The sequence below is a fragment of the Quercus robur genome, chromosome 1 (assembly GCF_932294415.1).
Source record: "Quercus robur chromosome 1, dhQueRobu3.1, whole genome shotgun sequence".
NCBI lineage: Eukaryota > Viridiplantae > Streptophyta > Magnoliopsida > Fagales > Fagaceae > Quercus > Quercus robur.
In genome coordinates this window covers 37,319,991-37,392,079 of record NC_065534.1, presented here as the reverse complement: position 1 = coordinate 37,392,079, position 72,089 = coordinate 37,319,991, and the positions used below count along the sequence as shown (strand labels likewise).

The 72,089-nt window shown below is 35.3% G+C and overlaps 4 protein-coding genes across 4 annotated transcripts in view; 2 read left to right on the top strand and 2 right to left on the bottom strand.

Moving 5' to 3' along the window:
- Positions 1–13,763: 13,763 nt before the first annotated feature.
- LOC126707193 (uncharacterized) lies at positions 13,764–15,227 on the bottom strand. The gene is made up of 4 exons (XM_050406819.1): positions 15,190–15,227; positions 14,961–15,096; positions 14,301–14,532; positions 13,764–14,215 (listed from the first exon to the last, which is right to left on the bottom strand). Exons 1-4 carry the CDS (start codon positions 15,225–15,227, stop codon positions 13,764–13,766), a joined length of 858 nt encoding a protein of 285 aa, XP_050262776.1.
- A 15,476-nt stretch (positions 15,228–30,703) lies between these two features.
- Positions 30,704–35,274, top strand: LOC126688834 (vacuolar cation/proton exchanger 3-like). The gene is made up of 11 exons (XM_050383710.1): positions 30,704–31,111; positions 31,284–31,351; positions 31,451–31,479; positions 31,594–31,790; positions 31,883–32,095; positions 32,852–32,965; positions 33,053–33,169; positions 33,276–33,329; positions 34,322–34,438; positions 34,541–34,631; positions 34,741–35,274. The coding sequence occupies exons 1-11, from the start codon at positions 30,812–30,814 to the stop codon at positions 34,794–34,796; spliced, it is 1,356 nt and encodes a 451-aa protein (XP_050239667.1). The 5' UTR covers positions 30,704–30,811; the 3' UTR covers positions 34,797–35,274.
- Positions 35,275–45,442: 10,168 nt separating this feature from the next.
- Positions 45,443–46,907, top strand: LOC126688828 ((S)-8-oxocitronellyl enol synthase CYC2). Its single transcript, XM_050383696.1, is given in 1 exon segment — positions 45,443–46,907. A coding segment is annotated over 1 exon segment (1,134 nt). The 5' UTR covers positions 45,443–45,491; the 3' UTR covers positions 46,626–46,907.
- A 21,863-nt stretch (positions 46,908–68,770) lies between these two features.
- The window catches only part of LOC126688817 (ABC transporter G family member 31-like), an 11,578-nt gene continuing 8,259 nt past the window's right edge, over positions 68,771–72,089 (bottom strand). The window contains exons 19-24 of the mRNA XM_050383685.1: positions 71,643–71,776; positions 71,337–71,564; positions 70,609–70,780; positions 70,440–70,527; positions 69,945–70,111; positions 68,771–69,253 (exon numbers count right to left, since the gene is read on the bottom strand). Of these exons, the coding sequence (XP_050239642.1) occupies positions 68,987–69,253; positions 69,945–70,111; positions 70,440–70,527; positions 70,609–70,780; positions 71,337–71,564; positions 71,643–71,776 (1,056 nt within the window). The 3' untranslated portion in view covers positions 68,771–68,986. The remainder of the gene's footprint in view (positions 69,254–69,944; positions 70,112–70,439; positions 70,528–70,608; positions 70,781–71,336; positions 71,565–71,642; positions 71,777–72,089) is intronic.

Here is a 72,089-nt window from a genome sequence, read left to right as displayed (position 1 = left end):
AGGTTACCGGTTCAAATCAAATTAGGCATCTTTTCTTCTCATCCTTCAAAAATTTATTCACTGAGGAGACGGTCTCCTTCCCTGAGCATCTAGATAATCTCTTTACCAATTGCATCTCTGAGGAGCAAAACTTGAGTCTAAAGAGAATACAAACTCTGGAAGAGATTAGGGAAACACTCTTCCAGATGCAAGATTTAAAAGCACCTGGGGCCAGATGGCTTCCCAGCGTTGTTCTATAAAGAATTTTGGCCCACAGTCGGCGATGTTGTAACTAAAGTTGTCACTTCCTTCTTCACAGATGGATGCTAAACTAAAGAAGCCAATTCCTCTCTCATTGTACTTATTCCTAAATCATCCAATCCGTTAACTATCAACAACTTCCGCCCTATAAGTCTCTGCAATGTTGTGTACAAGATCATCTCGAAGCTTTTGATTGCAAAGCTAAGACCTCTTTTGCATAAGATTATTTCTCCCTATTAATCTGCTTTCATTCTAGGCAGATGGATTGCAGAAAATCAATTTCTAGTCCATGAACTTCTTCACAGTTTCAAGACTAGAAAAGTCAAGTCTGGCTTTATGGCGATTAAACTCGACCTCCAAAAAGCATATGATAGATTCAATTGGAAGTTCATTCATGCTATGCTTACCAAGCTTGGATTTAATTCTGTTTTCATCAATTGGATCTTAACTTGCATATCATCAGTGTCTTTTGAAGTCCTAGTCAATGGAGGAAAGTCAGACCAGTTCAAGCAGAGGACTTGGACAAGACGACCCTCTCTCGACTTACCTGTTTATTCTAGTTCAGGACATCCTATCTAGAATGCTTGATAAGGAGTCAGTGTTGGAAACATCAGCGGTGCCAAAGCAAGCTCTAGAGGACTAGCTTTAATGCATGTCATGTACATGGACGACATCGTTCTTTTCTCTAAGGCAACAAGGTATGATGTAGAGAGACTAGCCTCATGTCTAGAAAAGTACTACAAATGGTTAGGACAAGCTATTAATAGAGGCAAATCTGGCATATTCTTTTCGAAGCACACTGGTCCTAACTATAGAAGAGCTATAAAGTAGCATATCCATATGAAAAGCCTTAAAAAAGATTCGGTGTATTTCGGTGCACCCCTGTTCATGACAAGATCACCTTCTAAAGACTTCAATTTTCTGCAAGAGAGGCTGGAGACCAAGTTATCGGGCTAGAGAAGTAGATGCCTATCTTGGACAAGTAGATGCACATTGATAAACTCGGTTGCCTAAGCCATCCCTAACTACACTCTATCATCATTCAATATTTTTGACAATATTTGTGACAAACTGGATTCGCTCTCAAGAAGATTTTGGTGGAATCAGAAAGAGAGAGAAGGCATATTCATTGCCTGGAAGAAGTGGGACAATTTATGTCGCCCTAAATGTGAGGGTGGCCTTGGATTCAAAAAAGCAAAAGAGGTTAATGCTGCATTGTTCGCCAAGCTGGCTTAGATGGTTGCTTCTGGGAAGCAAAGCATTTGCATGGAGATTTTGCGTTCAAAGTATAGAGTAAAAGAAAATTGGCTTAGAGTAGAGCCAATTAAATCAGCCTCCCCTACTTGGAGAGCTATAAAGAGAGTCAAAAAGCTGATAGAAAAAGGGGCGTGCTATTTGCTTGGAGATGGCAAATCCATTAATGTTTGGGTTGATCCTTGGGTTCCATGGATTGAAGGTTTTAAACTGAAGTCGAGAATTGAAGAATATAGTCCTCTTCCTATCAAGGCTCACCACCTCTTTGACCATTGTTGATGCTCATTTCGAGGCCCAATAATAGGAAGAAGCCCAACAATATGGGCAGAGAAGAGTTAGGGGATGGTTAGAAGAACCATTAAGCTTGGATGGTAGGAGCAATGGTTCGTAGACCCATTAAATACATAAATGGTCATTGAGCAAAGCAAATGGGCCTAAAGGAGCCCAAAAAGAGAAGTAGAAAACCCATGGGTATTATGTGATGTAGCAAAGTAAGAATGGGCCACAGTAGGCCCGAATTAAATAAGTAAGAAAGTAAGGGATTGATGGAAAGCCCATAAGTCCCAAGGATGAGAAATAAGGTGATTGGGCCAGGGAAGCTCAAGGGAGTTAGTAAAACCCCATGGGTATGCAGAATTAGAAAAAGGGCCAAGGATACCCAAGAAAAGCAAATGGGCCAAGAATGCTCAAGAAGAAAGAAATGGGACAAAAGAGCCCACAAGCAATGAAATGGGTTAAGAAAAGCCTAAAGTAGCATGAGTATAAAACCAATGACTATATTGAATCATTGGGAGAAGAATAAGTAGCAGGCTTAAAGAGGCCCAGTAGGCACAAGTCAAATAGCACCATGACAGGAATAGCAAAGTGGTATGGCAGAAAATGGCAGCAGGATTACGGAAAGAGTAAAGAATAGGTTGAAGGAAGAAAAGCCCATAATCAAGCAAGGCCCAGGCCTTGAAAGAAGCAAGCTATAAGGAATGAGAAATCATAAAGCAGTTCATGCCATAAGGGGTTAAGGATGAGCGGCAGAATGCACAGACTAGCCACCAGACCATGACAAACGCATGAGCAGCGGATAGGTTTTGGACGAACACAGAAGTGGAGCACGCGCAAGGCCCAAACATCACCAACCTATACCCAGCCAATACATGAAGTGCTGGGTCATGGGTCAGAGGTAAGAGAGGGTATAGTCTGACAGTGGGGAGAAGGGAAAGTCTATTCTGGGGTTCCTGCTCGGATTCTTTTGTGGGTAATGTTCTACTAGGATGACTTACCACCCAAAAGAAGTAAGGATGAGTTGGAACCACTAGGTGCATGCCATGAGGGGTAGAGAGAGAACACCTATGCTGGTGGATAAGAATGCCACAGTGAGCAAACAAACAAAATAATATTCTTTATCTAGTGGTGGGGAGTGGCACAGCTAGTACAGATAAGTGGTGGTGGCTGGACAGTTGACAAACCAGTGGTGGTCGATAAGGACACCCAGATTAGACAAATGTAGTTAAAGGCTAAAATGGTAAAAGCTAGTCATGGCAGGTAGTATATAAAGGACCTTTGCCGTGCATAGTAGGATCATCATCACAACAATAGTAACCACTAAGAGAGAATCACAACATTACTAGATGGGTAAGCATCGAGAAAAGAAAAGAGGAGATAAAGAATCAGAAATAACACGAAAACAGAGAAGAAAGAGAGAATCAAGAAGAAAAAAAAGAGTGTAGAATGACAGGCATGCACCAATAGGCTGATCCCTTCTCTCCCTCTAAAAGCCTACACTCTGTTAGGGAAAGAGGACTCATTTGGGCGCAAGCCATTCAGGTCCATTCCCTTAGAGTGGGTAATTTCCATGGCAAGATCATCCTGTGATGTTACTCACGTTGAGGAAGTGGTTTCCTCCTTGGCCTTAGCCCCGTAACACAATCAAACGTGGCAAACTGATCTTTCATTCTTTGATTTTCTCACTTATTGTTATTACTTCTCATCTCGTCTTTGTAACCTCACCCAGAATGTGTTTTCTTTTCCTGTTTTGTCACTTGTCTTGCCTTAACAGTAACTTATTTCTTTCATCATTGTTTTATCACATTTGTCTACCGTGACTCTTCTATAGCAACTGCATCTACCGTGGGCACATGATTAAAGTTTCGGCAAACGGGGCATAGTTTGCGCATAAGCCGGTTCAAGGTGGGTTATAATTGGACTGATCCCAACTCTCCTATCTAGAATATTTGGGCCAAAATACAGTAGGAGATAGTCCAGCCCAAAATCACAAAAAGACCCACCATAACTATTCCACTAAATCTTGGGACAGAAGTACAGTGAAAGAAATTTTCGCCCTTGATGATGCACAATCCATGCTCACCATTCCAATTCCACTCCTACCCAGGTAGGACTTACTTATATGGCTCCCCGATTCTAAAGGTATTTTCTCTGTTAAATCAGTTCACCAAGTCTCTTTCACTCACTTCATTGATAATTCCCTAGATCAATCTCTTTGGAAAAAGCTATGGAGAGCCAAACTCCCTAAGAATCTCAAAATGCTTATTTGGAGGATAGGAGCCAACGCCATCCCCACCAAGGTGAACCTCAAGCACTGAATTCAGCATTTTGACTCATCCTGCATCCTTTGCGATTTTGAGGAAGAGAATAGTATCCACCTTTTCTTTCATTGCCACTTCACCAAAGCTCTTTGGGCAACTACGTGTTGGGGACTCAGAATTGACACCACATCAATGACCTCAAGCGAAGACATCATCAAGTTGATCACGAACCCTTCAAACGCCCCGATTCCTACACAAGGCCTATGGACCATAACTCTTAACATGGCTATCATCATGGATGAGATTTGGAAGACTAGGAACCACTTTCTTTTCCTAGAGGGCAAAGTTGACCTGGCCAAGGCCAAACTAAATGCGGCTGCAAGGTTCTCAGAGATATCCAAGGTATACTCCCCGATCACCTATTGCTCATCTGACCCTTTCTCAACATCTTGGTTCCCCCCACCTCCAGACTGCATTAAGATTAATGTAGATGCTGCGTTCAACTCTTCAAAGTTTGCTCTGGCTGTTGTGGCAAGAAATCATCATGGGGATGTTCTCTTCATGTGGGGAAAACAACACCATCTCTATACCCCTTCACAGGTAGAAGCTTCAGCTCTTCAATGGGCAGTGCAACTTGCCATCCAGAAGCATTGGAACGCGGTCATATTTGAAGGAGACGCAAAAATTTGCTTTGATGCCTTGACCCTGTCTGATCATACTCCCAGCTGCCATCTGAGCACGCTCATCAACAACATTTGTAGTTTGTCTTACAATTTTTTGTCTTGTAATTTCTATTAGGTTCGGAGGTCTGCCAATTTTGTAGCACATGAAGCTGCTAGATTTGCTTTGAACTCAGATTTACCATTCTGCTTTTCTAATGGTAATCTTCCCCCCTCCCTTGAGGTGACTTGTAAGGGAGATGCCTCTACTTGTAGTCTTTCTTAGGTTAATGATATTGTAGTTTATCCCAAAAAAAAAAAAAAAAATCACAAATTTTAACATTTCCTCTAAAATGTATGTCTTTGTTAAAAAAAAAAAAAAAGTGAGAATTAAATAAGGTCAAATTTTAATACATATAAAAAAGGGTTGGACAATGGCAGCTCGAGGAATTTTTTTTAGGGGGGTTATTAAGAAATTTAAATTAAATAAAATTTAATACAAAAAAAATTGAATATATCGAGTCATAAAAAAATGCAAATATATGAAATTTTACAACTTTTACGAGTTTTCATATTTTAAAATCGTTACATGATAGTTTATTATCAATTTTTATTATCTATTGTCAATGTGTTAGGTGTGACCATTTTATTTTATTAAGTTTGTATAACATTTAATAATTTTATTGCAGTTGTCATTATTTTTATAAAAATATTTTAAACTAAAATGACAAAATGCAACCCACCGAAAATATATTATTTATTAACCCACATATTCATATTCATACATGCATAAATATTACACTAAGCCTCTGTTTGGATACCAATGAAAAATGAAAATTATTTCATTATTCAGTTTATTTTTGCTACATTCTTGAGTCCCGTTACACTTTTTGTTACTATTCATGGACCTCATTGTACTATTTCAGCTAACTTTTACCTTTATCTACAGTATTTTCAGCAATAAGTTTTCAGTTTCAGCAAAATAAGCAGTATCCAAACAGACCTTAAATGTCTACTAAACAAATCAAATATTTGAACAATTGCTAACTTTACTATTTTTTTTTCTTCAATTATGCATTAACATAAATAATACACTAAATGTCTAATTGTTGTTTAGTTTTAGGTTGTATTGATCTATGATCAGGGTGTGTAAAATTTCAGCCAATGTATTCAAAAATATTTCTAAACATAAAATAAACTAATAAAAAGAGGGCCATAGAAGTGTCGCCGCTCCTGCAGTTGGACCTTACATATGAAAGACCCTATTTAAATGTAATCCACTGAGAAACTAATGCTTAATAAGGAGTTTAAGATTAAAGAGGGCCATAGAAGTTCTCTCTCATACGTTTTAACTATGGTCTAACCTTGGGTACATTGGGGTTCCTAGTAACCTTAACTAGCTAGCAGCTTGAGTAAGCCTTTTCATTGGACCATTTTTACCTTGGGCAATGAGAAACGAGGACATTGTTGAAATAGTTTTATTTTGTGGCAAAATTGATAATTGAAGACAATTTTAAGGTTTGCTTAATTAGCAGTTTTAGGGTCCGTTTGGATATAACTGAAAACTGAAAATTACTATAGCAAAACACAAGTACTGTAGCGCAGCTGAAAATATAAAAAGGGTCACGTTTTACTGTAACTCAGTTGAAAACACCCTTTTTTTCCCTCTGCTATTCACTCCTCACCCACCAAAGAAAAGAGTTCCACGCCTACCAAAGAAATTGATGAGGTCCGATGTTGGCGAAGAGCCCAGAAGAGAAATCCACGAGGAACATCACGCACTCTGATGCCGGTGAAGACAACCCAGTCCTTTCATAAACCCATTTCACCCTCTTCCCCAATTTCACTCCTCTCCCACCCATCACAGTACTCCTTGAAACTTGAAGCTGAATTAGCCTTAGATCAAAAAGCAAAAGCTAAACACAACCGAATCCCACTTCCCTAAGGTGAGTGTTCTCAAATTTTTTTTTTCACTATTTTCTATCCTGTCTTGTTCGAATTTCAGTTCTTGTTAATGGGTTTCTTTTCATTTGCTGGAATTTACTTCATTTGATTTGATAGAGTGCAAGTTTAGTCCTCTCTATTCATTTGCTGGAATTTCAGTTCTTGTTAATGGGTTCATTTGATTTCTTTTTACAAAGTTTTGATCTTTAGGCCACATTTTGATTGATTGAATTGGTAATAGTCAGTTAGTCAGCAATAGTAATGTGTTTTACTTCTTGCTTTATCTTAATTTTTAAATTAGGCTTGTCTTCCCCGGCAAGTACATAGGAATGGCCTTGTCAAAATTAAGCATTGTCTTGCTTAAATTATGATTCAAGCTTTGTCTTCCGTAAATTACCAGTTGCTGCTTTTATATAGCTTATTGTTTGATAGAGATTTTCCATTTTTTATGGGCATCCATAACAAATTGTTTTGTTTATTGTTTGTGTACTCAAAAACTCTGTTTGTAAAACACTATATACATCTAGTTGTAGGTGCAGGTACACTCTTGTGTATGTTTGTGTGCAAAACTATGAGTTCCATATTGGTAAAATTTTTCCTCTTTGACTCTTACTATGTTTGGGAGTTTTTAAAAAGAATGAATGGCTTAGAGCTTATGAAATGTTAAATCAGATTCTTGCTCCTATATATACTGAAGCCATTACAGAGGTTGTGTCTATGTTCTTTGTGGGAATCAGAATTGCATTTATCAACTTCTGTAGGCTGTTTAAACAATAACATTACTATATGGAGAACCATTGGGGTCTATTATTTCTTGAAATTGCTTATCCCTAATGAGTTATAACTTATAAAGTTAACATTACTTGTTGTAATAATCTGAACCTTAGTTAAATATATTAGCAAATTGAATTTTGATGCTAAACAGTTTGTGACCCATCATGAATCTTCATTCCTACTCAGATTTCCCTGTCTACCACACTGCTTTTGACTCCTATGAGTGGATCACAAATAATGGAGATCTGTTGTTTCATCGGCATGTGGCTGGTTGGCTCTCTCTTTAATTACCATTTGTCCATAAATGGATTGGCACTTCAATTTTTCTTAACAAATATTAAGCCTCTTCAAGATGATGCCATATCTGTTTTGTGTTGTTTCAGTTGTAGGAATTTGGGATCTTCTAGCCCTTCACCTGGCTGATGATTCCATTCTACCATTTAATTACCTATCTTATGCTGAACAATTGCAGGTACTCATCTAATCTTATTTTGGTTATTGTAGGAATTCTTCCCTGCTTGTGTATCTCTAGTGTGTGTGGTTTGGGAAATACTGATTAATTAATCTTGTAGTTGGAATTGCTTGTGAAAAAAAAAAAAGAAAAAAAAAAAGAAAGAAAAGAAACATGTTTTGTTTAGGAATAAATGTATACTAGCCGTAAACCCGCACGATGCGCGGGAAATTTTGACGTTGTTTTTATTTATTTATTATTTATTGATAAGTGAAAGAAGAAATAAGTACATGGAACTTATAATTATTAGTCTAAAACTCAAAATTATATATTTATTTTTCTAATGGGGTATAATTGATGAGTAATGCTACAACCACAAACTATTTTACAACATTTTTACAAAATATTGATGTGGTCAATCTCTTATTGGTTTTCATCAAGGCCCATCATTAATATTACTTTTTCATTTACCAATAATCACTCACCACATTAGTAATTTGTAAATTTTTTTTTTATAAAATAGTTTGTATCTCTAGCATTATTCATAACTGATATAATGTAATATATATTTTGTAAGCTAAGAGATTAATAATTAATTGTTAACCTACATAATAAACAGTTTGCTTTTATAAACTCCATTTATAAACAGTTTACTTTTATAAAATGTAAACTTATTCAAGACAAAACTATTTATAAATGTCCATTTTTTTAACCTGAATTGTTCTAGGAAAGAGAAATGACACCATGGTCAAAGCAACATTTAGATGTGTACATTTGAACATGATTTAGTTTGCAATTTATCATACAGTCTATACTTTTGTAAAAAAAGTTATGTAAATTATCTAAATATCTAGATCATATGCATATGCTCATATGCTAAATCTGGTTTGACACCAACGTTTGTTTTTGTGATACCATGGAATAATGAAGAATCGCTTCATCATGCTGAGGTATTGATTGGAATATATACATGTGCAATACGGAAATGGCAACTCTTAGTGGGCTAATTTTCCCGAAAAATTTGTAACTATATGCCAAATTCCCATCTCATGGAGAAGTCAGAGGGGAAAAAAAATGAAACACTTATGAGCAAAAAAATTTATACATTTTACTCATTGCTTATTGAAATTTAGTTACATGGACATTGATTGACTTTAAGAAAATCATGGTTCTTCCAAAGCAACTTTACTACTCTTGTTCTCTAAAGAATCATTTAGTAGCTTTGGAATCGCCTACCTCTTTAGGGTATTCGGCTTTCACCCAAAGCACAATATTTAAACCTGTGATCATAGAAAAAGAACCTAGTAACTTAGCAAGTTGAAGACAAACACTTCTTTTATTACATAAAGGGAAAATGGTTACATTGATTGTGAATAGAGAGTTGGACATTGTTGAGAAGAGGGGACCTCTTTGTGATGCACCAAGCCTAAACAAAAAAGTTAACTGCAGATTCAATTCAACATCTATATGAAAAATTTTAAGTAATCAAAATGTGTACATTACAAAGAGTCATCGGAAAACATCCAAGTAAGAAGTATGGCCATGAAAAACTTATTCCTTACTTCACATCAAAATTCCTACAAAAAAAATAAATAAAATAAACACCAAAAGAGTTATATGCACATACCATTTTTCTAAGTTATAACCGAGAGCAATGCAGTATTGACTGATTTGCTAACGCTAAAAAACATCCCTATTATCTTGGCAATACTTCTTGAGCTTCATATATTAACATTCTCCATTCTAATCAATTTAAAGAGTTTTTAAAACATTTAAAATGTTTATATAATTGAATATAAAAAGACACACAAAAGAAATATGCATAAACATTGACATTTTATAAAATAAATCAACATGGTCTAGTTGCTTTCCTATTTTATCTATCTATGTTATTTTTATCACATTTTTTAATATTCCAAATGAATCAGGAATTGAACCATAATATATCATGCCATGAGCCTTGTAAAACAATAATAATATATTTTTTGAAAGACCCATTACACAAAAAGCCACCTACAAACGCTTTACACTTGCATCCTCTATATTACCGCAACACTTTCCTTTGTCCAGCAGCGAGCAATTAGAGTTTTTTATAACGTTAAAATCAAACATTTAATCTTCTGCATAATGGGAGAAAATGCAATTTGTACCAAACAAACCAATGAAGATGGAGGGGAAAACAGAAAAGGCAAAACTCACCTTAAAGGGACTTTCCAACTCTGCTTGTACTTTGGTGACTTCTGCAGTGGTGGAGAGAGAATTGAAAATCTATATATAAATAAATAAAAAACAAATGAATGGGATTTAATTCCAAAGGGGCAGGCATTGAAGGTTTTGATAAGAAGAGGAAGAGCCTAAAAAGATAGAGTTAAAGGAGGGTCAAAATGATGAATGTGATTTAATGGGAAAGTAAATAAAGGGAGAATTGTTAACCATTTTTTGTTTTGATAAGGAGATGAGAAGTCTTGTGAGTGGATGGATAATATATAATACGTGGGACACTTGGACAGAATTAATAGAGAGTTGAAGTAATAAATGAGGAAGGAGAGTTTATTGGAAATATTAGAGGGAAATATTGAATAATTGAAATTGATTAAAGCAAATTTGGGGCGAAAATGGAGAAGAAAAAAGAGACAAAAGCTAAATGCAAATCACTCTAATAGAGTGCCACATGGCAGAACCTCATTATAAGAATAATCATAAATGTAATATAGAAACAATCATAAATTTAATAATTTTTGTCGTACTAAAATGAAAAAAAAATACAATTTTTCTCAAAAATTCAAAAGGTAATTTAACGAAAATATTTATTTTTTAATAAAAGTTATTTATAACATTTTGTGAATCATTAAAAAGAAAAGAAAATTTAAAAATTATTCTTTTAGTATTAAACAAACTTTCTCAAACTTATTTTTTCTGCCTACAATCCAAAACACTGAAAAAAGTAACAAAAAAATTAATAAAACTTAACTATGATTAATTGGACCAATTAGGAAAAAAATTGTTATTTATAATCTACTAAGGTTATTTTCTTTGCGGAAATTGTAATTTCATCCACCCAAAACATATTATCAAATAATCAATTATTAGCAAAATCTAAGAATTAAATTTCTATATATACATTGTTATAAAATAATAATAATAATAATAATAATTAAAGTAAAATTGCGAAAGATAAAATTTGTCTCTCATCCAATAACTTTTGTTTAGCCAACCTTTGCTTGTCTCTAAATAAATTGCATTATAGGGTACTTTTAATACTATTAAAAGTACTTTGTCCACCACAAAGGATTAAAAAATAAACAAAAATGATTAAAGTCTCATAGTTTAACATCTAAATTGAGCACTATAAAGATCATGCTATCAAATTACAGTAACTGCCAAATTAAATTATCCAAATCATGCTATGTATTATAATAATATTATATTTTTATATTTAATCCTTTATAATGCAATAGGATAACATTTAACAATCAAAGAGAGAGAGAGAGAGAGAGAGAGAGAGAGAGAGAGAGAGAGAGAGAGAACTGAATCGCATTAACCTAAAGTAGATTAAAGAATATAAAAAATTATCAACCTAAAGCGAAGATGCAAGAAAAATAAAAAATAAAAATCCACTCAAAAATTGTGAGAGAGATCGAGAGAGAGAGAGAACCTTTTTTTTTGTAAGGGAAAACTATGCATGGAATGAATGAGATAGTGACAAATTTATAGTAATAGAGTGTGAATAAGAAGAGACAAAAATAGAGGAAGATGAAGGGAAAGATGAAGAATGATATTAATGTAGAGAGTAGTGGAGAGATGAGAAGGTGAGAGAATGAGAGAAGGAGAAAGGTTAGAGAAGTAGTGGGGAGATGAAAAGGTAGTGGAGGGAGAAAGGTTGGAGAAGTGTAAATATGAAATAAAAAAAAATTATAAATAATTATAAGAAAATGGAAAAAAGAAGAAGAAGATGATGACATGGACGTTGACGTGGCTCAACGTGAGAGCAGCAGTATTAAACAATACGCTTCAACTTTTAGTAATATATTGATTTGGCACTACAAGAGTACAAGTACCATAGTGTTCACCATAATGTTTTGTGTATCTCAATATATTCTCAATGATAATAGTTTGCTATGAAGGCAACTGATTTTCTGATACCTGGCTTGGTCTAGTGCATGTTTGGGTAGCTCTGATGCACGAGCTATTGCACTGGGTGGCATGCTGTGCTGCACTAGTGTGGTAGCTGATGCTACAGCACCTGGTGCATTAGCTGCTACACTATGAGGCAAGCTGAGTTGCACTGGGTGGCATGCTGTGTTGCACTAGTGTGGCAGCTAATGCTGCATCACCTGGTGCACTAGCTGCTGCACTATGAGGCAAGTTGAGCTGTACTGGTGTGGCAGCTGGTGATACACCCTCTGACTTTTTACATCATTTGCATTTGTTTCTATAAATCTAGTTACACCAACTTGTCTACATAAAAAATTTTAAGTTACACGTGGGGATATAGTTTTTATAGTTTCAAGTCTTAAATATATATGCCTCTTACACTATAGTTTAAAGAAGATTTTTGTTTTCAAATGTTTAGAGATTAGTAAATATATTGGTGTTTCATAGGTTGTTACTGTATAAACATGCTTAACTTATGATAATTATGTAATGTGCAATTCTTGGGGGTCATGTAGACCAGTTTACATGGTGGTGTAGAGTGAGTTTGGTGTACTGTTCACTATTCCAAGCCAACGTAATATCTACTGCCAGTTCCTATGAATGTCGGAAGCAAGTAACTATCTCTCCAGTTCTGATGGCCATTTTTGTGACGTTGAGAACAGCAAAATTAGGACGTCCTTGAAACTTCTTACATTTGGTAAAAGGTTTTATAGTTGTCGCTATTGGTCACCAGTAAGTACCATATCCAAGTATTGGCAAAATATTTGTGTTGTGTGTTAAAGAACCAATTCGTTGTATTTATGTGTTGTATTGTATTGTGTAGGATGATGACTATGCATGCAAGTTCTTCAAGTGGTTAGACATCAGCATTTGTTGTACGCGTGACGTAGCAATAGCACCTATAGTTATTGCCAAATTCAATCGATTGGAGCATACGGTGGAAGCTGCCAATGAAGAGTCGAAGCAAGCACACACCCTGACAGCCGTAGCATTGGAAAGGAAGCGAGTTGCAAAACGAAAGCTTGAAAGAGCCAAGGCTACACGCATGATTTTTGAAGAGAAAGCAAAGAAGTTGACAATAGCTCTAGTAGTCTTGTGCTTCATGTTTCTAGTATTGCTTATCTTGTTTACAAGGTTTGGGAAAGTCAAAATTAGGCAGATGTGTTTGCCATAATGGGACGTGCATGTATGTAATAACTGCAAGTTGTATTATTACATTTGTTTTGTATGTTAATCATACTATTGCAAGTCAGTTTATGATATGTATGCAGTTGTACTTTTTAAAACAATGTGGAGACGTTTGATGGAGATAATGTTAATGGCCAAGTTGATGGAGATTGTAAGTTCTATTGTTGTATATGTGTGTCTCTATATATATATACACACAATTTGCTAGCAATTGATAGATTGGGTTCTTGGTGTCTTTAAAAAAAAATTAAGAGTAGATTTTGTTTTTTTGTTTTTTTTTTTTTTTGTATAAATTCCTTGTAGTTTACTATTGTAATCTTAAAATCCATTGAGTTTACTGTAATATTCAGATTAAATTAGACTCTATTTAGAAGTCCCTTGTAAGCTTAAAATATACTGTTGCAATACTGATGAGTTTCACATGTAACGATATATAAAACTTCATAATTCTAAGGTATTACAATCAAGTTATTACAATCAAGTTTTGTGAGCCATTAGTTCTGCTTACTAACAAAAAATCACCATAATACAAAATGTTATTACATTGAAGTTTGTGACCCATCAGTTATGGTCCTTACATATTGATGCTATGATATTGTTTCGAACCTCTTTCATCTCATCTTCATCCAAGTAAGAGACCACATCTGCCACTCCATCGTAATGACCTCCCTCACTATTTCCGTATATGTCCCATGCAGAATGCCTATGTCCAATGTCATTGTGGTCATGTGCTCTAATAAAATTGTGAAGAACCATTGTAGCAACAATGATATAATTTTGAGTGCGTATATGAAAGGTTGGCATACTTTTCAAAATTTTCCATCTATTCTTCCAAACTCCAAAAGTTCGTTCTCTGATCGAACGAAGTGAGGAATGAAGATAATTAAATCTCTCCTCTAGACGATGCAACTGTGAACCTCTTTGAAAATCGGGGATGTGGTACCTCTCCCCCTTATATGGTGCAAGGAACCTTGTCTTCATAGGGTACCCTGAATCAACAAGATAATACTTTTCTGCAAATGAACACATTTATTATATTAGCATTTTTACTTCATAATACATACTTTAATACTGTAATTAAACTGCATATTTACAAACCAGTTGGAGGTTTTGGGAAGTTGTCACTCTCATTATTGAGGCAATTTAAAAAGATCCTTGTGTCGTGCGCTGACCCTTCCCATCCCACACACGCGAATGTGAATTTCATGTCAAAATCACATGCGCACATGCAGTTTACCATTGTAGCCCTTTTCCTTCCTCTATATGGGTGTTGCTCCTCAAGTGGTAAGACCACGGGGACGTGAACCTCATCAATGGCACCAATGCAACCCTAACCATTGCAACCCCATCAAGATAATTTGAATAAAATCAAATCAAGATACCAAATTCACAAAGTACCTTGAAATGTGGCTAATATCAATTTGACCCTTGAATATGTGATGGCAGGGTATGAAATGTAGAATCAGCAGGCTTGATAATGTTTGGTGCCATAACTGTGGCTAACAAGGTAACTATCATGGCCACGTGTCGTTGTATTGTCTCAACAAAACGCTGAAATCTATCCTGCATCATTCTGTTACCCATGGCATTACCAAGTACCTCCAATGTCATTACCACTGACTCCTCCAAGCAAACTATTTTCGTACCGTCATATCCATATCGAGTGCGCAATGTATTACACAATTGTCGAAACACATGGATTGACATTCTAAACGCATTGTGACATTTTTTCTCATTTCCATTTAATATATACTATACCCATTCATACACTGTTTGTATATTTGTATGCATTGGTATTTTGTGTATATAGGTCTCCACGTAAGCTACGACACTTGCACACCCAACTATATATGCTGTGAGTACAATGTCGTCGCTAATCTCAAAGTCTGTGTCCCTACATATGTTACCAACTTTAATTGCATGTACAAAATCTGGAGTGATACTATAATATATAGGCTAAAAACAAGTTATTAGTAGAGAAACTTACTGGTGTTGGGAATCAGATGAGTCGTTTAGCAAATCCATCCTTTTATATACCTTCAGACTTCTTTCTTTTTATGTCTGTGGAAAGCCAATACACACATATTCAGCAGTCAATTGGAACTTTATGTCTGTGGAAAGCCAATACACACATGTTTGTGATTTTCTTTTTCTTTTTCTTTTTTTTGGGACAAGTAATAGTGAAACTTTATTACAAAGAGACAAGGAAAGACCTTAAAGTATACAGGATGTGTACAAAAGACACTTAAATAATATGTGATTCAGCTGGCATTTGAATTGCATATATCTAATAACCCGTCCAAAACTTCTACAATGATCATAAAGTTGAAAAATATGGAATTGAAGTATTTAATGATATTGATTTGATTAGTATTTGAATTTGTGATGAGCATCAGAAGTGAGTTATTTGATGTAATATTCCATTATCTTTCACATTCAGGAAAAACTGTACCAAAGTAATTGTACTAATTGAAATCTGGCCAAAATTGGTAATTGTAATATTCCATTATTTTTTTGTATTATCTTTCACATTATTTTTATCTTTTACAGTCTGGCCAAAATTGTACTAATTGACATCTGGAAGCTGCAAAGTAAATTTGGAAATATTATTATTTTTTTTTTTTTGCACTATAGAAAAAGCTGAAGAATGTACTTTGATTATTGTCAAGTATAATTCATCATAGATATAGCTGACAAGTTTTTTGTTTTTGATGGCATAGTCACACATATGAATTGAATGCAATCGGTATCTGACTGTTAAATTCTATTATCATCTTGGGATGACATGCTTTTTTTTTTTTTTTTTTTTTTGCAAGGCATATTTCCAGAGTGCTTCTTTGTTGGAGTCTGTTGTGGTGGCTTGATCACTCTTCCCCTTTAGGTGAGTTCAGTTCTGTTGGTGAACTTGTGGCTATATATTCAGGGATAAAAAAATGAAGGTTTTCATCGATTCTCTATACATTGATAAGATTATTTAAAGTTAAAGATCAGACCTATACATCTTCTAATAGTAATGATATTGATCTCTAGTGCTATAATAATCTCAAAGAAACCTCAAAACCAAAATTGGATTTCATGATCATGTTACTAACATAAAACTTACTAAAGGAACTTAATACTACATAAAACCACTATTAAAATTTTGCTGTTGACAGACTTATGCTTGGATCATCACCAAATTCATCATCTAGTGGCAACTTTCACTGCTCAGGGGTTGTGTGAACAGTACCCGTGAATAGTACCTGAGAATGTCTAGTGCACAATTGATGTGAGCATGAGTATTTTTACTATATAATTGACAAAAAAATGTGGAGATTACTGTCAAGCATAAAGTAATTTACTAATTTATCCAAAATCCTAATATCCATTCACAGAAGCTTCTCAATAACCCTCTAGTCATACTAAGCTTGGATAGTTACATGTCTTGACAACTTCTACTTCCCAACATAGTCCTCTAAGACATTTGCCATTACATACCTAATAATGATATGTAAGTAATTTATCATTCAATCCTGGTCATTCAAGTTTTGAATATGATATGTACCTTTGTTTGAGACCAACTCATTTTTTCTCTATGCATACTGATATAAACACTAACAAGTGGCCCAACAGGATTCAAATTAGAACCTATAAATCAAGACAATTAGGGATGGGTCTAGTGCTACACAGTTCTCAACTATTACTCCTTAAAAGAAAAAAAAATTGATTCCAATTAGATCTAACACTGGAACAAATACTGCTTTACGTCACTGAATTTTCCAAAGGTGTTCCTCTCACATAGGTTAGAACAGCTCTTTCTCACAAATGTCATCTTCAGGTCTCATCCTCAAGACCTGGACAGCTCAATCCCACCTAGATACTGAGAAGCTTGGCCTCTCGTCTTCTCTTCTCAGGTTGACCAAGTCCAACTGAACAAAGGGCTTGGTGGGTTGTCAGGATTGCACCCATCAAAGAAGTACCAGAACCTCTATAAACCCTCTTAAAGCCAATACACACATAATAGCAAAGGGCATAACTTCTTGTTAGGTCTTTAAAACGATGATTGAATAAAGAGTGATTGATATGCAACAAAGAAAGTAGCAGACATATTTTATTTGCAAAACATATGACAATCTATAACAGTTGCATCCAAGCTCATTGGCACCACTTTAAGTACCAGAATCCTCTTTGGTCAAAACAAATAATTTCAATTTGAGGTTTAACAGAAATTTAACAGATAAAATCTTAATCCAAATTATTGGGGATCTGTTTTATTGATTGAAAAAAATAAAATGATGCAGTAACTATGATAAAACCAGATCTCATGGAATCATGTATTAGAAAACCAACTTGATGAAAATTTTTTATAAGAGAAGAATTCAAGAGAGAAACAAGGGGAGAAGGGTTTGCGTTAAAGAAAGGAGAAACTAAGAATACAAAGCAGGTTGATAAGAGGGAGAAGAGAGATCAAATAGTAGATTGAGTAGTAAAAGATGACGATGATGATAATGAGAGAATTTAAGAAAATAAACCTATATGAGTCCTAATGATTTTGGTAATCTGTTAAACAAGATTTTGAAGAATACAAACTCTTTTGGGGGTTGATGATTAACCAAATCATGGAGATGGTGGATGATAAACAATCATAGTCCATTCACAAAAAAATAATGAACCATCACTAAAGCACTGTAAATATCATCAATTCAAAGCAAAAAGCACTATAAGATAGTACAGATTTGAGCATTATAAGGATTTATAAACACATTGTAGCCCAGTGCTAAACACATGACAGTTGGAAGGGAGGTTATGGTTGTTCATGGTTGAGCAATGATCATGTAGAACTCAGAGAAATTTAGAAAGATAAAAAAAACTTCTATAAAACCAGTTTAGAACAAGTCTGATTTGCATAATTTGGGACATCTTGACAGGTGAAGGATAATTTGAAGTGATTTCCATCATTAAACAATGGAAATAAAAAACAATTGACAAAAGAAATGAATTCTCACCATCAAGTCTAGCTTTGACGTGAGCTTGGAAAGTGCTCAGCAGAAATGATATCTCACCACCAAGTCTAGCTTTGAAAAAAAGAAATGAATTCTCCCCATCAAATAAAAAATAATCCTATCAACGTAAACAGTAAATATTTCAAAAAATAATTTTAGGCAGTTTTATATTCAAACAATGGGGTAGACATTGATGCAATTAGAACTATGGTTTAATTAATGACAAATCTCTTACTTGTAGATGACAATTATAAACACTAACATAAGAAAAGGAACAGGTAAGCATACATAAGATGACTATTAATTAGTAACTGTTGTCTTACATACACACCCATGGCAAGCGTATAGTTTGTGCTAACACAAAAAAAAAAAGAAAAAAAAAGAGTGCAAGAGGTACATAAAGCTAATCCGATTACAAGCCTAAGTAACCTGGGCTGTAGACAAGCCCCTTTCCTTCAGAGAACATGAAACTGAGGGTTCATTTTGTACTGCTTCTCTAGCAACCTCAGTTGGACCTCCTTTCTCTGAACATTAGCTGCAAACATGTTTCTACCATCTACGTTATTCACGAAGAAGAAGGTGATGAACATATGAAGGCGATCACCCACTTGCATCCCAAGAAGACTCAACACCATGTTTATAATTGCTTGCATCTCATTAGCTGCTGTGGTGCGAAATGATGTATGAGTACTTACACTTTTACTTTCAACAATAACATCTAACATGCTCTTCAAAAAGTCGGACATCTCTTGCATAGGTGAACACTTTTTTCTTGGTTTTTTGCAAATTCCCCTGAAAAGGTGGACACTGCTTGCCAAGCCTTTCCCCCTATTCACTACTAGTCTTGCTCTGGACGATGCTGGGCCTTCAACCTCCATTGGGTCAACTGAGTTTGCAGAGGGTTCACATTGGGGGTCAACAAATTCTTTACTATCAGTGGAGTCCCCGAACCTTTTTAGTGCATTCCTTTGGTATTTCACCACTTGTGCAGAATGCATTTTCTCCCGTTGCAATCGTGCCTTCAAATATGATTTTCATGGACTTAACATTCAGCAAAGGTTTGTTTTTAAAGGTCAATGCCTTGGGACATGCCTACATGTGGACAACCGGTAGTTAGAACACAATATAGTTGTAGATAACTGAGTTTTTCACAATTATGTAAAATGAACTAACCTGAACCTTTTGGGCCCACCTCTCATCAGTGGCCTGAATAATCCCAGTTACAGGATCATAATCCAACCCAGTCTCACCGAAACACTCCTTCCAAGCCTTCCACTGTTTTCTCAGATGATCCCATTTGTTTTTAAACTGCGTGTGAGTCACCACTTTTCTCATTTCTCAGATAATCACTGCATCAACCCCTTCCTTTCTCAAAAATCCTGCATGCCTCTTGTCGTCTAGGACTTAAGCAGCATACAAATCACAATAAGGTTTTAGTTCCTTAGGATCTTTCCACCTAGTTCTCACTTCATTACCATCGGCCTTCGATTTCCCCTTACCCATTTTTGCTACACCTTCCTTCTATACTCATTGAGGCATTTCAACGAACAGTTTGTATGCATATCATAATCAGTTACGCAGGCACACATGAAAAATGCAAAGTAAACTCACATATAGTCCAAGTACAACATAGGCAGGAAGAGAAACACTCAAAATTACACGAAGCTACGACAGAGACCCATATACTACTGTCATGGAAAACACAAAAACCACACACAAACGTTGAACACAAAACCACACACAAACGTTGAACACAAAACCACAGATTGAAGCCTTATGGAAAACAATATAACCACACACCAACAGATCAGAGAGTATGAAAAGTTAGACACAACTTACCTGTGAATGCAGAGACCCACAGTGGCGGCAACGACGTCCCAAGCGGAGAGAAGGAGAGCTTGAGCGAAGCACGAAGGGATGGGTTCGTTTGTTTCATGTGGGATTGCAATTACCGTGTTTTAGCTCTTGTTTTGATGGTTTACTGCAGGATGGTAGGTAGGTGCATTTCATTGAAGAGGAAGAGGACGGGGCATTGATGAAAATTGAAGACATCTCTGCACGGTAGTTGAAAGGAGGAAAGAACGCACCGTTCTGTGCTTTTGCTTCGTGGGGCAGAGACTTGTGAATAGTCCAGTACAGTGCAACGCATTTTGTGTTTTATGCTCAAGTCAGTGGAGTACTTGCACACACACAGATGTTTTAATGAAACGGTGCGTATTTGCACATTTCAGCTGAGATTTTTTGCGTTTCAGCTGATTGTTTGCGCGTTTACTTGCTGCCATTGTAGCCATGGGTCCCACGCCCATCAAAACGCAAATGTGAAATGCTCACAGTAAGCGCCGAATCCAAACGTAACCTTAGTATGCGTTTGGATAGAGAGTCTGCATCTCATGTTTGCATTTTCCTTTTATTTTTATTTTTTTAATATATTAAGAATAGTGTTTTCACATGGGTTTTGTTTGTCAGTGGGTTCTGTGCACTATGCGTGGGACCTAGACTAGCAAAATATGTGATGGGCAGTGCACACCAGTGGGTCCTGTGCACTGTTTATGGGACACATAAATCAATTTTTTCAGCATTTTTTTTAATTAAAAATGGGTTCCACGGTATTATTCACACATTTAAAAATTATTTTGCTATAGTGTTTTCAATTTTCAGCAAAATAAACGGTATTCAAACGCACCCTTAGAGAAGAACTATGAGGTGGCATATAACAAAAAGACTAATGTGGCAATTCTGATTGGAACAAAGTTTCTCTCCAAACTAGTTTGGAAAGAAACTTTTTAAACTTCTAATATATATTTTTTTGTGTGAATTTTGAAAATATAACAGTTTAATTTCATTTTCTTTTTGTTTTTAACATGCATATCAAATTTCGTTCAAATAAGATTTTATTTACTATTTGATCAATAAACTTAATTTTATAGACAATTTTAAATCACAAAAATTTAAAATTTTAACATTTGTTTGATGATATAACAATTAATCTTTGATCTTCTTGAAATTTTGTAATCATAAAAAATATAATAAGAACATACAATCTTATGGTTAGATTTTCAAAATTCACATTTATTATAAAGATATATGAGGAGTTTGTAGAGTTTTTTTTTAAAATTAGTTTGGAGAGAAACTTTATTCCTTGGATTGGTGAGTTACCAGCTCTGCCATAACATCTTAAAGTCTGTCGATTTGGCCAAAGTGAAAGCCCCATAAGAAAGGAAAGATTTGCATATATCTTTATCACCTCTAAGCAAGGTAGTCAATATTGTATCGGTATCGGCTGGTATGTACCATACCGGTATCAAAACATCAACGTTTCGTACTGGCCATGTACCGGCAAATTTCGGGCAATACCGGTCGGTACCGGGCGCACAGAAAAAAGTTTTTATTTATTTATTTATTTTTATTTTAAAGTTTTGCAATTTTTGAATTTTTGTTAGGACAGAATGGTAACTTATTTGCATTAACTTATTAGTATTATTTGTTTTCTTAGTATGTAATGGTAACTTTTAAGCTTTCTATTTTTTATATTGTGTTTTGTTTTTTTGTTTTTTTTTTTGTTTTTTTTGTTTTTACAAAAGTTTAAAACCATGAATAATTAGTTCTGAATTGAGGAAATGTTTTATGGTAAATTTTTATATTTATTATAATACACACACACACACACATATATATATATATATATTTAGTTATAAATATAAAAATAGCAGTAAACCCGAAACGGTACACTAGTATCCGAAATATATTATACCGCTAACCAAACCGGTACAATCTCCAGTACGGTATTGACTCCCTTGCCTCCAAGTCCTTGCTAATAATCTCAAAATAATTAGCACCATCACCATTCACCAACCCTAAAAGGTACGACCACATTTTCCCACTTTTAATATACTTTTTGGCCTTTTGACTTGCTAATGACTTAAGCACTGAAAGATTTCCTCGCTGACACCCCCGACATGTTTTTGTATTTTTTGTTAGATGTTTACTAATCAAGTTTAGCCACTGATCAAACACCATCATCAAGTAGTATAGATTATGGGTTAAATTGAATGTGAAAATACAGTTTTGATCCCTATATTTTAGAGTTATTATCAATTTGGTTCTTATAATTTTAGCAGCAGTAAATTGGTTCCTATATTTTCATGGTAGCCAATTTAGTTAATGTTATTTTCAATTTCTAATTAATTTGGTCTCTACCCGTCAACTCACTAACAGAAATTGAATGCATGTTGAAAATAATAGAAACTAAATTGACTGCTACTAAAATGTAAAGACCAAATTAATAGTAACCCCAAAACATAGGGATCAAAATAGTATTTTTGCCTAATTTGAATCAAGTCACTGGTTAGTCTGGTTTGTGAAGCACTCAAAATTGAATTACTTTTTTTTTTTTTTAGTAGGTAGTAGATACTGCATTTAACTCAATATTCTTTATCTTCTCAAAAAAAAAAAACTCAATATTCTTTATCATTATCATTTCGTGTGAGTGTGGTGCCACTGCCAAGTGCCAAGCCGTGAGACATCATCAACTAACTAAAGAAAAAAACAAAATATTTTTCCCACACACAATCTAATGACCTTTTAGATAACTCAATATTCTATATATTGTTGAAGTTACGTTTTGGTAGAATATGAATTTGGCAATCTAATGGCGACTTTACGTGTGTTTATAAACCATATTAATTAATGGAGTTTAAAAGGCAAAGATAATACTTACACGACATGTCACACATTATGCTCATCGATCCTCTCATAATAATGATGTATGTCGTGTTGTAGATTGAAGCAAAATTGATGTGATAACGACAATATTGAGTTTAAGATCCACTTCGATCTGTCATTCTATCTATTGACAACGAAAAAAGAAAATTCTTATACAATATCAGTCTATTGTTTTTGTTTAGTATAGACTATAGAGAAGGAAAATTTCAGTATAATGTAAATGGTGAAATGTGTTTTTAATTAGTTTATTTGAGTTAAAAAATTGAAGTCCATTTGTCGATGAAGCAACTCAAGAAATGCAAGTTGTCCATATTTTGACCATTTGACGATCGATTGAAGCTTGATTGCCCCTCGATCAAGGCCTAATCTATCAAATATTGGAGAATTCAAAATCTGATGTGTATTACTGAAGTAGGTAATGTATGCCAATTCAACCCTAATTGGAAGCTTATTTAAAGGCCCTTTATACACAACTTCAATTTCGGTGGTAAGACAAATTTTTTAGAGCTATTCAAAGAGAACACCAAAACCTCCACATTTTCAACCCGTAAGTACAGAGAGTCTATGGAGATATTTTTTATTATGTTGCTATTGTCATGGTGTGGATCATAGTTAAAATCACAAGCCCTCACAGCCCTAGCGTGTCACTGTGGTTAATCAAATTTTCAAAAGATTCTTCGTGAAAGTTGAAGGTTTCGGTCGTAAAGCGTGGGAGAGTCACCTAGAAAGCATCCATATAATCAAAGAGTTCAAAGATTTTGAAGTTATAGAAAGTTTCTATAGTACGTTCATCTACTAAAATTGTAGGGTTTAGGTAAAGGTTTTACGCTAAATTGCAAAAGCTTCTCTTTGATTATAGCTTGCTAGTTGGGGAAGGTTTCCCTTCACCATTGGCTTTCCACTTCACCACTATATTGTGTGTCTTGATTTTATTGCTTTATAATATATGGTGTGTTTTAATTTGTGGTAATTAACTTAAAAATCAACTTACCTTCATAGTTGGTTAATTGGTTTAATTCAATTAATCCATTGTATAATCAGCATCATGATCTAATTTTTTCTCAATAATTTTGACAATGAAATTGAAGAAAATTCTTATACAATATTATTATCAATGGTAAGCCATTTGGTACCAGCCAAACCAACTAATGATTTCTAGGAGGAAAAAAAAAAAAAAAAACTAATCCAAATTGATAACATCATCAAGAATTTTGTAGCTCGCTTATAACTTCTTAGTGTTTCTAACAAAGACATCTGTTGTCAGTGGGGAAGCTAGGAAATTTCTCTAGGAGGGGCCAAGCTAAATCTAACAAAATTATTAAAGAAAGAATTAGGGTTTTGTTAGCATTTTGGAGAGCCATAGGCTGTGGAAATGGGCCACATGAGGTTTTTTATCATACCAAAATTATTACCATTTCACAACTATTGAATTATCAATCAAAATAAGAATAGAAAACTAATTAGGTAACTCAGTATAATAGCATGTTTGATATATTGTAATTGTGATTACATGAGGATAGGAACTAATATTAATTAAAAATAAAAAAATTAAAGTAGTTGGAATGAATATCTATTACGTACTATTTATCATTCCAATGATGTAATCTAAAAAATTGTTCAAATTTCCTAAATAACCTTATATATAAAACTATATTTGCACTTTTCCATGTGTATAATTTAACATAATATCGTGTATAAATTGAAAATTTTTATATTTAATATTTTTGCCTATAATTCAAAGAAATGTCTCTATAAAAAAATATAAAAAACGATAACATCTTCTATATACATTAGGATAAATGATAACCTTTGAATTATTTTACTTCAAATTAATTACGGTTCGAATTTGTCTGTTTTAATTTCAGTCCGTATTAGAAATAATTTAGAACAATATCACTTGTTTTCATTTTTATTGTTGCATTTACGAAAAAGAGTCTTAAGTGAGCCTTTTTCAAATCCCTTCCTTGATTCAAGAAGTTAGATTCCTCTTTGAATAACCTACAATTAACATACAAAGAAACCAGAATTAGAAAAATTGGCTTTTGCTCAAACAACTTGGGTTCAAAATTTCACCTACACAAAAGGCTACATAAAAAATAAATTTATTAGTGTCTTGGTTTAATGGTAAAATGCAATCATAATGAGTTGAATGAAGAAAAATAAAAATTATTTGTCAAATTATAAACATAACCAAAATATAATTAAGAAATTTATTTACCATATCTTTGATATAACACCAACCACATTCATTATTATATGAGTTTGTAAAATTTGTACGTAAATGAGTAGTAGCTTTAGCATTCAGCAAAAAAAAAAAAAAAAAAAAAAAGGGTAGTAGCTTTAGCATTAAAAAAAAAAAAAAAGTTTTGTAGTGTTTGTGACATTCCTATGGCAATGAATTAACCATCAAAATCACAATTTGAAGGACAAAGTTTAAGTCCAAATTGAATATATATCATCAAGTTATATGATGATTTATAAGGCTAACACTGTCTATTTTTTAAACAAGTCACACGATTTATTTAAAAAAATAGCACGACTTGTATCTTCAATTGCCACATAGGAGGTGAAAGAAACTAGCTGAAACAATGTTGAAGATTATCAATAGGCAACAACAACTCTCTATCAACAATTTAGCTTAGTTAATTTCAAGATCCTTGTTTGCATAGAAACGTTTTACTTTAGTACAAAGATTCGTATACTGTATACATGATATTAATTTGGCTCAACCACACAACATATAAAACCAAACATAGCAAGACTGTATTGTTTGTGGAACATTGTGAGATGTATCACAAAATTCACAAGTCGTGGTCGGAAGTGAAAAACTAGTGTACCCAATTAACATTGTGAGATATATGCATCGATCCTTCATTCCTGCTTTCGTAGCAAGTGTTGTAATATGGCAGTATATAATGTATACATTCGGATCGGGTCTGTTTAATTAGATGAGTAAGATTCACGGGTCAACCATTTTGGATTGCAAGCATAAGAGAGTGTGAGGAAACTTCGTCCAACCTTCTTTTCTCTCTCAACGATCAAACCCAATAAGTTAATTAATATGGCAGTTTGTCTATTTTTTTTTTTTCTCATTAATCTGAAAATATACAACCGTTAGATTCTACCCGAGCTAGGGTGCCTTGAAAATTTCCACGAAAGTTCTAAGTTCTAACTTTTTGGTACGGACGTACGGTATAAGGTGTTGCTTCAAGTTTATCCCTCGTTACAATGGATTTTTCTTCTTCTTATTTTTTTAGAAAGGTGGGGGTGTTGAAATTTTTTGTTTCCCAAGTTTATATTTAGGGGATATAAATTTCCACAAAGAAATATATATATATATATATATAAATTTTTTTTCCTGCATATTTCAGTCATTTAATTTAGAGATCACAATCAAATGACTGAAATAATTCAATATATATACTAATACTTAACATAGGCAAATTCCCCTGTTTCATATGCGATATTGGCAATATAATCTTTGCAAACGAGCTGAGACTAATTTCTAGTAGTCGGCAATAAGCTTGTGAATATATGCGTCAGTGTTGTCTGAATATGCACGTATACGATAAGAATTCTGAAGGATTAATGTAATCGTGGAATACTTAGGAAATAATTCAAACTTTCAATAACAATTTTATCGAACTCTTTCATAAGAATGTTACTTATCCGTTTTCCTCTTTTTGTTAGATTTGTTTTAATCATAAAAAGTGCACAACCCCCTTTGCTTAACTTGAAGGCTAAGGTTGATTAAACTCCAGCCCTTTTATCCATATAATATAGGAGGTAACGTGTTAATGGGATATATTCGGGTCATATCAAGAGAAAAATATTTGACATCAATTTCAACCCAATTAATTTAATAATTATGTCAAAACTCTTCAACTTTTTAATGGGATTGATACAACAAGACTCATGCAACTTGTTTAATATACCATTCATGTTGGATTGATACACACACAATTAATTTCAACTTGTTTAACTTTAATAAACATGTATTGAGTTAACATGGATGCAACTTATTCCAGCTCATTTAAGAAGTATCCAAAAGAATGAATTTATTAACATAGAATTTAAAATTCTTTTAATAACTCAATTCTATAGGTAAAATACGAATTTATATTGAGCAAAAATGACATTTACATAAGTCAGATCATTTTAGATTGATTATAAGTTAAACAAGCCAACATAGAATTAACCCTAACTTATTAATAATATCAAAACGAATTTCTATGTTTCGTCACAACTCATCTACCCTAAATATTAATCCCAAAAAATCATGCCTTGTTTGCATCATTTTGCATGCAGGTCGTGTTAAATATGATCAAACAAGAACACAATTGGCATCTCATGCATGCACAATGCCCCCAGTCGTCTCAGACTCCCATGCGCCATGCGGCACATTTTTGTCGTGGGCCATCGATTTTTACAGGGAGCAAACAGCTTTAATGGGAAAGATGACAAGATGATAACTCTGATCCATGGTGTCAGCACTCACCGCTTAATATGTTCAAGCATTAATTGGAACTTCACTCTCTAAACAATGGAAAACTTCCACAGACTTCTCCCCCAGAAATAAAATATCAGAAACTTCATTGAGGGAGAGGCTGCGTGTATTCACCTTTTTAGTTTTACGGATTTTTTGCCTCTCATTGTAGAATGTTCTCCCATTCCTTTGATTAGCTTGAACATTGAACACGCATTGTTCACAAAAAAATTACAATTTATTTTAATCTTCTTTAAATTTTTAATCGAATGATGAAAATTCTCTCACTATTTTATAAGCAATCAGCAACCCTATATATATATATATATATATATATATATATATATATAGACACACACATTACAACCAGAGTAGCCAAAAAAAAAAAAAAAAAAAAAAAAATATATATATATATATATATATAGACACACACATTACAACCAGAGTAGCCAAAAAAAAAAAAAGAGTAGCCAAAAAAAAAAAAAAACCTTAAAATAATACCCCTAGTACTGTTGAATAAGTATTAGAGTTGACATTGAATAATATGTTTAGACATAAAATTTTAAAATTATGTAACGTTAATAATAAGTTCAGATAAGAACTAGTAAAAAAATTATTGTGTCTATTGATGTTGAGTGGTAGAGAGGTGATGGTGGGTTCACGTGGAGTCACCTCTCTATCACTCACAACTCGTCAAGTTGTGCCATTTTATGTGGCACTAGCACAGTTCTTAAATTATTTACCTTCAAAGCAAGATTAAGCTAGTTTTAGCTTTTTTTGAACAATGTCATACGCCTTATGGAGACTTTTTTTCCCCCTTTAAATACAAAATTTCTTACTATATATCATGACATGGATTGCTATATACATGTGCTATAAAGTTATGGCATCGTTTGCACGTCAAAAGCACCGGTGGGTATGATGATTATGACCTGTTCTTACACCAATCAATTTGTATATCATGATATTTGCGTCTTCATGCATGGCATGTGTAGGGAGCAATATAGAAGTAAAAGAATCATATTGCAATAGTAGTATGCTTGTGAGATATGAGTCAGATAAAATTTAAATGTAAAATAGTGAAAATATTTCACAAATATCATGACTAAAATTGAGCGAAAAGTAATTGATAAACATATTAAGATTCAAGCCTATAAAGTAAGGCTGTTTTTTAAAACAAAAAATTATGGTATATGATGACAATGATTTAAAATATATAACAAAATTAATTTATAATTTTCAAATTTTTGATATTAGAAATTTTATAAAATGTAAATATAAATTTTATTAAAACTATAGTACTAAAGTTTCACCTTGGCTCTTTTGTTGGTTGGAATGAAAAGAATTTTAAGAGTGCACAATAATGGGAAATTTTTTTTCCATGTGGCATAAGAAGTAAAAACAAAAAACAAAATAAAAAATAAAGAGAAAAGGAGAAAACATTTACTTGATGCAACCATAACATGTGAGATATAATTTGTATTATATAGTATGTGATTTTGGTATTGACAATAGTATTTTTTTAATAAAAAATTTACACTAATTAGCCTATAATTAAGAAAAACATTTGTCTTGGAATTTTGTGAAAATGATAGCAATATCCTAAATAATATTTTATAATTTATTACAATAAAATGTACGAAAGGTTATTTAATACTTTTGGAATAATGCTCAATTCTCTCACATTTATCGTGGGGAGTCGCCATTCATATGAGAGAAGGAAACATTGCTTCCAGACTATTGAATGACTAAAAAATAAGTTTAAATTCATTATCTTATTTAATTTTAAAAATAATTAGTTGCATAAAAATATAATTGTATTTAAATAAAAGTAAGGTTAAAAAAAAAAAATGAAATATGGTCTTAACAAGTTATACATTTTTTTCGAGAAACAACAAGAGTTGTAAATAATTATAAATATTTTAACCCCAAATTTTGGGTTAACTATTGATTCTCAACAAACTAACTAAGGTCAATTATAGGTATTATTTTCCACCACTCAAACTCCAAAGTCATGTTCTCTATTATTTTTAATTGACATGTCATTTTTACTATTTTACTAGTGTTAGTTTAGGTCTTGCTCTATATATTTTTGTTCCCTCAACTTGAATCAAATGACTCATTCTTATCTTAAAAAAAGAAGAAGAAAAAGAAACTTTTTTAATTTGTGCATTAATTGCTCTCTTTTTACATATAAACCATTTCAAATAATTATCACTCATTCTTTTATTGATAAAAATCATAAATATTTTTAAATAAATTTATTTGTTTTGTATCCTATTTTTCTTAATATTTTAATTTATCCATTTTAACATTCTTATTTCAACTATGCTTATTTTAATAACTTGTTACTTCATACCAACCCAACATTAAGTGTCCGTTTGAAAAATCTTATTTAACTTTTTGCTAAAAATATTATAGATAAAAAGTAAAAGTTGAATAAAAATAAGTAGGTGGCTCATGTAAGACTCGTAAATAGTAATACAAATAAGCAAAAGTTAAATATAATAAGTAGATGACTCACATGTAATCTACAAATAGTAGAAAAAATAAATAATAAACTTGCTTATAAGTGCATCTTAAACAAGTACTAAATCCTAAAAGTTACTATTTGTAAATTGACTTAAAAGATAAACCAAACTTATAAACTTCAACAATCATCATATTTCATTTGCATGTTGCATTTTGGATGAGGTTGGGCTATACATAGGTTTTCTATTTTATTTTATTTTATTATATGGGCTTTGATTATTTTCCGTTTAACATGTTCACATTTTTTCATATCTTGCATAAAATGTGAATATTTAGCATAAACATGTGGATTTTGTGTGAAACATTTCACCTCCGAGAGTGTGAAAGTGGAACTAATAATAAAAGGGTTTGGTTAATGTGTGCCCTAAGGCACACATTAAGTTTTTTATTTTTGAAAATATTTTTTCGGGAATTAAAAAAGTTGTTATTACTTTTTCAATTATCGAGAAATTTTTTTTCCAAAAATAGTGCACACATTAGTAAAATTCATAATAAAAAATTATTTATTTAATTATTATTTTTATCTCTCTTGTCTATGGGCCTTATAACACAACGTAAAACGGCTATTCGTTTGCCACCTTTCGACAAGGCAGCAGCAACACCTATGCGTAAGTTTGAGGTTTAAGTACGTGGAGAGACTTTCATAAAAAAAAAAAGTACGTGGAGAGACTCATGCAAGACGAAGACAAGGACATGCGAAAATTCCTGGAAGCTGCGTACACTAATTACACACTATGCCTCGACTCTTTAAATCTGCAATAGGCTTGTCCTTTATAAGATCCAGTAGTGTAATACCTCAAAGAGAGAGAGAGTACTTTCAGGGGTTCTTCCAAGTCATTGTTATTGTTAGCTAAGGTATCTTCATCACAATTAGAGCTTGACATACAATGGATTCACGTCATGACACCATGGGCATGGATTCACATCATGAGGCCATGAACGACGTGGAGAATGGTGACTCTAAGAGCTTAATGAACAAGGGCCTCTCCAAGGGTCGGACACAACAAAATGTGTCATCCTCAATTTTGCGCAAGAAATCGGATCCAGTGCTTGTATCCAAAGTTCGGTTCAAAATGCTTAGACAATTCTTGGCCAATTTGCAAGAGGTTATTCTTGGCACCAAGATTGCTGTGCTCTTCCCAGCTATTCCACTAGCAATCGCTGCAGACTTTTATAACTTTGGAAGAGTAAGTGTCAATATTTCTGGATCTTTTAGTGGATAAATGCATGCTTTTAAGATAAACGTGACTCATATATAACTTATAGTATCTGTGTATTTTGTTTACACACAAAATCGAGATCTTAAAATACATACATTATGATATGCTATTTGATCGATATTCTTTTCATGACACGTAGCCTTGGATTTTTGCTTTGAGCTTACTTGGACTCGCACCGCTTGCTGAACGGGTCAGCTTCCTGACTGAGTAAGTTGGCATTTTAATTATGTGATTAAAAACATTTGGAACAAACAAAAGACAATTATGTAACATTGTTATACATTTTTTTTTCTATGTAACAAACAGGCAAATTGCATACTTCACGGGTCCGACAGGTATTATTTGAATCCAATTCCTAGAACTCATTCATTATTCATCTGGTATTTCAAAAATAAGAATTCCACATTCATCAAAGGAATTGAAATATTGAGTGTTGGATCGATGTGTAGTTGGAGGGCTTCTGAATGCAACATGTGGTAATGCAACGGAGCTCATAATTGCATTATTTGCTCTTCGCCAAAACAAAATACATGTTGTGAAGTACTCTCTTCTGGGTTCCATCCTTTCAAACCTTCTTCTTGTACTTGGGACCTCTCTCCTATGTGGAGGCTTGGCCAATATTAAAAAGGAACAAAGATATGACAGAGTAAGACATCAATTCCAATTTAGCCACTTTAATTTAGAAATTAGGAAGGTGGGTTTTATGTGATTTTTATTCTATTTTATTTGGTTTAACAGAAACAGGCGGATGTGAACTCGCTCCTTCTGTTGCTGGGATTGCTATGCCACTTGCTACCATTGATGTTCAGATATGCCTCAGGAATTGAAACTTCCACAGCTGTGTATACCCTTCAGTTGTCAAGAGCAAGCAGCATTGTGATGCTTATAGCATATGTTGCATATATCTTCTTCCAGTTAAAAACCCACCGGGAATTGTTTGATTCACAAGAGGTGATTAAAAAAAAAAACAAGTTTATACCGGTGAACAATGTTTTAGGTTGCAAAAGACCCAATTAATTTGATGGTACCGAGAGAGAGAGAGAGAGAGAGAGGGGAGGGATTCGGGCAATAGAGTAGAGATTTCTAACTATTTAAAAAAGAAGAAGAAGAAAGTTTTAAGTTATTGTCTAAATTCCTTCTGCTTAAATTGCATGCATGGGAAACTTAATTGCAGGTGCTTTAATAGCGGATTGGTCCAGAAATGAAAATAAGGCTTTATAACAAGTACTTAATTGTAAATTACTGGGAGGTAAAGTGTAGAAAGATTCCAACTCAAAACCATCTATTTTGATATTTTAATAAATTATCAATAATTTTGAAGTTTTAAATTGTTAGAAAGTTGAATTTATTCATTTTATCATTATTTTAACTGAGGAAAAAAAAAGCTTATTCGTTTTTTATTTTTATTTTTCCACCCTACAAATGCTATTCAATTTTCTATATTACCTTTGTGAAAAATTTCTAATATTTTCAGAAATTTCTTTTACTCATATTCTCCTTTTTTTTCTTTTTTTTTTTTTTTTTTTTTACATCTATACTAAAAGACAGGAGAACAATAGTGAAAAATTACCAACAGTAGGTAAAATACACATGCCTTGATTTTGGCGTTGGGAAAATGTAGTTGGGTTGTTAGACCATTTCTTTTATCTTCAAAGAGTCGGTATAAAACCCAATGACTAAAACTTATTTTGGTGCAATTATTTCCAGGATGACGAGGAAGACGAAAAGGCAGTGATAGGCTTTTGGGGTGCATTTACTTGGCTAGTTGGAATGACAATTATCATAGCTGTGCTATCTGAGTATGTTGTGGGAACAATAGAGGTATAAATGCAAACCTTTTTGGTGTAAAACCTTAATTGCGTTCTATGGCATAGTGCATACTCTTACATGAAAATCTTTCTCAATTAGGCTGCATCAGATTCTTGGGGAATTTCTGTTAGCTTCATCAGCATAATTTTGCTACCAATAGTTGGAAATGCAGCAGAACATGCTGGATCAATCATATTTGCGTTCAAGAACAAGTTGGTATGACATATGATTTATTTATTTTGTGTATAAATTAAATTCTGGGTATTATGTATACCTTGAATGAATGTAGATATAACTGTATAGAATTCTGCGTATCATGCAGGATATCTCTCTGGGTGTAGCTTTGGGGTCTGCATCTCAAATTTCCATGTTTGTGGTAAGATTAAATTAGCTCAAAAGTCAAAACATTTACATAGGTAGCATTTTTTTTTTGGTTGAGAAATAAACACAATCACACACAGGGAAAATGGAAATTTATGTAGCATTTGTTTGTTGAAATTTAAGTTAAAAAAAAAATTAGAAACATAATTATGTTCATGTTTTTTTTTTTTTTTTTTTTTTTTTTTTTTTTTTTTTTTTATATTAAGAATTATATAAGATTGTTAAGAAAATAAATTCCGGTATTTTGAGATGAGAAATTCAACATTTTATAATAATTATTTATTTTTCCCAATACATTCTTAGGTTTATAATAAGAATGATATGTACCCACGACTTTTATGAATTTCTAAAAATAACTCTCATGTAGAAAATATTTTCCTTAAAAAAGTCTAGTGAATTAAAATTCTCTTTTATGGAGATGATATTTAGTATACACATAGCGTTTTGGATACACACAACATCATACTATTCACATATTATTAGTATAATGTTATACATATACATACAAAACATTAGGTCCATCAAATTAGAAGCCCTTTCTATGGAGACAATATTTAGATTTTTGGACGCACACAATTTTATACCCATAAAGGCCTCATAGAAGTGAAAGCCATGTGTTATCATTGATTAGTGATGTATGCAACATTACAATCTTGATATGTGGGCCTCACAGAGGTAGGACCCATATGCTATGAGTATTATACTACATGCATTTGAAATATTATGTATTTTTTTTTTCCTTTCAATGAACATATTAGGGAAGAGTTTACCCATTGACTTCTTAAGAAGGGTAATAATGGTATTTAGTGAAATTTCCCATGTTCGTGACGTTGGATCAACATTCCACATGGTTATGTCACATGTATCAGTCATCCTTTAAAACCTCAAATTATGCTAAATTAAACCTTGAAAATCCAAAAAAAAAAAAAAAAAACCTTCACCTCATTAATTAACAAGGAACATCTAATATTAATCTATGAATTTCAGGTTCCTCTGAGCGTTGTTGTTGCTTGGACAATGGGCATTGACATGGATCTTGATTTTAGTCTCCTCGAAACTGGTTGTCTTGCATTCACAATAATTGTCACGGCCTTCACTTTACAGGTTCTTAATTTATACTAGATTCTATCGACGTCTTTTGTTATGTTAGATATTGTTGATGATCGGTTTTCAATGATTAACTTCACATTATTTGTCATTATTCAGGATGGAACTTCACATTACATGAAGGGAATTGTTCTTTTCCTATGCTACATTGTTATTGGTGCTTGTTTTTTTGTTCATAAAATCCCAGTGAGTAAGTGCCTAGCCAAAAAGCTTTTCTTACTTACCATGCATGTTGCCAAACAATATAATATATATGTGATTATTTTTAATTCATTCTTCAATAATGTCTACAATTTTAGGTGAAACAACCGTCAACTTAGGAGTTGGACAATCCTCTGGAGTTTTGAATGCCTGAGCTGACTACATTGTTTGGGATTTACATCCCAAACTAAAGATTGGTGCATCCGTAAATCTATTTCTTACTTTATTCATCCGTTTGTGAAGTGCTGGAAAAACTCATTCCCATTTCAATTGTGACCAATTGAGAGATTAAGTGCTAGAGATTTCGAGTTGCGGGCGTGTCTAAGAAAGTGGGGACTACTTAAACTTGGAGAAAGAATGAATTTTCGTGTTGAAGATGTTTGTATATAGTTCTGTCTCTATGTCTCTGCAATAAGTTTTAATTTATTTCAAATTTAGTTCATAAATTTGTGGCGAATGCCAAGTCATTTCTCTTCCCCTTTCTTTTTTTGAGACTACTAGTACTTAATTTAAGCTGATATGTTGCCAAACCAGAGGAAAAGGCATTACATCTTTGATGTACAATAAGAAAATCTGGAGAGTATCAGATTTCAATTTTATCTTCTAATAAAATTCCCCAAGTGTTTATCTTACTTTATTTATATATGCACCTTTCTTGGTGAAACCTGTAGCTTTTGTTTACCATGCAATGAGCCAATGATACAAAGTTTATATATATATATATATATATAGAGAGAGAGAGAGAGAGAGAGAGAGAGAGAGAGAGATGGCAGCGTTGATGATGACAAAGATCTCTTATTAGTGTCATCAATGAAGGTCGGTAGTGGTGACAGGTGGTAGTGGGAATTTGTTATGTTTTATTTTTATTTTTTTAATATTTATTTTAAGCAACTTAAATAAGAAATGCAAAAAAATAGAATTTAATTAAATAAATGGACATACGGCAAGTGGAACATAAAGTGGTATACAAAAAACCTTAAAAGGGATTCAGCAAAGAAAAAAAAAAAAAACCCTTAAAAGGTTGGAATGTGCACGAATGTGGGGACATGATGTTCAGCATCGAGGAGATAGGGCAAGCAAGTCTTCAACATGGCTTTCAACCATTGACTATGCTCGCTTGCTCATGTTTAATTTTGCTCTATTTTAAAAAGATTTTATGACTATATATTCGTCATTTTCCATGTCATTACCTAATTAATGATTTATCCTAATGGAACATGTATCTGTAAGTGTATTTTTATGAATTATGAATCTATGGGGTTGGAATAATGAGTCAAAATCTTTTATCTCACTTTATACTCCATAAATAAAAATTTGTCAAATGTTTATCTACTTAATTAAATCCTAATTTTGTGGCTTATTTATTTTAGTTATCTAAATTAAATAAATAAAGAAAATAAGAAAAACCCAACAGTCAACCCATCCCACCACTAGTAGCACCACCTTCATTCCCCGCGGCCACCAACAAATCTAGTCACAGCCATCTAAGGTTTTTTTTTTTTTTTTTTTCTTGAGAGGAATTAGTTAGTTATGTTAGCATTGAAATTCTAGTGTACTAACAGGTTTAAGATCACAGCCATCTAAGTAAGGTACCATCTTGGAACTTTGAACAAAGCCAAGCCAAATATAGGACCTTCACACTCCAACAAAGTCCAATATTCTGTCATTCCTTTTCTCGGCTTTCTCAGGAACCAAACATTATGGTTGATTCAATCAGTTAAAAGTGCGGGTGGGTGGGTGGGTGGGTGGGTGGGTGATATAAAATCTATTATAGTTTTCAAATAAAACTACTTTTATTTTTATTTTTCCTTTCTAATTGTACCACGTTATATCTTTTCGACCTTTGGTTCCTGAGAAATAAAAACTTGTCATATCAAACTTTATATTTTGAGGTGCTCTTTGTGATGGGGAAAATCACGACCAAAATTTTTTGGTTCTGATGGATGGCTGTGAATGAAGGTGTTGATGGCTTTGGTGAACAATGGTAGTGGTGTAGGTGGTAGGATGTGTTAACTTTTGGGTTTTTCTTATTTTCTTTATTTATTTAATTTAGGTAACTGAAATAATAAAGCCACAAAATTAGGATTTAATTAAATAGATAGACATTTGACAAGTTTTTATTTGTGGAGTATAGAGTGGGGTTGAGAAAGTGAGACAGAAGATTTGGAGTCTGGAATAATTGTGGACACAGTTATGACTAGGGGTGTTCACCAAACAGTGCAAACAGTACAAATTGCAAAAACCGCATCAAAACTTCACGCAAAATGGTATAACCGCACCGCGCTAAAAGTATCAATACGTGTAGTGCAATGCAGTTTGCAGTTTTATAATAAAAAAACTACACCATATCACACCATCTCTATATATTAATATATTTATTTTTTCATATTAAATATATTATTAATAGTTTAGTTTTCAATGAAAAAAATAGTTTAATAACCATAACAAGTGTTGATTAAGAAATTTAACTCAAAATAAAGAAAAACTAGGTCAATAGTTTAAAACTTGGCCCAAAAAAGAAGGGAAAATCAGTTTTGGGCTGGGCAAGAAAAGCCAAAAATTTGAAAAATATAACAACTTCAAATTGTTCAAATCGCATCTGTGGGACCGGAGAATTTGTGGGCCCGGCCCACTTCATAATAGGGCTTAAGATCCAAGCCAAGGAGAATAATTTCCGAGGACGCAAAGTAAAAATCCGGACAAGGCCCAAATATATGGCCAAGGACGATCTTATGCTCGGCACCTCACAAAACGCCTGAAGAAAAGGACAAACCCAGTACAGGGGCAGGACAAGGGAGAAAGCTGCCAACAACGTAGTATGGAACCCTGCATCTGGCAGGCCCATACTCCAAACCATGCTATATAACTTTTCCAACCACCCCCAACCACTCTAGGTATGGATTGATAGGACAAGTCTATACCCCAGAAAGTGAAACTTACACGTGGGCACTAAAAGGGAAGGGAACACTAGTATAAAAAGGAAAGAGAGTGAAGGGTAAAGGGATCCCAGAAAGAGGAAAAAATCCTACAAAAGGGAGAAGGGGAAGAATACTATGCTCCTCGGATGCTGTCCGAGGACTTAAATCTTACTACCCGCACCAATGGAAGGCTTAGCTAGTTAAGCCAAGTCCACCCATGTAAAAGCTTCCATAAAAACCACGACTAAACCGCTGACCGGTGACCAAGGTCCTGCCTTTCAAGCCCACTTCTCTACAAATCATATTGTTAGGGCCCTTTACATACGAGCCCAATGTCATTCTCGGGTCGTTAAAAAAACGTGTCCCTACAATTGGCGCCGTCTGTGGGGAGCCTTGCGCGTTGGCACAGGTGGCGGTGGAGTCAAGCCTCTGTCAAGCAAGGGTCGGCGAAAGCTCCTTCATTTCCAGCAGCACGCTGTTGTTGTTCCGACATAAATTTCCGCTAGGGGCTACGCCTCGCAGTATCAATGGCACGGGCAGCTCTAGGGGCTTCCAACATCAAGCTAACGCCCCCCACCTTGGTCGAGGGGCTAATCTTCAAAAACAAGAAAAAATACAAGTTTTGGACAGAACCAAGGCCTTGTCTGATCCTCGGACTCAAGCCTATGGGGAAACCAACTACTTAACAGAAAAAATACAAGTTTTGGACAGAACCAAGGCCTTGTATGGTCCTCGGACTTAAGCCTATGAGGAAACCAACTACTTAACAGAAAAAATACAAGTTTTGGACAGAACCAAGGCCTTGTATGGTCCTCGGACTCAAGCCTATGGGGAAACCAACTACTTAACAGAAAAAACACAAGTTTTGGATAAAACCAAGGCCTTGTATGGTCCTTGGACTCAAGCCTATGGGGAAACCAACTACTTAACAGAAAAAATACAAGTTTTGGACAGAACCAAGGCCTTGTCTGGTCCCCGGACTCAAGCCTATGGGGAAACCAACTACTTAACAGAAAAAACACAAGTTTTGGACAGAACCAAGGCCTTGTATGGTCCTCGGATTCAAGCCTGTGGGGAAACCAACTACTTAACAGAAAAAATACAAGTTTTGGACAGAACCAAGGCCTTGTATGGTTCTCGGACTCAAGCCTATGGGGAAACCAACTACTTAACAGAAAAAATACAAGTTTTGGACAGAACCAAGGCCTTGTCTGGTCCTCGGACTCAAGCCTATGGGGAAACCAACTACTTAACAGAAAAAACACAAGTTTTGGACAGAACCAAGGCCTTGTATGGTCCTCGGACTCAAGCCTATGGGGAAACCAACTACTTGACAGAAAAAACACAAGTTTTGGACAGAACCAAGGCCTTATATGGTTCTCGGACTCAAGCCTATGGGGAAACCAACTACTTAACAGAAAAAATACAAGTTTTGGACAGAACCAAGGCCTTGTATGGTCCTCGGACTCAAGCCTATGGGGAAACCAACTACTTAACAGAAAAAATACAAGTTTTGGACCAGATTAAGGCCTTGTATGGTCTTCGGACTCAACCACACAAGTTTTGGATAGAATCAAGGCCTTGTATGGTCCTCGGACTCAAGCCTATGGGGAAACCAACTACTTAACAGAAAAAATACAAGTTTTGGACAGAACCAAGGCCTTGTCTGGTCCTCGGACTCAAGCTTATGGGGAAACCAACTATTTAACAGAAAAAACACAAGTTTTGGACAGAACCAAGGCCTTGTCTGGTCCTCGGACTTAAGCCTTTGGGGAAACCAACTACTTAACAGAAAAAACACAAGTTTTGGACAGAACCAAGGCCTTGTATGGTCCTCGGACTCAAGCCTATGGGGAAACCAACTACTTAACAGAAAAAAATACAAGTTTTGGACAGAACCAAGGCCTTGTATGGTCTTCGGACTCAAGCCTATGGGGAAACCAACTACTTAACAGAAAAAAAACAAGTTTTGGACAGAACCAAGGCCTTGTATGGTCTTCGGACTTAAGCCTATGGGGAAACTAACTACTTAATAGAAAAAACACAAATTTTGGACAGAACCAAGGCCTTGTATGGTCCTCGGACTCAAACCTATGGGGAAACCAACTATTTAACAGAAAAAATACAAGTTTTGGATAGAACCAAAGTCTTGTCTGGTCCTCGGACTCAAGCCTATGGGGAAACCAGCTACTTAACAGAAAAAACACAAGTTTTGGACAGAACCAAGGCCTTGTATGGTCCTCGGACTCAAGCCTATGGGGAAACCAACTACTTAACAGAAAAAATACAAGTTTTAGACAGAACCAAGGTCTTGTATGGTCCTCGGACTCAAGCCTATGGGGAAACCAACTATTTAACAGAAAAAACACAAGTTTTGGACAGAACCAAGGCCTTGTCTGGTCCTCGGACTCAAGCCTATGAGGAAACCAACTACTTAAGAGAAAAAATACAAGTTTTGGACAGAATCAAGGCCTTTTATGGTCCTTGGACTCAAGCCTATGGGGAAACCAACTAACAGAAAAAATACAAGTTTTGGACAAAACCAAGGCCTTGTTTGCTCCTCGGACTCTAGCCTATGGGGAAACCAACTGCTTAACAGAAAAAATACAAGTTTTGGACGGGACCAATGCCTTGTCTGGTCCTCGGACTCGAGTCTATGGGGAAACCAACTACTTAAGAGAAAAAATACAAGTTTTGGACACAACCTGGACGTTATATGGCCCTTAGACTCTACTCCGGAGAGGAGTTACCCATTAATAGTTGGGTTAATCCCTAGACTGAATGGAATCCCCAGTCTACCCTCGGATCCTCAATACCAGGGGAACTGATGCGATTGTGATAGGGCCAGGTGTTATCAAAAACACGGCCAAAGTCCCTCACTACTCGGCAACCCTCTCGGATGGTTTATTTTGAGTTTATCATTCTCGGACGGTTGTCTCCCATGAATTACGGAGCACTCAGCTGTTATCTCGGTTAGTCTCATAAGTTTAATCTACTGTGAGTTAGCATTATTATACTTGATAATGTCGATAAGTTCAAATTAGTAGCTTTCTGTTTCAAGGTTTCCTGCTCTAAGTATCATTAAAGGAAAATACACATGTAGTACCCTATTCACAAAGTAATTGCTGCAGAAAAGAAAAGTATTTTGGAGGAAACAGATTCATCTCTTATTAAGACAAAGAAATAGTACAACGTACAATAAAAGAGCTTGAATAAGCTTATACTGAAAACTAACTACATAAGCAAAAAGAAAAGATACAAGGAAATGAGGAAAAAACAGAAGAAGAGGTGCAGAGAAGAGAGATGCAACAGTTCCAGAACTTTGTCTACGGAAACCATTCCTCAATACTTTTATATGCCCATAACTCAGGCAGCAAAAGAACCTAACATGGAGTTAGCACCTTTGAAGAAAAGGTGCAGGGAGCGGGGTGTTCGCCGGTGGCCACACAGGAAGTTGATGAGTCTCCATGTTAGCCACGCTTGCGATAGAGCAGATGGCGCTGATGGCAGAAAACCTTACTTCTGACACACCAAGAATCTGATGTGACCAGTACCTGCTTCAGATTTTGACTAAAAGAGGTAGAGATATCATCCCCACCTTGTCAAAATGGGGGATTATCTTGAGCCTGTGTCTCCCCTGTCCAGATCGCACCACCTTGAGTCTCGGAAGGATCCGGTGCCTCTGGAGCGGGTGTGGTTCCTTCACCCCCACCCGTGCTTCAAACATATTGCTCTAAAGGTGGATTGCACTGGATATGGAGACTGTGAGTATGGCTGAAGGATTATGAATTTGAAAGGGGCCAAAGGGTTTATACGTAAGGGGAGTAACCTCCTAACCTGCTTATATAAAGGGCAAATTGGTGGCATTTAATTTATGCAGGTTTCCAAGGAATGCTACAGACAAGACGGTTTTGGCTCAATTTCCAACACTACCTGCAGCCATAAGATTTGAATATCCTCGTGAAGGCGCGCCTCGAGCACTGAGACGTCGAGGACGCCGCGTGAGTAAATCTAGAGGGATGCCTCATAATTCGGCACACCTCCCATGCAAATGGAAAAACACCAACATCAATAAAGTACAGAATTTGAGCAAGCCATGGTTTGGGCCCGACATCACCAAAACCCTCCTCCCCAACCAGGAGGTCGGACAGCAGGATTTTGAGGAGTTATTGTGGGGCCCGAGAATTTGTGGGCCCGGCCCACTTCATAATAGGGCCTAAAATCCAAGCCAAGGAGAATAATTTTCGAGGACGCAAAGTAAAAATCCGGACAAGGCCCAAATATATGGCCAAGGACGATCTTATGCTCGGCACGTCACAAAACGCCTGAAGAAAAGGACAAACCCAGTAAAGGGGCAGGACAAGGGAGAAAGCTGCCAATAACGTAGTACGGAACCCTGCATCTGACAGGCCTATACTCCAAACTATGCTATATAACTGTTCCAACCACCCCCAACCACTCTAGGTATGGATTGATAGGACAGGTCTATACCCCAGAAAGTGAAACTTACACGTGGGCACTAAAAGAGAAGGGAACACTAGTATAAAAAGGAAAGAGAGCGAAGGGTAAAGGGATCCCAGAAAGAGGAAAAAATCCTACAAAAGGGAGAAGGGGAAGAATACTATGCTCCTCGGATGCTGTCCGAGGACTTAAATCTTACTACCCGCACCAATGGAAGGCTTAGCTAGTTAAGCCAAGTCCACCCATGTAAAAGTTTCCATAAAAACCACGACTAAACCGCTGACTGGTGACCAAGGTCCTGCTTTTCAAGCCCACTTCTCTACAAATCATATTGTTAGGGTCCTTTACATACGAGCCCAATGTCATTCTCGGGTCGTTAAAAAAACGTGTCCCTACAGCATCTTATACACCGAACTGCACATGTGACTGCAAAAATAAAATACGGTGCAGTTATAGTTTTGGCTAAACTCTGCACTGTATCACACCACACATGTGATGTAAAAATGAGGCACGATACTATTATGATTTTGATACTATTATGATTTTGGTTAAACCGCTAAAAATGACCAAAACCACACTACCTGCACCTCAAACATCACTCATGACAATGATATATGTACTATGAGGTAGTATTGAGAGGAGTGGAAATAGTAAGTGCCGAGATGGCCCGTCTTGCTTAAGCTAATGTCGAATCTGACCCATCGAGCGCATCCAGCCCAACTCAATTACAAGCCTATTTTCAAATTCTCCTAAAGTGGGCTAGTTGGAGTTTGGGCTGGAATTTTATTTTATTTTATTATATATATATATAAAAGTGGATGAATGATGAAAATCAAAAGGCTCACATGGTGGATTATTTTGCTCAGACCCAGACCTTTGTCTTGTAAAGAAATTTTAAGCTTACGCTTGAGGTAAGAAACCTTTTATGCAAATAGTTAGAAGACATCTATGCAAACGGTAGAATTGCCACTGGGCCTTGTAGCCTAGTGGCACCCAGTTTCATTATAATCGTTAGCTCGAGAGTTCTATTCCCTGCAATTATCCAGCAAAAAAAAAAAAAAAATGGTAGAATTTTTTAAAATTGCCAGCAAGGCTGATTCTATCTTTGACGGGTTCTACCCTTCTTCTAAATGAGTGCTATAAAATAGTTTATATTACATTGAAACACTCCAAAGTAAATAAATATGAAACCTAATTAAATTTTTCTATTGTTTTTGCCAATTTGTTTCCCAAACAATCCTAAAATCTTAGTCATCCATTTTGAAATGAGTGGATCAAATTTTGTCATATTATTAATAATTTAATTAGGTATAAAGAATTGTAATAGTGAACTATAAAAAGAAAAACATTATGGTAAGTTGGTAACATATAATTTACTCACTTCAAAATTAATGGATAGAATTTTAGGAATTTAAGGGTGCATAGAGTTACTCCTAATAGCCTATTAAGGGCCAAAGTCACCATACCTTTTGTAATATTGTTTATTTATAATACTCCAAAATCTATTGGTGGACAAGAGATGGCAAATTTTTAGTCGAAAAGAAACACGCTTTCTTTCACACCAAACAAACCCAAACCAAAGCAAATTCCAAATTTGAGACAACTTCTAACACTAGAGTCATTTTTGGTTGACTTTTAAAAGCCAATCATAGAGGAAAATTTCCCATTGGATTTTGGAGAAAGGATGTTATGGTAGGTGGATAGAATTTGTCGATATTAGACTAAGACTCAATTAATTTGTGGAGAAAAGAATTGGAGTCGGTTTGATTTCGATAAGGGTTGAAACCCATTAAATTTCCCATCGTTACTACTAATCTGATTGCCAATCTTAAGACAAGCTGCCTTAGCGATGAGATCTTTAGCACTAGAATTGCTTTCCATTGCCAAGAACTTTTTGATGGTATCTTGACTGCTTTGAAGTAATTGCCTTTCATGAATTTAGACTTAAGCTTATGTACCTATAGTTTGTCTGAATCAACCAGTATACCTTATCGGTTTTATTATCTAGTTTTTGATTGATTGTCATCCCCATGACCAAGCGAGACTTGTTTTTTGAGGTTTGGGGATCGAATTTGGCCCTGGGCTGAATGAACCCTTCATGCTCAATATGGGCTTGTTTGTCTCGAGCCCCTCTAGATACAGTGAAAAAGGTTTAGCTCCAACCACCAATAGGAGGATGACATGTGTTCTATCATGTACATTACACATGACTCACTTGGTTAGTTAAGTTAAATGAGTGACAATGACAAATGTTATATTCTTATTAGTGGTTGGAGCCTTGGGCTCTTAGACATGTTTAGAACCAAATCTTATTTGTATATAATTATATTGAAAATGTTTTTTTTTTCAATGAAGTTTTGAATCTCTCTCTCTATATATATATATAAACTTGGGGGGGATTTAAAAGTTTTTATAGGACTACACAATTAGCAACAACTTGAAAAAATTGTTGACTATGAATTATAAACAATCATTTTCACTTTGACTCGTCACTTTTTTTCCGCGACTCATAATTTGATAATTCCAAATCAATTTTCTGGCTCAAAAGTTGTTTATTTCGATTTACACTTGTTTAAAGCAAAAGGGCTACCTACCTTCTCCCGCATGGCCCTGCCTACCAGAAAATGCATGTCAGGTCATAGCTAAGTGCGTGCAACATGCCTTGGGGTGCAACAAATTAACATTCAAGTCTTTCATAGCAGTTGTCTCAAGAAATAAAAAATAAAAAAGTCTTTCATAGCAAAGGTGGAAAGCTTTCCAGGTATAACGAAAAAAAATTATATAAAAAAATATGTTGGTTGAGCTTGATACAAAAGTCGAGCTGTACCTATTAAGGAAATGGGGTCTTGAAACCATGCATATAGGATTCCCCCTATAATATAGGGAATGCCATTTTTTCCGGTTGAATAATACAGGGAATGCGTTGACCATTGAAAAACTTTAGGTTTAAATTAAATTTAAAACACAATATTTTAAACTTTGTTGCAACCACAAGGCCAGCAAAGTTACGGCCAGGGGCACAATCCGCCGGCAAGTTAGTCATTGAACAGTTATGGCAGCCAAGTTGTTTGTTTCTAATTTAAATCATAACTTGCTACTCTTTTATTTTCATTTTCAAAAGGAAGCTTATTTATAAGAAAGTAGTGTTTTGGCTTTTGGTAAGATTATTTTATTTTTTATCCATGAGATACATCCAAAAGCCTTATAGTTGATGGACCTACATTCTGGGCGTTTCCAAAAAGAGCACAAAGAAGCCATTTAAATAAGGATGCTGCTTATCTTGATTACAACTAGATTTATTAAAAGAAGGGAGGTCACATTAGGCATTAATTAATTGGAAGTTAGGAATCTTACAAAAGACGGTTAGGTCATATTATTGCACAACACAAGATTCATGTATATATAATGTCTTCCTATAAAAAGAGTCTCCAAAGCTCCAACTGAGGCAAGATATCCAACAAATTGTGCTAATGGCAGTTCAAGAATCTAATAGAAATGAAGCTGCCACTAATCATGTGGCAGTCATATTTGGGGTTACAGGGTTAGTTGGAAAGGAGCTTGCGAGAAGGCTAATCTTGAAGTCCAAATGGAAGGTTTATGGTATAGCTCGAAACCCTGAGAGCATACCAATAAGAAATCCTAACTTCCATTTCATTTCATGTGATTTGTTAAACCCTATAGAAACCCAAAAAAAGCTTATTTTCTTACAAGATGTGACCCATATCTTCTGGATCACTTGGGCAAGCCAGTTTCCCTTGGATAGCCAAGAGTGTAGCGAGAAGAACAAGGACATGATGTCCAATGCTTTGAATGCCATTCTTCCCACAGCAAAGGCATTAAAGCATGTATCACTGCAGACAGGTATGAAGCACTATATCTCATTAGAAGGCCCTTTTGACCACAAAGTTCGTTACTACAATGAAGAATGTCCGAGGATAAGTAGTACAAGTCATAATTTTTACTATGACCTAGAGGACTTGCTCAAGGAGAGGCTAGCTGGTAAGGTAGCTTGGTCTGTGCTCCGGCCTGGTTTGTTAATGGGTAGTTCTACTAGGACTCTGTATAATTTCATGGGTGGCTTATGTGTTTATGGAGCAATTTGTAGATATCTACATCTCCCTTTTGTCTTTGGAGGGACAAGAGAGTGTTGGGAATAGACCTGCATTGATGGCTCAGATGCTCGATTAGTAGCTGAACAGCACATTTGGGCAGCCACCAATGATGCAACATCATCCATTGATGGCCAAGCTTTTAACGCAATCAATGGCCCCAGTTTTACTTGGAAGGAGATCTGGCCAGCTCTGTGTGTAAAGATTGGTGTAGAAGTACCAGAAAACATGCTTGTGGAGGATTTTTGGTTTGAAATAGGCATGGCTGACAAGAAAATAGTTTGGAAGGAGATTGTAATAAAAGAAGGGCTGGTTCAAACAGAGATGGAAGATTTGGCTAATTGGGCCTTCTTGGACATGTTGTTTCGATGCCCATTTAAATTATTGGGGACACGAGACAAAGCCGATCGGCTTGGTTTTACAGTAAAGTATAAGACATTGAATTCAATCTTGTTTTGGATTGATTTAATGAGAGGCGAGAAACTCATTCCTTAGAGCTAGCTTTGACTTCATCTTGGATAGACTAGTTAATGCAGGATGTGAGCACCATAAACTGGTTTTCACAGAAAAATAAAAACTAGTACTGGGAGCAGCTTGTCCATTGCATGTGCTAGTTGACTGCCTTTCTTGTTGTCTTTTTTTATTTTATTTAATGTTCATCCACCAGATGTTATTGGCTAATTAAATAAAAGCAGATGCCTTGTTCTCTACATAAGTGAAGTGTTCCCCCCTTTTTTTACTGATCTTGTCTTAAGGTGGTAGCAGCCTAAGCCTAACTTGTGTCTTGTGTTCCATGATGTTCATCTGGGGGGAGCTGCATTAACTGTGTGTTGCATTTGGATACATAATTATTTTGTACCATACATTTAATATAAGAATTTTTTTGTTCCCCCGGGTTGGACTGATTTGGCTGCATATTGCTTAAGCACGAATTTATGGGCGTTATAAGATATGAGAGAAATTTTTGGGGGAAATGGGGAGAGAAAATTTGGCACTCATTTTTCCGAAATTACTAACATTTTTTTTAGAGGAAAATTTACTAACAATTCGATATAATTAATGGTGAATTAGAAGAAAAAAAGTGGAGACAGAAAATTAAAAGTGAGAAGAGTTTGTTTTCAAATAATCGAAATTGGAGAAATGTGGAATTTGGTTTTGACTTTTGAGCTATTTAGTTTGGGGGAGAAAATTTGGTGGTGATAAAACCGAATTTGTTAGGACTCAGTATATCATCATTTTCTTCACTAGTACAACAATTAAACCAACTAGTAGCTAGAAATATGATGATTTATTTTCAAGTAAAAAATGAAAATAGTATAATATCTAATATTTTCTTATGAAAATAATTATGATAATTAAAATTTATCACAAAATTATTTTACTTTATTACTCAAACTGTTGATTGGTATATTCAAATGCATAGCGATCACCACTAATATGAAAATTAACTAACTTACATCAATTAAAAAAAAATGCAAGGGATATGTTTGAATATATTTTTTTTGGATAAATTAGTTAGAAATTTTGTTAATAAATTAAAAAGCAATATTTCATTTATACAACATCGGTAAGGATTCTTTAGGTTTCCTTTAACCATATGTGATAGGGGCAGCTTCACTTGAAGCCTGGGGGTTCAAATGAAAATTTTTATATAATTTATTTTCATTTTTTTTCACCCCCTAAAATAAAAGTTTGAACAACAAAACTTAATTTTTTTAAGCCCAGTTGAAATAAGTTTGAATATGATCATCTTAACAATATCTTAGCAATTTTAAATAAGAAAAAAACTCAATAATAAACCAATTTGATCTAAAATCTGGGAAAACAAAGCCCAATAACAAAAGTATAAATGTTTTAATCTTAATTCTTAAAATTTAGAAAAATCTCATTTAGATCTTAAAAAATTTGAAATAAATCAATCAAATGGAATATCTATGGATGACCAATAACTTTATGAATCATACATAGTTTTTTTGGAGAGAGTAATACAGTGAATAGTTAAAAATTTCTACTATCCCTATAAATATGATGTTGGGTAGTTATTATGAGAAATTTTCTACTGTCCAAAGAAATGCAAAAATATGTTTGGATCTTTTTAATTAAAAAAAAAAATTATCTATTGAATAGTTTCAAATTGATAATAGTTTAAATAAATTGATTAAACTTGTCGATACCGTATTTTGTCCGGTCTCGATTCACGTGTCAAAACAAATGCTAAGATAAAAAAAAATCGAAAAAAGGTGCAAAATTACAAGTTTCAAAGCCAAAAGGGGTAAAAATAAATACAACATGATTGGATAGTGGATCAAAGGGTACAACATTTAAAAAACCTTTTTTTTTTAGCAACTAAGGCCTAAACCCTAATTTGGTATGGTCAAAATGTTGACTTTTTGATCCAATCATTGGATTGTGTTGAATTTTAGACTGTCTCATAGGACATATTTTTCCCTTTGAAAGGATAGTTTACGGGCCAAAATCAAAGTTAAAACGGATGAGATATCACCAAAATACCAAAAACCCTAATAAAATCTTCACTTAAAAAAAAAAAAAAAAAAAAGGAAAAACAAGCAATTTTTGGACCAACTTCACGCAATAAACTATACTGATTGGGCAAAAACTGGAACAATCCAGTTGATCCATCTTGAAGAACAAGGTCTTGGCTACTTCTCATAAAAAGGGATCGATGGTATATACCTCAGATTGCAAGATACAAATTTTTTAAAGAAAAACGTGACATAATTTTTTAGTATTGCGTCACCTTTTTTTTGGACGCCATATCTCAATGACTATTGCTCCAAATTAGGCAAGGCTAGGACCATTGGAAACTAGACATCCAAATATTTCTAGGCATATAAAGTTTGAAGAAAATAGAGTTCAGAAAGGCCTCCAAACAGCTAAACAAAGTTCAGACCAAAAAATGAGAAAAAGACAAAATAGTCCGATGATGTTGCAAAAATGGGAGGCCAGCTGAAGTGTAAGTTGTTTAACATGTTACACTTTAGCTAGCCTTCCATTTTCCACACTCTTCTATAAATACCCCCATTTTTTGTAAAAAAATATGAGAAAAAAGGGAGAGAAAATAGGAAGTAAAATAGAAAAATGGAGTGGAGAAACTAGAAAAATCACTAGGAAATTCTGAAAAAATTTATTTCTCCTCTCTTTAGGAAACCCATCACAAAACAAAAAGCCTCTTCCATTTTTACTTGCAATCTTTTGTGGGTAAGCTTGTAAGGATGGGATAATTTTTCCATAACTATACTCATCCCATTTTCTTTTTCTCCCATGTAAACATCATCCATTTATATATATGAAGCTCTTTTATTTATCTTGTCTCTTTATTTTACTTGCTTTAAATTCCTATATTGTTGTGTATATATCTCTTTATCTTTACGTCCGTATTGTTATTGTTCTTTTGTGATGTTGTGAATACATTCCTAGATGCATATTGGACCATCTCCTAGACTTTAAATGGGAAGTACCTTTAGGGGGAAGAAATCCCATTTCATCTAGGCATCTAGGAATTTTTATTTTCTTGCTTTACTTTTATGTCATCCATTTTAATTTCAAGTACTCCCCTTCCCCTTTACTTTTATGTCATCCATTTTTAATTTCAAGTAATCCCTCTCCCTTTACTTTTATGTCATCCCTTTAATTTATTGCTTAATCTCTCTCTCCCCTTTACTTTATTGCACGTGTGTGTGTGTGTATATACTACTATCTAGACACCTATATAAAAAATATTTTCTACTCATCTCTCTTAAATGGGTTTTAAACTTCAAAATAAAGTACAATATATGTATGTCTCATAAGGATGGTTGATGGCTTAGAACTCCCATCTATTTTTTATGAAGAACTCATAGGGCCTGGAAAAGATTAAGGTTTATTTAAGAAGGACTTCTAAAAAAACCTTTTTTTTTTATAAACCTTTATAATATTTCATCAATTTAAATTTCAGCCCTTTATTTTCCTTGTTATTTAAATTTCAGCACTTTATTTTCAATGTCATTTAAATTTCAGTACTTTATATTTCAAGCTCTTTACTTTAACTCCATTTAAATTTCAGCACTTTATTTTCGATGTTATTTAAATTCTAGCATTTTATTTTCTTTGTCATTTACTTTTCAGCACTTTACTTGTCTTTAAATTTATAGCACTTTTATTATTGTTGCTCTTTACTTTTCTCATGAATAATGTTGCCATAGATCCATATGCATGGGTAAACAAATTACTTTAATATGCTTTTCAAAGGAAATGATTTTTCAAAATAAAAAAGTTTTATTCCCTTTTCCAAATTGTATTTTGATCCTAAAACTATTCTATAAGTATATTTTGACCCCAAAACTTTTTCAAAATTGTATGTTGAATCCAAAACTTTTCCAAAATTATATTTCAACCCCAAAACTTTTCTAAAATTATATTTTGACCCCCAAAACTTTTTTAAAATTATATCATTGGTTCTTTTTATATATAGAGATTATTGCTTTATATTTGTAGAAATTGATATATATATAGTTGGAATCATGATTTTTTTTGGGTGGGGTTGGGAATAAATGGATAAAACAGTATTCTTTATTTTGTCTTTCATTCACGAATCAAGATTTTGTTTATGGGTTTTGAGAAGAAAAAAAAAATCAATTTTTATGATTCTTTACTGATAAAAAGCTTAATGGGTATTGTTAGATTGCATTTCTAGTGAAGTTTGGACCCATATTTGATGGTTTTGCTGTCTATGTGCTGTGTTAGATTATATCTCTTTTGTAAAATGTGTTATATTGAAAGTGGGTTATTTGCATATGATCATATAAGGTGATGCTTAAAATGGTTGTCTTGATCAGATGCAAGTTTCATTAGTTGTAATTATCAGAATTTGCAAACTGGCTTTCACTTGTATAAAGCTTGCGGATTTCTTTACCTTCTTGATTAGTTAAATTTTAAATTCCTGCCTAGAACTATTTGAGGCTGAGGCTACTGTAATAGCCCAATAGGTGTGGATTTTTATTTATTTTGGGTAAATTATAACTTACCTACTTGTAGTTTCGTCGAAATTTAAGTTGTTTACATATGGTTTGAAATCTCATGATGCAAGTGTTCTGATGAATTCTTTTTGATCTTCTATTTTATATATATATATATATATATATATATATTGTGTTTTTGGAGGAGAATGACATAAAAATTGAGCAAATTACATATTTAGCCTTATTTTTAACAAAGATGGGTCAAAATGTCAAATTTCAAACCACATGTAGGCAACTTAAATTTCAGCCAAACCACAAGTGGGTAAATTATAATTTACCAATTTATTTTTAATTATACTACTAAGTTGGCAATATAAGCAAAAGGTATGGGTTCTTAGATTTTTTTTTTTTTTTGAGAAAAGAGTTCTTAGATCTTAGTTGTAGACAGGAAAATAATAATAATAATAATAATAATATTAGTTGTAATAATGTAAATAACCTCTAGAATAGGGTATTGTTATATTTCGTTGATTACCCTGTTGTGGCGGTTCTAAAATCGTTGGTATAAGCAAGGCCTGTTACGGTGTTTTAAAAACACTACTATAGGGCTTATTTTCATATCCTTAAATGCCCTATACTGGCGGTTTCGAAAGCACAGCATATGCAGGACCTATTACAGCGATTTAAAACCGCTGGTATAAGATGTATTTCTATTTCCCTAAATACCTTGTAGGGACGTTTCTGAAACTGCTTGGTATAGGCAAGGCCTATTACGGCGTTTTAAAAACGCTGGTATAGGGCTTATTTCTATATCCATTTTTTTAAAGAGAAAGGTAAGTGAAGTTTTATTGATGATCAAAATCAAATTGGAAAACATCTTCCAAATCACAAGGTAGTTCTTCTACCCATACATCAGTGTTAGTAGATGAAATTGCTCGTCTAGTAAGAGAGTGGGCCAGCTTGTTGCCTCCCTTCTTTACATGCTGAAAACAAGAAAATAGAAGGCCTCTCTGTAGGCACTGAATCTCCTCAATTACATGGCCACATAAGGTTAAGCATGCTCCCTGACTATTACTGCCTATACGATTTGAAGACTGTCTCCTTCAAACACCACCTGTGATAGGCTTAGCTCCTGGACAAAAACTAAGGCTCGGTTGTAGGCCAAAGCTTCAGCCATCTCCACAGAATGAGGGCTTCTAATCTTTTGACTAAGGGTGGCAATGATATGCCTCATATAATCCCTTACAATAACACCCAGACCAGCCATTCCAAGACCATCAAAGAGTGCAGCATCAAAGTTGGACTTGCACATACCTTCTTATGGGCGATGCCAGTAGGTAGGAATAGGTATTATCACTTGCTGAGTGGGTGTCTGATTAATCTCAAAGAACTTTAAGACCATCTCTTTTGCTTGCATACTAACCTTATGACAAGGCCACGTCTGTTGCCTCTCTCTAATTCTATTTCATCGTTGCCACAAACTCCATGCAATTGTGGAGAACCAAGCCACCTTAAACACCAAACCGCTGTTAAGAGCAGCCTCAAACAAATCCACGAAAGTTCTATACTTCCTTTGATACAAGTAAACAAAGCTCGATTCGAACTTCCACACTGACTGAGCATGGTCACACAACCATAATGCAAGCATCATATCTTCCTGGGATTAATCACAGAAAGAGCAAATTACATCCAACTGAATCTGCCACTTCTGCAAATTTTCCTTCGTGGGTAAGGAGTCCTTCATTGCCCTCCATATGAAGTGCCTAATTTTATTTAGAGCCCGAATCTTCCACACACCCTTCCAGACCTAATTCATGGAGTCTAGGTTTGAGGAAGCTGGTTCACCACTTAGCTTATCCATTGCTAGCATTCAATAAGCATTGCAAACAGAGTAATTCCCATTCGGCGTAAGTGGCCAGATATAGACATCCTCCTACCCGTGGGCACAAACATGGATTCGTTTAATTTCTTTAGCTTCCCATGGAATAAAAGTCCTATCTAGCAAATCCAAATTCCAAATACCAGAGTTAGGCACCAAGAGCTCCTTGACCCAGACTACATTAGCGCTACCTTGCGGTGAGAGGACTTTGTTGCTAGCAGTATTTGGCAACCACCTATGCTCCCAAATATTAATCGAAGCACCATCTCCCACCCTCCAAATAGCACCTTTTAGAATGACCTCCCTCGCTTGTAGGATACTTCTCCACGCATAAGAGCAGTTGGTTGGCACCCCAGCATCAAAGATGGTACCATCAGGGAAGAATTTCACCTTAAAGACCTTGAACAGTAAAGTTTCTTTTTGATGGACTAACCTCTAAACCTGTTTCACCAGTAAGGCTTGATTAAACTGCTAGAGATCCCTAAAACCCATGCCACCAATGGACTTTGAAGTGCATAAAGTGCTCCATCTCACCTAATGTATTTTCTTTCTATCCCCTTGCCCTCACTAGAATCTTCTGATTATAGCTTCAATGTCCTTCCAAAGGCCAATAGGAAGTTTGAACACGCTCTTAGAGTATGCCAGGATCGACTGGATAACGGCTTTAATCATGACTTCCTTATCGGCTTGAGAGAGGAGTTTCTCCTTCCAGCCCTGCATTACCAAATCCTTTCCTTTACTTGAGTGAAACATGCCATTTTATTCCATCCCACAAAGGAAGGTAACCCCAAATACTTCTCGTAGTGTTGGATGGCCAGGACCTGAAGAGAGAATTTAATAGTCTCTTTAATGCCTTCCTCAGTATTTTTGCTCAAGAACAAGGTAGTTTTATCCTTGTTTACCATCTACCTAGATGCACTCTCATATAATGCTAGTAATTCCTGTATCTTCTCATACTCCTCCAGAGTTGACCTCTAAAAGAGTAAGCAATCATCTGCAAAAAGAGGTGGGTTAGCTTAATTCCTCTCCTGCAAATCAAAAACCCCTGGATTTCCCTAACATCAGTAGCTTGCTTTAGAATAGCATTGAGACCTTCCGCACAAAACAAGAATAGATGGGGAGAAAGGGGATCACCTTGCTTGACCTGTAAAAGAGTAAGCAATCGTTTGCAAAAAAGAGGTGGGTTAGCTTAGGTCCTCTCCTACAAATCAAAAACCCTTGGATTTCCCTAACATCAGCAGCCTACTTTAGAATAGCATTGAGACATTCTGCACAAAACAGGAATAGATAGGGAGAAAGGAGATCACTTTGCTTGAGACCCCTTGATGTCTTAATCATACCTTTGGCTCACCATTTACTAGGATAGAATAAGATACCGTTGTAATGCATTCCATGATAAGGGAAACCTAAGAAGACTGAAAACCCATCTTCAAAAGGATCTTCTCCAAAAACAACCACTCCACCCTATAGTATACTTTACTCATATCTAGTTTGAGAGCCATGAAGCTTTTCTTTCTAAAATAGCCAGTCTTCATGTGGTGTAAAGACTCAAAAGCGATCAGTATGTTGTCGGTGATCATGTAACGACCTAAGGAAAAGTGCTAGCCACATTTGCGCTATACCTTAAAAAGACTAGTCACAATTGAGGCTCCTTGTAATTATTAATAAAACCCAGATCTACCCAGTAAATACCCAATGTGGGACTCATCATACACCCACACACATCACACAATCAATCAAATTGAGGTATCACAATCTCCCTCACTTAAATCCCTAGCATCCTCGTTAGGGCCCACTTTGTGGGATAGTATCTCTGAGCCCACACGAGATTACTAGGCCGGCTCTAATACCATACTTGATGGTTAGTAGTTTGTTAGACACCACGTGAGCTCAACGGGATCAAACAATTCCTCTAACCATCTATCATGAATAAAACTTGTCGAAGTATGCTAAAGATAGTTGGTAAACAACTAGTCGAGCCACTTGTGGCCAGCGAGGTTCGACCAAATTGCACCACCTAAAGTCAGCATAACCAACAATATTTGCTAATGGCAAATTGTCTTTAACAAATTATCAAAATTTATAAACATGAAATTTGAAAACTTGATTCCTTTTTGTTGGCTCAAAAAAATTTTTAGGAATTTAACTCAAAACTTTCAAGAATTTTGAGAAGAATGCATAACAAACATGATAGTTTACATGAACAATGCATATGAAGCACAATAGTTTACCTCACACACATACAAGTTTAAATAAGTTTAGGTTGTTCCACAAGTTTTTCATAAAACGAATAGTCAATGTGCACATCAAACATTTATAAAATATCAATTTATATATAGAATATCAACACATTTCTTTGATATAGAATAGTTTAATAATCAACACTGTTTTGGGAAAACCCCCAAAATTAGTAAACACCACTTACCTTTTAGTTGCAAAAATAAAGGAAATAAACTAATCCCGTCACTCGGTCCATACTTTCGGCTAGGGCATGGCTCTAATACCATCTGTAATGACCCCCCCAACTATGTAAATATTGTCCGCTTTGGGGCCCATACCCCTTACGGTTTTGTTCTCTCCCAAAGCACATAGTAGTGGGGGAAAATGCCTCTACACATTAAAGGAATGTCACTCCTTATAAGCACATCCTCATGTGCTTCCCTAGGCGATGTGGGATTCCACGGATTGCAAGACCCCCTTTTGGGTCACTACAAATCAACCTACCAGCAGTGAAGGCACTCTGTGTCTCTGAGGTAAGAGAATTAAGCCAAGGCTTAAGCCTATTAGTTATCACTTTACTAACAATCTTGTAGATGACATTACATAGACTTATCGGTCTAAAATCAGTCACTTTCTCTGGGTTTTTCACTTTCAGGATTAAAGAAATGAAGGTGTGGTTAATGGACCTTAAAATAGAACCAGAATTCAAATAGGATAAGACAACTTGTGTTGCCTCCATGCCAACATCTGGCCAATATGACTGATAAAACAATGGTGGCATGCCATTTGGACCCGGCGCCTTTAGTGGGGCCATTTCCTTAATAGCAGAAGCCACTTCCTCTGGTTTGTACTCCATCACAAGACTAGCATTCATTTCCCCTGTCACCACTTTTTGAACACCATTCAGCATTCAGTCTAGCTCTTGTGGACTAGATGAAGTAAACAATCTAGTATAGTAGTTAGTAAATAGAGTCGAGAAAACCTCCTCATTGTTTTGCCAAACCCCACCTTCATCTCGTATGCCCCTTATAAAATTCCTCCTTTTTCTCTGAGTTATTGTGTCGTGAAATAATTTTGTGTTCTGATCCCCACTTTGAACCCATTTTACATGAGACCGCTGATGCCACATTTGTTCCTTCCTGTCTATCAACAAATTTAATTCAGACTTCAATCTCACTACCTCTTGGATATCACTAGTTCTGACTAAATCCTCCTCTACCTTCCACAAAAGCTCCTTTATCTTCTTAATTTGCCTTGTAACATAACCAAAGTGGGCTTTACTCCATTTTTTAAGCATCTTCTTGCACTTCTTTAGCTTTTTTGTTGTTCTATACATAGGTAAACCATCTGGGTTGGACTCCCAGGCTCGAATCACTGTATTGTGACAACCTGGGTCAGTCATCCACATTACTTCAAATCTAAAAGGTTTTCATCTTCACCTCTGTTTTTCCCCTTCAGCATCCAATGTCAAGAGAATCGGTTTGTGGTCCGAAGTAAAACAGGACAAGTGCTGCACCCTGCCTGTAGGAAATCGTGCAAGCCACTCATAATTAGCAACCCTACGATCTAATCTCTCCCAAATCAACTCTCCCCAACATCTACCATGCCAAGTGAATACTAGACCAGAAAAACCCAGGTCCACAAAATCACAATGATCCAAGGCCTCCCGAAACATTGGCATCAAATTATGAGACCACAGCATATTCCACCCCTCATATTCGAGCTCAGTATCCGTAACATATTCCACCCCTCACTCTTTCTGCTAGTTTCAGGCACCCCATAAAACCCTGTTAGTCTCTAAGCATCTTCCGCACCACCATTCACAATTGCATCAATGTGATAGTTCGAAAAACTATCCATTCGCACAACGATCTCAGATTTCCACAACATAGCCAATCCACCACCTTGGCCATTATTAGGAATAGCAAAAAAACCATCAAATTCCAAATCACAATGTACCTTTTCCATATACACCTTATCATACCACGTTTCCAATAGAAACACAATCTTGGGACCCTGCACTTGTACTATGTTGACAAGCTCTCGAACTGCACAGCGAGTCCTAAGTCCCCTGCAGTTCCAAGCTAGGGCATTCATTGATATCGGCTGGGCTGATGGCCAGCCTTCACCGTTGGTTTTGAAGAATCCGAAACTTCCCTCTTCTATTGCCACCAATCCTCTTTCTCTTCTGCTAAACTCTTAGAGTGTTTCCTTTTCTTTACCATGTATACCCTTTGACATATAAGGTCATCTCTAGAAATTTCTTGCTGGGCTTGGTCAAAAAGCTCAAGCTAGCCCTTACCATTTTCTTTTATGATAGGCCACAAATTGAATGACCCCTTGTGATGAAAATTAATTAATTAATTAGCCAAGTTATTTATTAATCAATTTATCATGCAAACGCGTGGTAGCATAAACAAATCATTAATAAACTAAATATGCAACGGAAAATAAATAACACGGTGATTTGTTTACGAATGGGGAAAACCTAACGGCAAAAACCCCATCGGGTGATTTTCAGGTCACCACTCCCGAAACTTCACTATTATCACAACAAGCGGTTACAAGTAAAGGAATCCAAGTACCTTACCAACCTACAGTTGAACCCTTACCACAATACCTAATTGGATTTGTTCTGTAGTGACAGTTCCCCTTTCGATGCACGAATTACAAGTACGTGACTAACCAATTGCGCGGACCCCAGTATGCGACTTAAATCACCAACTAAGAAGGTTGTTGGTTGCAAAGTTCTTCAGTTCATCCACACGATGAAGATTAAGAAGATGCTTGGTTACAAAACCCTACGGTGTACATACACAGCAACTTCTTCAAGAGAAAGAGATGAACTAGGGCAAGAACTTTGTCTCCGGTCACAATTTGCTTGAACAGAGTTTGCTTAAAGCTTGTGCAACTTGTGAACTGTTTAACAGCCCTAAACTGATCCTTTTATATGTCTAGGGTTAGGAGAAAAGAAAGCCCAAAGACAAATTCACGGATTCCAAGAAAATCATATTGGAATTTTGAAAATCTTAAATCTCGACAGATAAAGGTGTCGAGTAGCTGTCGAGCAGGTGTCGAGCACATCAAATGTAGAACAGCTTCCTAAAGCTCGATAGATGCAGCTATCGAGCCAGCTGTCGAGCTTTAATGATTTTGCACAATGAACTTGTTTTCTTGAACAGACTTGAAGGTTTCAATACTTGATCTTAAAACAAGGTTTCTTGAAGTATTTAAAGACATCCTAAATCTACCAAAATACAAGTAAAGTGCGTTTTGTCAAAGGATAAGCCAATTACATAAAAGAATGACATATGTTCCTAACAAGTGAAACACATATGTCCTAACAATCTCCCCCTTTGGCAATTCGTGACAAAACCACAACAAACAGATGAACATATAAGAGAAGTCATAAATCACTCAACTCATATTCACTTGTTCAATACAATAAAATCTATCCTAACACAAACTCTTGAAAAACTTTGCAAGAAGAAAGTTTATGGCAAGTAGACTTTGACAACCTATATTTCTGAAATACTTTAAATAAAACTCATCAAGGCATCTTTGTATAAAATAGAAATAATAGATTACATATAAGTATAAGAAACATGTGTATAAAGGGAGAAAAGAAACAACACAAGAAGGAGTAGGTGAAAGAAAACATACATCAATATAAAGAAATGAATAAGTACAATGTATGTCTATAAATGGTCACAAGACCTTATGTACAAGATTAATGTATCTAAAAAGAAAGAAAAGAAAAGATACATACTATCTTCACTACATCCCTCAAAATGTATCAACACTCTCCCTAACAAAATGGTCCTATACTAACTCTCCCCCTAAGATAGATTACTCTCATACCAAAACTACTCCCCCTTTTTGTCACGAATGACAAAGGGTAAGAGTGTCAAGTAGACATCTCATCGGTAGAGTTAGCATCTCCATCAACATCATCGTCATCACCATCATTATCATCCTCAGAATTAGAAGCCACGGGAGAAGGTGGTGAAGGAGTAGCCTCAGGAGCAAAATCACCCATGGACGTCTATCGCCGTGCAATACGACCGACACAAACATTCACTTGATACAACTCTGTAGAGAGTGTATCTAGGCGAGCATCCATGCGCTGTAGCTGCGCCATAATGTCTCCTAAAGACACATCGCTCGAAGAAGAAAGAGGAGCCGATGTGGATAGAGCAGAATGGGATGGAGCTAGAAGAAGCTATTGAATCCGATTGCCGCGACCGAAGTTGGGCCTCACTACGTTTAACGGTAGTGTAATCTATGGCACACATGACTGTAAAATAGTCGGAAGAGGGAAAAGGAACGGAAAAATGGTGTAAGATCCTCGTGATAGCGGAAGGAAATATGAGCTTATCACGGGATGCCAAATCTAGATGAACATCTATAATAGACAAAATGAAATGAGAAGGAAAGTTTATGGTAAGATGCTCAAGAAGCGATAACAAAAATCGAGCATGAGACTCTGTGATGGAGTTATAGTGAGAGAGGGGATGCAAAACAAAAGTCATCACCATGTTTATGAATCTAGGACCTTTAGCAAAAGGTCGACATGGTGTAAACAGACACTCACCCCAAGCAGTAGGGTGCTCACAGAAAGCAGACATGAGCTCATCCCTGGACATAGTCCTTAGACGCTCACAACTAGGATAGTCAGGAAACTCTATCCTAGGGACCCGAAGCACATCCGCAACAAGCTGCGGTATGATAGGAATGCGCATACCTCGAACGCGAGTGAAGAAAAGAGGTAATGAACGATCAATCTCGTGCATGTTGGAGTAGAACTCCTAGATAAGCACGAGAGGACAGGTGATCGGGACGTCACACTGTGACTCCTATCCTCTACTGTGAATGACAAAGGGAAGGTCGGTGTCGGCAAAGTTCGTAAAAATGACTTGGCTTTCCGAATGAATGCCTCGCCTAGAAAAGTTCTCCGAAAATGCCTTAAAGGCATCATCATCACGAAACCGGATATGAGATAGAGTAGGATCAGATGATGAAGAAGTATCGGAATAAAGAGGATTCTGGGCTGGAGTGGATTTACGCTTAAGTGCCATAGACACAACTAACGTAAACTAATAGAGAGGGAGAGAAAGAATGACAATCAGAGAAGTCCCAAACAGTTTCAAAATATAACAAGTATATTGAAAAGAAGTACGTATGCATGGGAAATGCATGAACATGTGACATGCAAAAGAAAATGCATCATGGGCTCAGCTCAATCCAAACCTATCAACACACAACATATAGCACACATCTAAATGCATGACAATATCATTATAATGCTAATGTGATGCAATGTATGAGGTTTTAAACACATTTAAGTGAAAACCCATCCCAAAATTTCAATGAAAGCTCATCAATTTTGAAAAACCCCAAAAATTTTCAAAAACTCCAAAACCTAGGTTTCAAAACATGAAATGCATGAATGAGAAAGGATTAGAAGCTTACCAAGTAAAGAGAAACTTGAAAAAGCTTGAAGAATCCTTGAGGAACAAGTTTGGAGTGAGATGAGAGTGTTTTAGGAGAGAAAACAGAGAAGTATCGAGAGAGAGATCAAAGAAAATGATTTTCGGATCACGTAGAGGCCTTATATAGAGCAGCTAGTAAATCTCGATAGATGCAGGTATTGAGAGGTATCAAGAGATCTGTCGAGGAGGTGTCGAGAAAATGCTTGTCGACAACTGAGGTGTTAAGGAGGTATCGAGGAACAACTATCAGAATCAAGAACAGAAGCTCGATCTAATCACCAGGTGTCGAGAAGCTATCGAGCATATAGACCCAATCTCGATCGATCCATTAGGTATCGAGGTGCAAGCGAGATTGCGATAAGAAAAAAAGCTTAGGAAGCTCGATATATAGCTAGTTATCGAGGAGGTGTCAAGCCTGCTTTTAAAAGTAGTTTTTCGAGATGTGAAAAACACAGACATGAATGCAATCCAACATGCAACTCAACCAACGATCTAATCAACATATTAAGCTTTCAAAATCATCTCTCAAATAAAATTTAAGCATATGGATCTTCAAAAACAAACACACACACACACTAAACACGTCTAACCAATTTTATATTACAAAAACAGGTCAAGACAGTTTAGTGAGCATACATGAATACATGTAAAACCTCGTGATGGCCGAATCACATCGTACCTGCACATGTATCAAGAATAGCAAAGAATATTGCGTGTTGTGTGTGAAAAATATCGCAAGATTGCATAAGTATATGCATGTTATGATGATTTGAGTTATGAGAAAATCACTTTAACTCACACACAATCATAACTGTTTGATGGGGATTATCACCTTTGAGATACATCCTATAACTCCCACATCTCCTAGAATACATGCTTGCAATCATATTTAAAGCATTTTTGATCTTTTTGCTTTTGATTTTCTTTGCATATTTTTCTTTTAAGTATATCATGCATGGGCTTATTAGAGAGAGAAAAAAAATACTCAATGATATTTGACATTCCAATTTTGCTATGCCTAAGCACACAAATGTCATTGACACTGCACTTTTGCTATGTCGAAGCATACAGGTGTCTTATTATGATTGGCGGGCAATAGTGGTAAGATGGTTATTTATGCCTTTTTCTTAGAATTTTTTAGTCCTTCCCGTAAAAAAAAGTGATATGAGTGTTAAGTTTAAGAGACAACTTAATCGTACTCATCACAAACACGAGCTACAAAGCTCACTTGCTTAGTTGTGCATAGAGATGCTCATCTAAGCTACAAATGATATAAAGTTTAGAAGATTTTGTTTCAATGGCCATCCAAGGTACACAAGTACCAAACTACACAAAACACACACTGTTTTTGAATTTTTCTGATTTTTCAATTTTTTTTTATTTTTATATGAAAAACAAAATAAAGCAAAAACTGAAAAAATAACCAAACAAAAACATGTTAAACAACCAAGGCACAAAAACTAGACTGACTCAAAACATGAAAGCAAAACACATAAGTAATGCACACACAAAAACAAGAAGAGAGAGAGAAAAGTGACAGAATCACTTGGAGCCCTTTTCTTTCCACACCTTGGAAGAACCTTTCTGTCTAGCAAACCCTTGAACCGTCGGTGAAGGGGAAGAATTAAAACCATTCAAGTTCGAAAGGAACATGAGGGCTTTGAGAAGATCTCCAAGGGGAGTAAGAAAGGATTGAAGCTGATTTTGGTTCCCAGATGCTATCATGCCGTTGCTCTGTTGAGTGGCAAGCCACTTGTAGCAATTTGGTCTAGTATGACTAGTAGCTCCACAATGATGACAGAGATGCTGCTTCTTTTGTTTAGGCTTTTGAGAGTTAGCCTTCTTAGCCCTAGGGTTTTTAACATCTTTCTTCTCAAGTTTAGGGGGTGCTCGTAAGATAGATTTACCCTTGTTTATGTTCTCACTAGCTAATTCAGTTTTAATCTCATTGTTCTCAGTTTTAACATTATTAGCAGGAGGAACAAAAACAATAGTACTAGAAGAAGCAGTATTAGAGGAAGAAAGACCATACCATAAGCCTATTCAATTTGAAGTAGATTTCTGAATGCTTAGCATCTCATCCAGCTTTGCGCTTGAAGTCCTTTCCAGTTGACCTCTGACTTGACATAGCTCTACTTCAAGCTTCTTGGTCTTCTCAGCCAAGAAATTGTTCTCGAACCTTAGCACCCCAATAGTCTGATTAGCCTCATCAAACTTTGTGGAAAGCTCCTCACGATCAAGTTCCACATCACTGAGCTTCTTGGTGGTTAGCCTATACAGTTTCTCATGCTTCTCAGAAAGCTTGTATAGTTTCTCATAGGCTGTATGGATGTCATCTTGATCATCCATCTTCTCAAATTTGGATTTCACCAATTCCTCTTCTTCAACCACATCTTCAACAATTCCATCAGTAGGATTGACAGTGGCCGTAAAGGCATTTAAGATTCCATCATCCTCAGGCTCAGTGTTGCTTAAGGTAACAGCAAGTGCCATGCTCTTCCCAATGCTCTTGAGGTATGTAGGACACTCATGCTTCATGTGACTGAAGCCTTGACACCCAAAGCACTTAGGTCCTAAGGGAACAGTGTACTAACCACTTTCCTTAGCATCCTTCTTCCCTTTGTCTTGGCCTTTAAATTGAGAAGAACTGGATTGCCTGCGGTCCTTGTCAAAACCCTTTCCATTGGCGTTCTTCATAAACTTCTTGAACTGCCTAGTAATGTAGGACTTTATCTTGGAATCTTCATCATCAGAAGATTCATTTGTTTCACTGCTCTTGGCCTTTAGTGCCATACTCTTGCTTTTACCCGACTTGCCTATTCTTATTAACCCTAGCTCGTAGGTTTGCAAGTTTCCAACTTGCTCAGCTAGATGAATCTTGTCAATATCCTTTGAATCCTCTATTGTCGTAATCTTGGCATGAAATCTCTTGGGCAGAGATTTGAGCACTTTCCTCATAATCTTGGGTTCAAGAATGGTTTCCCCAAGATTGAAGGCTGAGTTCACTATGTCCTTTAGTTTGGCATAGAACTCATCGAAAGACTCATCCTCCTCCATCTTGATCTCTTCAAAGCTTGTAGTGAGCCTCTGAAACTTTGAGTCCTTGACAGCCTTAGTACCCTCATAGGTTGTCTAGAGAATGGTTCAAGCCTCCTTGGCAGTTTCAGTTGAGGATATCTTCTTGAACTCTTCATTGGTGACTGCACTGAACAATGCATTCAATGCTCTGCTGTTGAAGTTTGCCGCCTTAATCTTGGCATCATCCCAGTCGGCTGGCGCTTCTGTAGGCTTAGTCTAACTTATCTCCACAGCTTGCCACACTTTCTCATCTAAAGACTACAAGAAACATCTCATGCGTACTTTTCAGTATGTATAGTTAGTGTCATCAAATAAAGGAGGTATGATTAATGATTGTCCTCTATCCATGACAAACATGGGTTAACGGATCAACACAGCAAAGATTAAACCCTAATTAGAGTGTGCCCACTCTGATACCACTTGATAGGCCATAAACTGAATGACCCCTTGTGATGAAAATTAATTAATTAATTAGCCAATTTATTAATTAATTAATTTATCATGCAAACGCGTGGTAGCATAAACAAATCACTAATAAACTAAATATGCAGCGGAAAATAAATAACACGGTGATTTGTTTACGAATGGGGAAAACCTAACGGTAAAAACCCCACCAGGTGATTTTCAGGTCATCACTCCCGAAACTTTACTGTTATCACAACAAGCGGTTACAAGTAAAGGAATCCAAGTACCATACCAACCTACAATTAAACCCTTACCCCAATACCTAATTGGATTTGTTCTGTAGTGATAGTTCCCCTTTCGATGCACGACTCCCAAGTACGTGACTAATCAATTGGGCGGATCCCAATACGTGACTTAAATCACCAACTAAGAAGGTTGTTGTTTGCAAAGTTTTTCAGTTCATCTACACGATAAAGATCAAGAACATGCCTGGTCACAAAACCCTACGGTGCACATACACAGCAACTTCTTCAAGAGAAAGAGATGAATTAGGGTAAGAACTTCGTCTCCGATCACAATTTGCTTGAATAAAGTTTGCTCAAAACTTGTGCAACTTATGAACTGTTTGACGGCCCTTAAACTGATCATTTTATATGTCTAGGGTTAGGAGAAAAGAAAACCCAAAGACAAATTCATGAATCCCAAGAAAATCAGATTGGAATTTTGAAAATCTTAAATCTCGACAGATAGAAGGTGTTGAGCAGGTGTCGAGCACACCGAATATAGAACAGCTTCCTAAAGCTCAATAGATGCAGCTGTCACGCCAGCTGTCGAGTTTTAATGATTTTGCACAATGAACTTGTTTTCTTGAACAGACTTGAAGGCTTCAATACTTGATCTTGAAACAAGGTTTCTTGAAGTATTTAAAGACATCCTAAATCTACTTAAATACAAGTAAAATGCGTTTTGTCAAAGGATAAGCCAATTACATAAAAGAATGACATATATTCCTAACAAGTGAAACACATATGTCCTAACACTTTAGCCGACTTGGAATTGGAGTGAGCCCAAGACTTGGTATTGGGCCGTTGGTCATAGGAGGAAAGCCTGCATTTACTGGTTCAACATTTGGCCCATTTATGACTACAGTACTCGGGCCCATTATCATATCAAACTTTGCCAGCTTAGAGTCAACTCCCGCTAGTTGTTTTTGGAAATTAAGTAACAACATTACCCTCTCTTCCTAAATTTGAACCACCAAGTAAGGGATACGCATCATTCGTGATTGAAGGGGTATCTTCAGCAATCCCCTGAAAGGATGGCCTTGCCAAAATTGTTTGCTTAGGGTTAACTCCAATATCGGACTCCACCTCAGCCTTAGGTAAGACTTTGGCCACCACCATCACTGGGGTGGTAGATGGTGTCAGAATATTGCCCAAACCCCTACCAATCAAATCTGCATTTTCTGAGACATCGTCATCACCATTAGTACGTCCATTTCCAAGAAACTCCTCCCCGTAACTCGCCACTCTTACCACCATTTTGCGTGATGGGTGTGGGGTCACAATACATAACGATGAGCCAAATTGTTTGTCATCTTCCTTTAGAGTCCCATTGTTACGTATCCATAAGGAACACTCCCGGTCACTATGAGTAAGCCTCCCACACCAATAACAGATGTTGGGGAGTCGTTCATACATAAACCAAACCTAGCCCTCTTTCCCATTTGCCAAAGATAACTGTTGTCCTAAGCATAGAGGTTGTGAGTTGTTGACACGCACCCTAACCCATAAGAAGTTGTACCCACTCTTCTCCCCTTCACCGCTTGCACTGTCATCCACCTCTCCCACTACTGAGCAAATCTCCATTGCTATGTTATGAGACATAATTCCAATAGAAGGACCATGAAGTTGGACCCAAAAGCTTGTTTTACTAAAGTCCAGGGAGGTAATATCCTTGTGTCTATCCATCGGTTGGACGGCTACCAGATGTTTATCGAAAGACCAAGGTTCTCCCTACAAAACTCTCACCACATCTGATGAATCAAAAAACGAGAAGAGCACTAGATGGTTACCCATATCCCTCACTTCAAATCCTTTTTTAGTCCTCCAAACCACTTTAAAAGTTTTTGCGATAGCCGCCGGACTAAGTACTCTTTTGGTAAAGAACTCACAACCAAAAGGTATTCACCTAGAGTGGGTTCATCCTTCACGTCATACTTACTTCCTTCTGAATCTGTGAGAGAGAGCTTCTCCCACAAAGTCGACATATCCTCCATTGATCTCCCTCGTAGTATGAAACTAGGAACAAAGCTACACTTTCTTAGACTGATCAAAATACTTGCGACCACACTATGGAAGGTGACACTTTATTCTACTGATTGCTAGGGTTTTGAGTAGTCATTCCCTAGGTCAGAGAAACTTTCTCTATCATTGAATGACCTATACCAGCGGTTTTAAAAGTACAGGCATAAGCAGTACCTATTACAGCGATTTAAAACCGCTGGTATAGGATGTATTTCTATTTCCCTAAATACCTCGTAGGGGCGGCTTTAAAACCGTTGTTATAGGTACACCTACAACGACGATTTACATTTTTAAAAAGCGCTGTTATAGGTCTTGAAACTGCTGATGAAGGATGTCCCAACACTAAAAAAAAAAATAAAAAAAAAAAAAGCGTTAGAATAAGGTTTCAAAATTGCCGAGACCTATACTGGTGATTTTAAAACCATCGGTGTAGGTTAGGTGGACCTATTGTCACACTTGTTGTGCAGCGCTACAAAACGCCAGGGAAAAAAACACCGGGATTGGGCATTTTAGGCTATACCAGTACTTTTTGGTGTTATCCCCGCAGTTTAAAAATGATCCTAACACCTAAATCATAATAGAAAATCTACAAACCATCCTAAACTAAAAATACTAAACCTAATTAGAAAAATTTCAAACCCTTTTAAACCCTAAACTCTAGTAACTATTAATTCCAATAAAAAAAAAAGTTAACTATTAGTAATTTCTAACCTTTCATAAAAAAGAAAAAAAAAAAAAAAAAAAGAAGAGAGAGAGTCTCTAATAACTATAAACATTGATCCTAGACGCAAAATCCTAATATAAAAAAATCTACAAAACATCTTAGAACCATTACATAGAACTTAAATTGAAGATGATACTAGTTGTCATTAATGAAACCCTTAAATTCATACGGATAAGTCTGGAATCCACCAAAAAAAAAAAAAAGGAAGAAAAGAAATTCTTTGAAATTATTATAAAACCATTATGTTCGTTTTATTTTTCAAGTAAAAATATTTCTAAACATATCGTAGTTGATACAACACCATAATAGGACACCCTGTGTTGATTAAGAACCCTTTAAAAACACCTAAAATCAAGAAAATAAAACCACATCTCTTAAAATTTTCAAAAATTACATGAAAATTAAAAAATTAACAAACAACTAAATTTAAATCCCATATCGTGTCCTACATCACTATGCTGACTCAAGCAATGAAGCTAGCACATTCAAAGAGGTGAGGATGGCGATGAACAGTAAGAGATCAGTAATTGAAGTCTAAAAAACAACTGCATCAATGCAAACCCGTCTTCACAGGATGAAAAAGTAGCATAGTGTGCAATTGAGTTAGGCTCTTAGCCTCTGACGATTGTAACTTAAAAAACTCGATAGATAACTGATAGTATAAGGGATGTTACACCTGGTAAAATTGCGTTTCAGAATCAATTAGATTTTTGCATCTTTCCTCATATGACTTCACCTCAAGAACATTTACCCTCTGTCCCCTTTCTTTCATATGTCTGGCTTAAAACAAAAAATAAAATGATAGAACTGAAGAATAAGCGTAAGTGACATTCTTGCTCGGTCACAATTAATATACAGAACTTAAATAATAATGTTTTTCTTTTTCTTTTCATCATAACACCGACTAACTAATCAATATTGCACTGATATTATTGTTTCAAGGGAAAGAGGATTATCTTTCTGTCTGCTGTGAATGTTTACTCAAAATCGTTTTCTAAAGAATTCCAAGGTAATTTTTTTTGAGAGCATGAAAATATTTCATGAGAAACGGATGAAATACCAAAATTCATCTAGTGACCAGAAGTAAAAAACTAGTGGAAAGATATCTTCATGTTGTAGAGCTCCTTCCACTTTGAATATACTCTCATTCCACTTATGTGACGTTTGGTATGGGATAATCTTCTAGAATTCCTAAGGATATTGAAACATTCTCATATTTAGTTGCAAATCACACGAGAGTTATATGCCTGGGAAATCTGAATTCCCACTAAAAAAATGAGAGTATCCACACTCTCTTAGAAAAGTTATATATATATATATATATATTTTTTTTTTTTTTTCTTTTTTTTATAAATTGACAATTTTACTAATTCCTCTCTACCCTTTAACCAATAGAAATAAAATTAAAATATAATAATGATTATAAAATGACCATTCAAATAATTATTTTTGTATTATACACGTCATCTAAAAAATGTGATATTATAATTTATTGAATATTCTATGATTTATAGTTTATATTTTTGTATCTTATAATTTATTTGGAGGGAAAAAAGGCTTGATACAAATCAAAGGATATTTTGGAAAAAATAAATAACACTTACAGATTCTAAGAAATAAATCAAATAAAAGCATCACATGTTCTCAAATTCTTATAAGATTCTAAATCAAATCAAATCAAATATAGAAACAGTTATATTCCCAAACTAAACACCACATTAGAGGGGTCATTATGCTCTTGAGAGAACCTCCAGCGAGTATATCTGGCCTCTTTCTCATTATTTGAAACTCCATTCATCTTTTCTGGAAGTTGAGGACTTTGACTGAGATAGCAAATACCATGTAGAAGACGAGACAAAAGCCAATAAGAACTGCTACTGAAACTCCTACCATCCCAGGACCATAGCCAAGGAAATAGTCCAAATATTCTTTCACAGTGCCCTCAAATCCATCTCCAACAATCTTGGTTTCCACATCACCAAGCTGAGAGCTGATAATACCTCGTAGAGTCCATGCAATTGGGCAGATGTAGTAGGCCCACAGCCACCATGGAGGGATACTCTGAAGTAATAAAACCAATGAAACTTTGAACAGAGTTGCAAACTTGAGAAAGAATAAGCAGATGGGCTTGAGCGCAAAACCTCAAAAACAAAAAATAAGGATCATTTGCTATGTTTTCTATCATCTACTTTATTTTAGTGGCAGTGGGGTTCATCCCTTCCCTTTTCAGTTTTTACTACTGGTGGGATTTCATGGCTAGTGGGAATTGCTTTTTATTTAAATCCAGTAGCTTTTTTGCTTGAGGGGACATTATACTATTGTTGTTTAGGACATGACTTTAACAGGAGGCTTATTCTTTTTTACTAAAGAAGTTCTATTTTATAACGTAATTTGTGTTTAATTAGTTTCATTAGTTACTGGAGTGCAAACCACATATTCTTGTCAAGTGCTAAATGCACAGATTTTCTCCATAACAAATTAAGTTTAAAAGTATAGCATCTCAATATATTGTACTTTAATGTTATATAGAGTTCCAGCTAGACATGGCCAATCATACTTTCAAAATTAAGATGAAGTGGAGTATGTTTGCTCATCTATGTGGTCATAATTAAACCACTTAGGAATTTAATCTTTATTGATTTTTGTTCCACTTGTGATCATTATTAGTTTCAAGTGAAGCTCCAACAGTTTATTGGCCCAATCCATGAATGAAGCAATACTTTGTTGCAAGATGTAAAATATATTTACTTACAGGTTTTGGGATGAGAAAACCGGAAAGTAGGTTCCATATTGAGAAAAATGCAGAAGAAATGACTGATCCTAGGTTTTGAGAAGGTGTAAGACCAACAACCATCATGCCGAAGAAGGTAAAGTACGTGAATGTCAAGAACATAAACAATAGATAGAGAAAAAATTTGCCTGCAATACCGGAGAAATGTCAAGTTAAGTAACTGAATTTGCATAAACTTCATGCACCAACAACATCAGAAAACAATATAATAAGCCAGGTGCCCTTTACTAGTGAAAACAAAGCCACCTATATTGCCTTGACAACAATTTTTGAAACCTTCAAATCAAAGGATTCGTTCTTATAAGAATCTCTTTAGACACAACAGTGAAGTTGGAATGTCCTTAGATGCAAAATTTTTAGGAATTTCGTAGGACTCATTCTTATATAAATCTTTTTAATGGACAACTAAAAGTAAAAGTAAAATCAGCACAGAAGAAAACAATGAAAGAATCTTACTGATTGTCCTTTCAAAATTAATCATGAAATATGTGATAATGCCAAATATTATTGTCTGCGCAACAACGTATGGAACCTCCACAAGACCCTGTTTATATTGCAATCAAGATATATATCAGAAATCACCACTTCAAAGAAGTGTCATTTGTCAAATATTAATGAACCTTACTTGGCTTCCTCCATAAGCAATTGGAGAGTACATTCCAGCTGCTTTCTCTCGATAGAATACCGTCCTCTCAATTGAAACAATTGGTTGCACTGAGGATGCATTGTTAACTCCAACAAATACACATGAAGCAAAAAGAGCTCCCATAACCATAAACAAATCTTGAGTTGTACTCCTAAACAAAATTATATATGTTTAATGATTTAATACCTTTTTCACAACATTGCAAGAATCAAAGAGAAATAGCCTAATCAAAATACAGGATTTTGTCGCCACAATACTTTGTCAAAAGAAGAGAAAAAAACAATAGGCGGTTGTTTGAATTTTTTTAAAAATAAAAAGGTGTTAATCACAATTCCCAAATAAGGTATATTCTATTTCAATATTTTTGGTCACATGATAAAGTTTCATATTCAAATGCAAGACTTCTGTTACCAAAAATTCTGAATATTTGCATATTCCAGCCTAACATTTTCCCTATTAAATTGTTAAGATACTCCAGAAATACAGAATTTAGCCTAAGAATATTATTCATGGTTTCTAACTAACTAATTCTATCAAGGCTGACTGATCAATAGATATCCTCTTGAAGCAATACCCATTTCACTTTTACTAAATGTTAGCGAAGAAAAAAAAAAGAAAAAACTAACCAGGAACAGGTGAATCATAGGCAAATACAGAGAAGCAAAATTAACTTGCACTATGAGACATGAGATAACAGAAAAATTTACCTTCTTAAACCAATATCCCAGAATATTGATCCAAGTAATATTGCACAGATTGCAGTAAAAAGTAACCTCATGGCATTGTATTCTGGACTTCTCCAGTATACAAGATTTTGTTTCCATAGGCAAGTCAGAAATTGGGTGAATAAGTCTTGTGAATATGTGGTAGAAAACTTCAACGGTTCTGAGCCAGCAGGTGGAATACTAAAATGCTTGATGGAAGCTTCCACATCGCTAGAACAAGGATGTAAAAATATCAGTTATGGATATTACGTTAAAATGCAAGTAAGCAACAACATAAATTAAGATTACCTATATTGCTTAGAATTCTGGTAAATGTTGGCAAAGTCTTCACCAATTCTATCTTCGGCAGCAGGAGTTGTCACCTCGAGCATCCAAGTTGCTGGATTGTAACCATTGGGAATTGGAGGGATTCCATTAATTCCCTGCATATAAAATGGATAACTGAGACAAACTTCGCTTAAGCTGTAAGTAAACAACACAGTTTTCTAATTTTATCAGCCTCATGGTTTATATTAAATCAAGGAGTTTCTTGAAAATCACCAAGTAATTTGACTAAAATTGGAAGGAGGAAATGTAGCAAAATAAGGACTATATTGAAACATAAACTTTCCAATGTCAAACACACCGGTAGTTTAACCAAAAAACTCAGAAAATAAGCTAATGGCATGACCCATTTTGGTACTAAAAGGTAATACCTAATACACAAGACTCTTGTTTCTATGGGGAAGAGGTCGT

Excerpts from the sequence above, each read along its gene's own strand:
- LOC126707193 (XM_050406819.1), bottom strand. The coding sequence starts at position 15,227 with ATGGATTTGCTAAACGACTCATCTGATTCCCAACACCA. Across the intron at positions 14,533-14,960 it reads TACAAACAGTGTATGAATGG|GGTTGCATTGGTGCCATTGA; the intron begins GTATAGTATATA and ends TGCAATGGTTAG. Across the intron at positions 14,216-14,300 it reads CTTCCCAAAACCTCCAACTG|AAAAGTATTATCTTGTTGAT; the intron begins GTTTGTAAATAT and ends GTTCATTTGCAG.
- LOC126688834 (XM_050383710.1), top strand. The coding sequence starts at position 30,812 with ATGGATTCACGTCATGACACCATGGGCATGGATTCACATCATGAGGCC. Across the intron at positions 33,170-33,275 it reads TTGCGTTCAAGAACAAGTTG|GATATCTCTCTGGGTGTAGC; the intron begins GTATGACATATG and ends CGTATCATGCAG. Across the intron at positions 33,330-34,321 it reads CTCAAATTTCCATGTTTGTG|GTTCCTCTGAGCGTTGTTGT; the intron begins GTAAGATTAAAT and ends TATGAATTTCAG.